Source organism: Diabrotica virgifera, chromosome 5 (genome assembly GCF_917563875.1).
Source record: "Diabrotica virgifera virgifera chromosome 5, PGI_DIABVI_V3a".
Classification (NCBI taxonomy): domain Eukaryota; kingdom Metazoa; phylum Arthropoda; class Insecta; order Coleoptera; family Chrysomelidae; genus Diabrotica; species Diabrotica virgifera.
In genome coordinates, this window is record NC_065447.1 from 66,709,091 (window position 1) to 66,770,038 (window position 60,948).

Here is a 60,948-nt window from a genome sequence, read left to right on the forward strand (position 1 = left end):
GCTTCTCAAGATCAATGAATACCATATGAGCGTTTGTTTCTTTACTCCTGTATTTTTCCATCAACTGCCTTATAATGAAAATTGCATCTGTTGTTGATCTACTCTGCATAAAGCCAAATTGATTCTCGGATATTTCGGTCTCTTCACGTATCCGTCTATCAATTACTCTTTCCCATATTTTCATGGTGTGGCTAAGCAGTTTTATAGCCCTGTAGTTTGTACATTGTTGTATATCTCCCTTGTTTTTGTAAACAGGTACCAGTATACTGCTTCTCCATTCGTCTGGTATTTGTCCAACTACCATAATTCTATTAAATAGACCTGCTAGCCACCTTGTTCCTGTCTCTCCCAATGCTCTCCATACTTCCCCAGGAATATCATCTGGTCCTACCGCTTTTCCTTTCTTTATTTTTTGAAGCGCTTGAGCCACTTCCTCGTTGGTTATTTTGGTGACCATTGCTGCTACTGTCTCCGTTGACTCTACAGGCTGTCTGTCAAATTCTTCATTTAATAAGCTGTCAAAGTACTTTCTCCATCTCTTTTTTACATCCCTTTCGTGAACTAGTATTTTATTATTTTCATCTCGGATACATCTAATCTGATTAAAATCTTTTGCTTTCTTTGCTCTCTGTTTGGCTATTTTATATATCTTCGTTTCGCCTTCCCTGGTATCAAGTTGATCGTATAGGTTTGAATACGCTTCTGCTTTAGCTTTTGCTACTGCTACTTTCGCTTCCTTTTTGGCGACCATATAGTTTTGAAGATCTATGTCCGATCTGGTTTCTTGCCACTTTTTATATAATTTTCTCTTCTCTTTTATTTTTCCTTGTACTTCATTTGACCACCACCAAGTCTCTTTATCCTCAAACTTCTTTCCTGACGTTTTCCCAAGTATTTCAATAGCCGTCTCTCTACTAATATTGGCCATTTTTCTCCAAATTGTGTTAGCGCTTCCTTTCATGTTCCAACATATTTTTTCTACTATTCTTTCCCTGAATAGACCTTCCTTCTCATCTTTTGGCATCCACCACTTGATTTTTTGTGGTCCTCTCCGATATTTTTGTTTAGTTTCGCTTTTTACTTCGATGTCCAGAACAAGCAGCTTATGTTGTTGGCTTACTGTCTCACTAACTATTACCTTGCAGTCCTTGCATTCACGTATGTCTTCTTTCCTTATCATGAAGTAGTTAGTCTATTTGCAATTGATGTTGTCCACTTTTGTAGGTAATAAGTTGAGTTTCTCTCTTTTTAAAGAATGTGTTAACAATCGCCATATCCAATGCTGTTGCTAATTCTAGCATGTCATCTCCAGCTTCATTTCTAGTTCCAAAGCCTCCATGTATTGTTTCATATCCTGTCTTGGCTTGGCCCACATGTGTATTGAAATCACCTCCTATTATAACTTTCTCCTCCGCTGGAATGTCACTCAGTACGTCTCCTAATTGATCATAGAAAGCTCTTCTTTCATTCTCACCCAGACCTGTTTGAGGAGCATACACACACACACACACAACATTCAATACCTCTCTATCAATTACAAATTTCACTGACATCATTCTATCACTCGTCCTTACAACTTCTACTACGTTATCTTTATAGAAGCTTCATTATATCGGACTAAAATAAATGGTGATAAAACAAAATACATGGTCATTTCAAAACAAGAACGACGGAGAATAAGACAAAATGTTATTATAAACGGTCATAACTTTAAAGTGGTTAAATAATTTAAGTATCTAGGAGCAACCAATAACAACAAAATAGAACGAAAAGTTGAAACGCGAATAATGGCGGGAAACCGATCTTTCTTTGCAACGCAACATCTCATGAAGTCAAAACTTCTCTCACGAGGTGCAAAGATCCAGATATATAAGACCATAATAAGGCCAGCAGTCGCGTATGGAAGCGAAACATGTACGCTAAAAAATAAAGAAGTAAATAAATGGCTGGTGTGAGAATGTAAAATCCTTCGAGTGATATATAGTCCTTGCAGAGATAGCGTGACAAACGAATGGAGGCGCAGACACAACAACGAGTAAAGCGCGTGATACACACGCAATCTTTAAGTACGCGGGTTTAAAGATCGCGGACTTACTCGGCTCGCCGTCGGTGATACACGGCAGACTTAAAGTACGCGGTTTTAAAGATCGCGGTCGCCGTCGGTAGCAAAAAATTTAGAAACTGTCCTCGTGGTTAAATTTTTTATTTTCTGTGTACCTAATTTTGCTGAAATCTTATTTTTTTTAGTATAGTTTGATTATTTTTTTGATCAGGTTTTGTTAAATAGAAGAATAATTTGATTTTTTATAAGCGTGGTAAGCTGTCAAAATCATGATGTGAAGTATAGCACTTGTTTTTGATCTATTTTAATTTAATACAAGGTAGGCATAAACAAACAAAATATCATAGATAAGATGGTAATATTTTCATCAGGAGGATAAAACAGCCTATAAATAATTAGGTTTACTCAAAAACAAATAATCAAAATAATTTAGTATAGCTTAAAATAGTGTTTAACGGTTTTCTCAAAACTTATAAAATGTAACTTGTCTCCTTTCAACAATAAACGATTGAATTATTTCTAGGCAATTTGCTTAATTAGTGAAAATATAAGTGTAACTTTAAACGCAATAACATGATGGCTCGAGGCTCGTGGCTCGTGGCAGTGATACATGTACGGGTTACGAGTAAGATTTCAAAATTGTTGGATCGACGGCGTACTTACTCGGCGGACTTAAAGTACGCGTACTTGCGGTGATACACGTGCGAAAAAGGTCGCGAGCCATAAGTTCGCGTACTTACTCGAGTGTGTATCACCCCTTTTAGAGTCTCTCTTTGGAAAGGTAAAAAAATCTAGTGAGACATATAAAGGCCAATGGACTAAGATAGATGGGACATATAATACGTAGTAACGACAATCGCCTTATAAACAATGTGTTTTGGGAAAGACCAGATAAAAGAAGGTCTGTACGACGGCGAAAGATGCAGTCAGAGAAGATCTGGAGAAAATGGGAGTGAGACAATAGCAAATAGTGGTACAGGACCGACAAGCATGGAAGGTAATAGTAAACGCGGCAAAGGCTCACGAGGAGTTGTAACGCCATTGATAGTTATATTAATTCAGATCATTCAGAGGAATTACATATTTTATAAAGTTCCTATGTACTTTACCTGCTAAAGTTGTAACCAATGCATAACTAATAAATGGCTTCATATTAAAACTGTTTTTGACTAATCTATGAATCTAAACGGTAACACTTAATGTATTAAAGCTTTTAAAAATTTTGGTGTCTCGAATACACTTAAATATACAAACCTACAGCATGTTTATCTGGATAACCAAACATATTAGATATTACTAATTCCCGTTCTCATTGTACTGGTGGTTAGGTACACAGCAACTATGTTTGCCCAAAAATAATTCCCGCGTCATAAATTGTAAATACAGAAGAAGGATTAAATTTTTACGTAAAATCTAAAGGGTCTAAAAATAAGTCGCTACAATGATATATGGAAATTTACCTGTTCAAAAATTAACAACAACACGCTCAGTGTGGGCGAATTTTGTTTAAAGTGCATTTATAAGACAACAGGATAGAAATATGCAATAAAACCTCCGTTAACCGAAATAATTGGGGGGAGGCCGTTTCGGATAATAAGAATTTCGGTTAAAAATAACATTGTTTTTTGTATCCTTCTTGTATCAAAATACATGGTATTCTTGGTCAAAGTTGGTATTGAAAAATACTATGAGGTGATTGCATTCTTTAGTTGTATGAAAGCAATGTTGACGATGTTGACAAATTAACTTAGAATCGGTTCTAAAACGTTTTAGAATAAAAATTTTACTTTTTATTGATGAAATTATTGAAACTATCAGCCGTTTCGGTTAAACGATGTTTCGGTTAACAGACGTTTGATTGTAGGTATACTTTATTGTCATGAAAAATATAACAATTTTATAAACAAAGCTTACAAGAGTCATAAATAAAAACAATAACAAATACGATTTACTAAAATTATATAAATCGTCAATACAGGGTGTTTCATTAATAATTGTTCATATAGTAACTGGAGAAACCTTAGCACAAAATACGAAGATTTAACCTAAAACACTTAAATAAAATGTGGTTCCTTACTGAGTTACAGGGTGTTATACCTAAAAATTTAAAAACCATTTTTGCTCAGTATTTTAAAACTATTCGACGTATCCTTTTTATACTTGGCAGAAACTATTGGTACTGTACAAACTACTAAATTATGTTAAACAAACGTTTATGGCTATTACCAGAGGTGTACGACGGGGGAAAGTGAATGGTTGACCCTTTCCAAATTCTACGCCACTGGCGGAATTGCTATTTTAGTTCAATTTTTGGTTTCTCCAATACTTTCTATGAAACAAGTATACTCTTCATTCGTAACGATAAAGTCATTAGTTTTCGAGATCTTTGAAGTTAAAAATGAAACGACACGGTTATTTTGATTAATGTGTTGTGTCGCTTCATTTTTAATTTCAAATATCTCGAAAACTAATCATTTTATCGGTACGAATGAAGAGTATATTATTTACATAAAAAGGATTGGAAAATAAAAAAATTACACTAAAATAGCAATTTTGTCAGTGGCGTAGAATTTGGGAAGGGTCGACCAGCCACTATCCCCTGTCGTACGCCTCTGGTAGTAGCTAGAAATGTTTATTTATCTTAATTTAGTAGGGTGTACAGTACTTAGACTTTCTGCTAAGTATGATAAGGATACGCCAAATAGTTTTAAAGTACTGGGTACAAATAATTCTTAAATTTTAATGATACGAATCATATCATAATGTAATCAAAATAACTGTGCCGTTTCATATTTAACTTCGAATATCTCTAAAACTAATGACTTTATCGTTACCAATGAAGAGTATATTATTTGCGTAGAAAGTATTGGAGAATCTAAAAATGGCACTAAAATAGTAATTCCTCCAGTGGCGTAGAATTTGAGAAGGGTCAACCATTTACTACCCCCTGTCGTACGCCTCTGGTAGTAGCTAGAAACGTTTGTTTATCATAATTTAGTAAAGTGTATAGTAGTCGCACTTTCTGCCAAGTATCAAAAGGATACATTGAATAGTTTTAAAATACTGAGCAAAAATAGTTTTTAAATTTTTAGATAAAACACCCTGTAACTCAGTAAGGAACCACATTTTATTTAAGTGTTTTAGGTTAAATCTTCGTATTTTGTGCTAAGGTTTCTCGAGTTACTATATGGACAATTATTAATGAAACACCCTGTATATGTAAATAAAATATAATGAAGTGAAACAAAAAACAGTAGCAATCTATTGCAAAATTTAAAAAAAAAATGCAAATTGCATAAGCTACCTTAAGAAATTTAATACGTTAAGCTGCTGCATATGACACTCAAATAATAGATTAAAATTCTACTTATACATAAGAATACTTATTAGTTATTGGTTAAGAAACTCTGCTATTGAATAATATGGTCTTTCAGATAGATAGGCTTTTGTCATTTTACGGAACTTGGGGAAATATATTGCAGATTTAAGCTGTAGAGGAAGATGGTTTATAGTTTTTTTGTAGAATATAATATAGATTTCTTTACTAACTTACTGGAGGGGATCGGTAAATAGATGTATGTATTACACCGTTTTTAGGCGTCAACACCCTTCGGTAGGGATCTATGGGGGAGTATCACCGAGCCGCAAGCCCTTATCCCTTGCCGTACTGCTCCCTCATAGGTCGATCAGATGCCCGCATATTCCAGTCTAAGCGCCAGATTCATATTTAGAATTTTATACTGACGCGTTAGCCTTTTTGTTTTTCCGATGGCCTGGGCTGGGCTTGAACTCACATACCTCAAGGCGAAGTGAAGTGTGGGTCAGCCGCTAGTCGCACTGAGCTATCCGATCGACGGTAAATAGATGTCAAAGGTAGAATTTCTGGTGGAATAGTCATGACTAGGTCTTGCTGAAAAGACATGTACAGTGGAACATCGATAACTCGGAATCATCGGGACCATGGCCGATCCGGGTTATCGAAAATCCGGGTTAGCCGGAGAATATGGTAAAAATTAATAAAATACGGTATACTTACAAATAAACTCCGTTATAATTGAAATAACATGAAATATATATGCACAGTACACATGTTATCATTTTGAAACAAAATTCTTCAATTTTAGTTCTATTTTTTTTCCAATCCGATACTGTAGATGTACCGACACCATATGATGCTGCAATTGTTTTTAAAGATTCGCCTTTATCAATCCTACCTAATGCTTCTAGTTTCTTTTCCATTGTCACTACAACATTTTTACGTTTTGTTGCCATTACGTAGACAAAAAAAAATGCAAACACAAACCTATCTGAAACACGATTACGGAACGAAAGCGAACAATACGACTGTACTACAGACAATACGGTCACAATGGGAGCAATGTTATGTTATTTAAGAACAGTGGAGACTAAGACCATTGTTTAAAAAGGAGTTTTTTTAAATACTCTTTTAGTCTTTTTTAAACAATGCTAAGAGAGTTTGAAATAAATAAAGGAATACAGCTGTCTGTTGTTTCCGATAATCCGAGCCAAAGAACGTCCCTCTGCCGCTGTGTGTCATGAGTCATTTTTATTATCGTATAGTTCAAATTACACAAATACCCATTATCTCTCAAATATTATATTACATACATTTTTATTGTTAAAATGTTTATCTGATGAAAAACGGTCCGGATTAGCCGGACTTCCGGGTTATCGGGGGCCGACTTATTGGGCTTCCACTGTATATGTTTACGAATTAAGCAAACAGTTTCTAAAATATATAAAGAACGTAATGTTAGAATCCTGTGATCTTTGAAGTAGCGTCTGCAATGTGTTGTTCTTCTGATGTCTAACAGATATATTATTGCTCTTTTTTGTAATTTAAAAATAACATCGGATTGGGCAGCTGTATCAGAACCCCAAAAAGGAAGACCATATCGAAGATGGGACTCGAACAAAGGAATGTTATTTTGGAAGAGGCTAAATTCAGTTCCTTCGAAACAGATCTTATTGCAAAGCAAGCTGAGAATAGTTTCTTGCTTAACACATCGATATGAAAGAACCATTGGTTGCTATCTAAAAAAATACCAAGAAACTTTACAGAATCAACGATACTGATCTGGCTGTTATTAAGAGGTAGGGGTTGAAGAGCTCCTTTATAAGATAATGCTACTGTTTTATCTACGTTAAATGAGAGTAAATTAGAGTCAGACCAGGTTTTTATTGTGAGTAGAGTAGCAGAAATTATAGTAGCATGAAGAGTTGCGATATTTGAGTTGCTTCAAGTGATACTGGTATCATCAGCAAAGAGAAAAACTTTTCCATCGATTTTTAAACTAGTGATGCCATTAATAAAGATAAGGAAAAGTAGAGGACCCAATACTGAACCTTGTGGTGCCCCACATACAATATTTTTGAGACTTAGAGTCTGAATCATTTGCTCTAACCAGTTGGTTCCTATTATCCAAGTAAGATTGAAACCAGTGCAAAGAAATAGCTCGAATTCCGTAGAAATCTAATTTTTTTATCCAAATGTCATTTTTTTATCAAAAGCTTTGGCATAATCACAAAAAACAGTGGCAGTGTGCAGTTTATTATTTAATGCTTAATAAAAAGCCGAACTGGTTGTGTGACAAAATGTTGTTATCAACGAGAAAGGACATAAGTCGGACTTTTATGAGTCTCTCAGTAATTATGGAGAGTACCGGTAGTAATGCAATACGTCTTTAATTGCAGGCATTAGATTTTTCACCACCCTTAAGACAGTTTTACATTATGCTATTTTCATGCTAGGCAAGAGCCATGCAAGACAGATCACGCTACTGCGCATGCCCACGCGCTATTTCCATGCAATTCCTGTGCTAGACGAAAAATTAAAACATGTTCTATTTTCCATGCTATTTTGATGCAAGTCCTGTCAAAATTCATGTTGCCAAGATGACAAAATTTATAGTTTAGAAAAAACTTAACCTTATTGTGTAAGTTTAAATGGTATTTATTGGATGTAATAATTTGTGGTTTATATTTGAATATATTTAATTATGGACTAAAGTTTTTAAGTGAAATATCTAAAGTTAATATTTTGATATATTTCTTCTATTGGCAACAATGAAAGTGGTATCTAAAATTGCACAGAAATAGCTCCGATGTAAAAAGGTCAGGGTAGGCAAGAGATATGCCATGCAAGACGGACTTGCATAGCATGAAGACTTGCATAGCCTTGATGTAAAGCTGCTTTTATGAAGAGGAATCATGGTGGATGTCTTTAGGCACTCTGGAAATTTACTTTTCTCAAAAGAATCATTAATTAGATAGATGAGGACTCCTAACCCAGTAGCACAACAATAATGACTTTGCAGCAATCATCACTGCTTAGGTAATAAATAATTGTGTACCTAAAAGTTCTCTTCTTCTTCCTCTTCATAAGCAATTCTGCTTGTTCATTGGCGGATTGATACCTCTATGGGTCTTTTTCGCTGTCGGTCGTACTTCTTCTACCGAGTGGTGATTTATCTCTTGCTCTTTTAACTACACGTGTCTCTCCCTCCCATTATGTGGTTACTCCATTCTTTTTTTCTATTTAGTGCCCATTCGTTTGTACACTGTACGTTACATTTTCTTCTAATGTCTTCACTCCTCTTTCGATCTCTCACCGTATTTCCAGTAATTTTTCTCAGTATACAGGGTGGTTCATCTTATTCGCCTCGGTGTCTGTACGGAAAACCACTTGATATTTTAAAAAATTTTCTTCACAGAAATATACAGGGCCTTTAATACTACAACCTAAAAATAATGTGAATTATACAGGGTGTTCCAAAAAAGAGTGGTATATCAAAGTTATATTTTTTCTTATGGAATGCCCTATATCTGATGACATTATTGAATTGACCTTAAAAAATAAGCTATACTTTCATAAGGGTTCCCTATACCTAAATACAGGGTGTTTTGATTTATTTCGATTTTTATAGAAATGTAAGGTTTTAGAAAAAAATAAATATCTACGAATCTAAGAAGCAGTAACAAATTATTTCTTGGATCTTAATAATAGACTATTTAGCATACTTAAACAGATGCTTATTGCAACAAAATTTTTTACAGGGTGGTCAAAATATGAGATTGTTCTATTAACAAATTCAAGCTGTAATAACTTATTTATTTTAAATGGAACACCCTGTATCTTACTAGTCTATCGCGTAGAAAATTTACTTAGCTTTCAATTCTTATTAGGGTTTCCTATACCTATCTTTTTACAGGGTGGTCAAAATATTAGATTGTTCTATTAACAAATTCAAGCTGTAATAACTTACTTATTTTAAATGGAACACCCTGTAGCTTACTAGTCTATCGAGTAGAAAATTTACTTAGCTTTCAATTCTTATTAGGGTTTCCTATACCTATCTAGCTTCATTTTTTAAATATTTAAAGATTTCCTAATTTGTAAGCTTTAAAAATTAGAATTAAGTACCTATGTCGTGGTTATGTACAACACATCACCAACACCGGCAATATACTTAGATATCTTAGGCAAGATAGTTTCATTAATAAAATTCACATTTTTATCATTTAATCACACAGAGTGTTCTTATTTTAAATGACATACTCGATATTCTATTCTTTATAATGGAATATATTTAAAATCTCTTCAATTCCATGTAACATTCTCAATACACATGTTATTCTGTAAATATAAATTCCCATGTTATTCTGTAAATACCCATTTTTACATATTTTTGTACAATAATCTCGTTTTCGTCAAAGTAGCCATTGCATTTAATTGTTTGTAATTGCGATTTAAAGATTCAAACAAAAAGTGGCGTTCTTAAATTTACTTAATAACCGTTGGGTTAAGATATGGAAAATACTTATACGGAATGAAATATAATTTAAATATCTTCCAGAATACGGCATCTAATATAGGGTATACAGTTTAAAATAAACATATTATTCAATTTCAAATGTAGGCCAAAGTCAACTAAAATAATACAACACTATGTGTGATTACATGATAACAATGAACATTTTATTATTAATGACAGTATCTTGTCTAAGTATATTGCCGGTGTTGGTGGTGTGTTGTACATAAACACGAAATAGTTACTTATGTAATTCTAATTTTTAAAGCTTACAAATTAGGAAATCTTTAAATATTTAAAAAATGAAGGGAGATAGGTATAGGAAACCCTAATAAGAATTGAAAGCTAAGTAAACTTTCTACTCGATAGACTAGTAAGCTACAGGGTGTTCCATTTAAAATAAGTAAGTTATTACAGCTTGAATTTGTTAATAGAACAATCTAATATTTTGACCACCCTGTAAAAAGATAGGTATAGGAAACCCTAATACAAATTGAAAGCTAAGCAAATTTTCTACGCGATAGACTAGTAAGATACAGGGTGTTCCATTTAAAATAAGTAAGTTATTACAGCTTGAATTTGTTAATAGAACAATCTCATATTTTGACCACCCTGTAAGAAATTTTGTTGCAATAAGCATCTGTTTAAGTATGCTAAATAGTCTATTACTAAGATACAAGAAATAGTTTGTTACTGCTTCTTAGATTCGTAGATATTTATTTTTTTCTAAAACCTTACATTTTTATAAAAATCGAAATAAATCAAAACACCCTGTATTTAGGTATAGGGAACCCTTATGAAAGTATAGCTTATTTTTTAAGGTCAATTCAATAATGTCATCAGATATAGGGCATTCCATAAGAAAAAATATAACTTTGATATACCACTCTTTTTTGGAACACCCTGTATAATTCACATTATTTTTAGGTTGTAGTATTAAAGGCCCTGTATATTTCTGTGAAGAAATTTTTTTAAAATATCAAGTGGTTTTCCGTACAGAGACCGAGGCGAATAAGATGAACCACCCTGTATACTCTCATTTCTGCCGTTTCTACTAGTCTTTGTGTTGTGGATGTATCGGGTCATATTTCTAATGCATATGTCATTATTGGTCTTATTTGGCTTTATAAATTCTTGACTTCATCTCATTGTTAATAATATATGTCGGTTTCGCCATATAGTGTTATTAAGGCATCTTGCCAGTCTATTTGCTTTTTGTACTTAATTTCTCACTTCTTTGTCCAGGTCTCCGTAGCTGGACAGATGTAATTTCACGGTATTTTATTTCCATTACTTGTTCAATATTGATACCATTAATTTCTACATATTTTACATCTGATTGGTCCTTTACTGATTACTATTGTGTTTAGTTTTCTGAGATGAAGTTGTCATATTAAGTCCTTTTGCTCTTGTGTTAAATCTGTGGACTAATCTTTGCAGACTATCTTCATCTTGGGATATCAATATTGAGTCGTCTGAGTAACAGAGTATTTTTACTTCTTTGTTTGCAATTATTAATCCTCTTAATTTGTGTTGGCGCTTTCGATTATAGCATTTCTGACTAAATCAAAGAGAATGGGGCTCAATGAGCCTTATTCCGCTGCCTATGTCTATAGATTCTGTAAGTTATCCATCTATTCTGATTTCCATTTTGTTGTTTTGGTAGATTTTTTCAATAATTTTTATGATATCTAGGGGAACTTCTTTATTATACAAAAGATGGATTTACATCTTTGAGTCTTGCTCTGTCAAATGCTTTCTTTTCAAGTCAATCAGACATTGAAATGCTAATCTATTATACTCTAGTAATTTCTCAATAATTTACATTTAATTAATTATATTATGACGAATATTGCATCTATATACGATCTTTCAGTACGAAAACTCTAATGTCCATCTGCTAAATTTTAGTTCTGCCTCTGATTTATTAGTTCTTCCAAAATTTTAGTTGTAAGTTTTAGGGTAGTATTTTTAAAATGTTGATACTCTGTAGATTTCTGTCTGTTTTGTCTCCTTTTTTAAATAGTAGAATTATTTCGCTCGTTCTCCATTCTTCCGGTATGTTATTGTTTTATAATTTTGTTACTTAGTGTTCTTAATTGTTTTTTAATGTTGTTCTGAAGCTATTTTCTTGTGGCATTTTTATAATCAACTATTTTTAATGGGAAATAAGCCACAATTTTACCAAAAAATGATTTTATTAACTATTGGAGTCAATGAAGGTTTTCACCTCCGATTTCGTTGAACCTCCGTCGATTTTCATGAAAATTGGTAAGTATGTAGAGGATACCTCAAGAAACAAAGGTGACATGGTGCCAACTTGCGCTTTTGCAATGGGGGGATGCCACCCCTTCTCGGGGGTGGATCTTATTTTATTAAAAATAATACCACTTATCGATAGAGGGACAAATTATAAGTAAAATTTGTTATATAAAGTTATTTCAATAAATCAGTAGTTTTTGAGTTATTAAAGATCAAACGTTTTGATTTTTCCTGAAAAAAATCCATGTTTTAAAGCAGTTTTTCATAAATAACTCAAAAACCATAAGTTTCTTCAAAAAAGTTATTATTTCCAAAATCGAAGATAATATAAAAATAAATAAGCTCCTTATTCGAAAAATCCTTTATTACATACACAAAGTGAGTTATATGCAATTGAATGTATATATTTTTTCCGCGAGTACTCAAATCTTAGTATTCAAGCTTAAATAACAGGAAAACGATGCACTTTGTTAAATATAGGTATTAAACATTTTAATAAGGTACTTAAAGGTAACTATCAAAAAGCTATATAAGAAGTCGATAGCATCAAAATTAAGCAAGTTATGATGGAAATAAGAGGACCCTTTCAGATTTTTTAGGGAAGAATGAAAAATGAAACATACGTCATTTCCACAAAAATTAAAATTTATAGTAACCCATTTAAAACTTTATTTATTTTAACATAAGTAATAACTTCAACAATTTTGACCGGTTTAGAATGCATATTTTTGAAAAAAAAATACGATTCAAAAAAAATTAGAATTTTTCAAATTTTCGTGAATTTCATTTTCTTTTGATAATAACTCCAAAAATACTCGATATACTTAAAAAATGGTAAAAAATAAAATTTTAGTTTTAACTTTATTTAAGCTTTTTCTTTTTTTAATATTTTTTTACGACAAAAAATAACCGAGATAGAAACATTTAAAACCTAAATTTTACTGCGAGAACCATGTAACCGGGGCCCTTTCACCTTGTATTAAAAAAAAAATAAAGGATTTAGAAAATTATGTTTAATACAGTGTTATGGAACTTTTACTTAGCTTTGTAATGGTTTTTGGATAAATCTCATATTTCAAAATTTAAGGGAGTTATTTTAAAAAAACCAATAACATTTTCTTTGAAAAAATTTTATAGCCGAGATTTTGTATGTATACAGGTTGTGGGAAGTCCAATTAGTCGTTTGTTGTAGGAGATACGAAAAAAGTTTATTTAGGTGAGATTGGGGCATAGACAATATCAGAATTTAAATACATTTCCAAATATACAGGGCCACCCATATTGACAGGGTGAAACAAAATTATCTTTTGTTTAATGGAACACCCTGTATATTTTTACATTTTTGGATTCTCCTCTATGTTAAATTTCTTAAAATATCAGGTTTTGTGATGTTATACGAAGTAGTTTAAAAGATAATTACGTTTTTATTTTCAAATTTCATAGCAATATTCACCCCCTGTATAATTGTAGTGATTAGACATCAGAAAATCAATTTATGTTCAAGTGATTTTTAATATAATCTATTATTGTTAAAAATTATTAATCTAGCAAAACGTTTAATTTTAGCTAATACAGGGTTGGTCGAAACTGAATGAGTGTTTTCTCAAAGTTTGAGAGTATGAGTTTTCTCAAACGGAGCAGCCTGTAATGCCTGTAATGAGCATTGTAATGAAATGCTATTGTATGGCACTTTATTATTTCCCACCCTGCCAGTGAGAACTGAATTTATTTTTGAAATCCCTAACTTTATGTCTTTAATTATTTTAAATATTGTAAACGATTAAAAAACAATCAAATTAAATTGAAATGAATAACCAGTGTATATCTTCCACATTTACTTCATATTTAACGTAGCCTGTACCATAACATTGCACAGATTATTATCCCTGTATAGCAACGATATACCATGAATGTGAATTCATACTTGAGAAATGTCCTATATCCAGTCTCACAAAAAAAAGGGATTCCTCAAACATAATATATATGCAGACAAAATCAGCCAAAGTGATTTGCGATATCTAATTAAAGGCCCTACCAAGTTGGTTTTGTTGAATATAGCATGGAAGCACGACGATACTTTAGTGATAAGCGTATTTTTCGTAGTAGCTATAGTATGTTGTTTTATATTATATATTACCTATATTAAATTAGTTTTAGTATGTTTCGTTTATCTAAAAAAATGTAAAACAAACAAAAATTCTGTTTTTCTTGTAGTTGTTTTTTCGTATAGATATTGTTTTATATTGCAGTAAATTGAATTTAGTTTTAGTATGTTCCGTTTGTTTGTAGAATTATATTTAATTAGATTTGCTTTAATTACTAAAATAAATAAATTTTCAATTATATTTTATGTATTTGTGGCTAATTGCACTAGCATTAGCGGCCACATTTCTATAACGGCTAATTGTTTTCTATTTTTAGTGGCCGTTATTGTCAGGTTTTACTGTACCAATAATATTTTATTAAATTATGAAATATTATTTAAATAAAAAATTTATAAACTTGATAAAAGAAAGTTTGCTTAGAATTTACTCCTCTATCTAATTATGGGGTTATTTTTAATAAAATAGTGTTCACCCATGAGAAGGGGTAACATCCACCCCCAGGATAAAAGCGCAAGTTGGTACCACATCATTTTTGTTTCTTGAGGTATCCTCTAACTACTTACCAATTTTCATGAAAATTGATGGAGATTCAACGAAATCATGGGTGAAAACCTTAGAGACTGCCTTTTTGGAAATATAAAAGCTTAATTTTTTTCGTGATTGTCGATTTACTAATTTTCTGATTTTTGGTTGCTATAAGGTTTAAAAAATTAATAAAAATTATAAATCATGCACATAAATGTAAAAAAAATATTTATTTTACTTAATTAAACGAGATTGCTTGAGCCAGAATGCTGATACGAGATTACTTGCGCCATAATGCGGAAATCTACATTTTTTACAATTTAAAAAGTAGGGGTGTATTACACCCCTAAAATGCAAAAGCGCAAGTTGATGCTATATATCTTTTATTGCTTGAGGTATCCTCTAACTACTTACCGATTTTCATGAAAATCGTAATTTTCTCATGTGTTGTACACTGTACTTTTTCTATGGATGCGGTTTTGTCAAGAGTTCAAACTTCAAAATTAAAGAATTTAGGTGCTTTTAGGTATATTAGGTATATGCATAAATTGAAATAAAATATTAAATACCTACATATACATGTAGGTATTTAATATTCTTGAAATTATATACGTTATTTATTTAAAATTCTAATTAACAGTTATTTTTGAACACTTTTGAAACGTAATTCCTGGTAAGTTTTGCTTCAACACATTTTTTTGACAATATGAATTGTTTGTTTTCTATACTTCCACAAAATTTATTATATCTAAGTGACTACAGCTGTTTCGGCGGAGTGCCGAAACAGCTGTAGTCACTTAGATATAATAAATTTTGTGGAAGTATAGAAAACAAACGTTTTCAGTGTTTTATTGTTAGATAAAATGAACTTCCATCAAGTAACGGTCGAATCCATCAATATGAATTGTGTTTGTATTGTGCATGTTACCATGGAAACGGCGATCATATATGGAAAACCGTAGGACAACCCGTGAGAAAAAATATTTCTCACTGCAATGGCCCACTTTTCTCACTGCATGAGAAATTTTTCGTTTTGAATGTATGTAAGTAGTGAGAGAAGTTTGCACATTGTATAGCATCCATAGAAAAACAATATTTTTGTCCGTGCGAGATATTTGAATTAGCATCGATTATTAGCCACTGACGAATCCACCTAACCAGTGGATTCTTCAGTCAATATCACACAAATGTAACACAATCAAAATTGAAACTGTATTATTTGTATACTCACGAGAAGTTGACTAAATATAATTTTTTATAGATAAGAGATATTCTTCAAACTAGATATAACCGGATTTCTTAAAAAAAAAAGTGCTAAATATAACTGATTGTTTGGGTTTTTTAAGCAATAATCTATTATAACATTGTATTAAGATGTTATTTACTTTTTAATAACTTAATTCTATAATACTACATTAAATAAGTTAAGAAAAATAAAGAATCACTACACGGATATAGTTTTTGTACACGAGCGGTGCGAGCACAACCATTAAATAAATTATAAGTAGGTAAGCTACATATTTCAATATAGTAAAACTGCTTCCAGTTGCTTTTGTTTAAATTATTATTTTTCCGTATTTAGTGATTCAGACAAATAAAAGTAAACGTAGTAAACTGGCAGTGAGATAGAAAAAGTCCATGAATATATCTACCTAGGCCAAATCCTGAAACTTGACAAAGAGAACCAAAGTGCGGAGATTACTAGGAGAGCAAGACTAGCATGGGCAGGATTTGGAAAACTTCGTTGGATACTTAAAAACCGCAAAATACCCCAATACTTGAGGAGCAAAGTATTCAACCAGTGCATCCTTCCTATCATGACATATGGATGTCAAACCTGGACCCTAACCAAGGCAAATATGAATAAACTAGCCACAACAGAAATAGCAATGGAAAGAGCAATGTTAGGTATACGACTGTCAGATAAAAAGAGGAATGACTGGGTAAGATCAAAAACCAAAGTCCGAGGACATAACAACAAAAGTTGCCAAACTTAAATGGAGCTTCGCAGGCCACACTGCTAGACAAAAAGACTAACATTGGAATGCAACAGTACAACATTGGAGACCTTACCAAAGTAAACAACCGAGAGCAAGACCATAGATGAGGTGGGTTGATGATATTAAAAGAGTAGCCGGAACACATTGGAAATATGTTGCTCAGGATAGAGACCGATAGAAAGAGTTGGGAGAGGCCTATGTCCAAACATGGACGATAGAAGGCTAAGAAGAAGAAGAAGAAGAAGAAGAAGAAGAAGAAACGTAGTCTCAAAGAAATAGGATTGCCAGACGTTACTAATTTTTCTTGAAAAGTATCTATTATGCAACAGTCGCACTGCAGCTAACTGGCTTATTTTAGGTAAATCGAAAATCAAGTATTAGACGAGCCCTTGTACCCTATGTCGGAATGACCACATCGACCGTTCGTCCGCAATAGACGGGGGATGGTTCCTGATAACTGTTTCTCATAAAACACCCAACTTTCACTTGTGGCTCCACTTGCCACACCCTGGACAAGTGCATTGATCTGCACCAATTGAGGGTAGCCAGATATAGCGAGACCTTATCACTTACTGCCAAAAGCTGATAAGTGGCAGGACACTTGTTTGCTGGCATTAAACACTTCTATAACAACGGTAAGTGTTAAAACTCTGCCAAACAGGAGTCATCCCAGAAGAGTTTCATCAGTATTATAAGTCGGTATTGATCGCGAGGGGCATCGACTCACAGTGATTCCAAATGCTGAAAACGCGGTCATAAGGTAAAATAAAAAGTCCTTATTTAGGGATTTTCATGGTTACAGTTGTTTTCTCATACTATAGTAGAGTCGTAATACGCAGGTATAAAGATTAGACCGGATCTATTCTTATTCTTAGCTCAGGAACAAGTCAGCCATGTACGACGATATTTTGGCCCGCAGTGAATGTGAATAAAACGCGTATGGAATACGCTGTAAAACGTTTTTTAGTTTATCAATTTTATCGCTGTAAAGCAGATTCTTCTTTTTCAAGCAGGTATGTATTAATGTAAGATAAAAGTTGACTAAAGATTTAATTACAATAAATGCATAAAATTTGTTAATGAATAAACAGTAAAAATTAATGATTATTAATCTCAAAATGTTAAGCAAATTTTAGTAAAAAGATACAGAGTTACATTGGTTTAGCTGCCTTTAACTGCCTTTGCATTACTGGCGGTTGTTTGAATACAAAAATGTAAAATGACGCATATTACATGATTTTGGCGATTGTTGAATATGTATGGGCGGTTGAACATAAGTAATAGGTTCTGAATATTGTACTTGAAAAAAAATGTATTGGTAATCAGCAACTTTAAAACTCCCTTATAATATTAAATTTCAAAAAAATTATGCATTTAAAATAAAATTTTTGAATTTCTTTCGGCTATAGGTATTGGATCCACCATTTTGTATGTTAGATTTGTAATAAACTACCTTAAACTAAACCTATTTTCGTTTTGACTGATATTCTCTTTCCGTTTTTCAAAAAAAAAATAATAATGTCAGATTCGTAATCAGCGATGCCAAAAACTTTTTAGTAGGAAATAGTAATAGTACGAAAGTAATTCCGAAGTGTATGAACAATATACGCTTTTAAAGGTTCATGACCACGTTTTCGGCATTTGGAACCACAGTGTGACGGTAGTATTCCCGAACCTGATATTGAGGGGAGTGATATCCAAAGTGGTCCGGAAGATGACTAGTTTTGTACAGTTAAAACTAGACAAGTGCCTCAAAAAAATAATTTTCATTTTTTTTAATTTACACTTCATTTTAACAATTTTTCTATAAATTTGTTCGTTTGCAATGATATTTGCTTTAATATTTTTCACTTATTAAACCATTTTTAAATTGAGACGATTTTTAATTTCAAATTAAAGTCTAAACCGTTGATTTCTCAAAAGTTTAATAAGTTGAGTTAGCTTGTTTTTGCAGTAAGCCGACGGTATGTAGATATTTTTGTTACTTACTTTTTACAATTTTTATTTACTTTTTACAAATTAAGTAGGTAAATAAAACTAAAATTAATAGTTCCATATATCTGTACCCCACTGATTATTGCCATCTCTAGAAATTTTGGACACAAATTGCTCCATTCATTAGTTTGACAAACCTGAATACCTTGGAAATATTTTATTATATTTAATTATTTTGATTACTTATAAATTTGGTCAAAACAGAACACATTTAAGATAACATAAAATCTAATACTTAATAGCAAATAGCATATTATGTTTGAATACATTTTAATAGGTAGCAAATTCCAAGAATTAAAAATCATTCTAATATACTTCCTACATGAAATTAAGTTTGGTATATGCACCTATTACGCATTATTATATTCTCTGACTTGCAATAATTTGATTTATACAAAGTTCGATAATTAAAATCCAATATAAAGGACACATAAAAATAGGTATTTGATTATAAAACTTCTAATTTGTCGTAAAATTAAATAAGGTTATTCTTAATTAAATTTTATTTAATTACCAATATCTAATGTTCTATAGTGAAGAAGTAACCGTAAATATTAAATTAATAGGTACTCAAGGAAGATGAAAGAAGACATTAAACGAAAGACTAAGAATTCCTTAGGCAGTCATAAATACTATAGAAATGTACCAGATACCTAAGAAGAATGTGTCTTCTAGAATTGAACATACAGTGGAACCCCGATAAGTCGGCCTCCGATAACCCGGAAGTCCGGCTAACCCGAACTGATTTTCATCAGACAAGAGAAACATCTTTTCAGTTTGACTGAGTTTTTTTTTGCAAGAAATGAACAATACTGTATACAACTGTACGTAATTTAGATGTACTGTGCATATTATGCATTTCATGTTTTTGTAATTATAATGGAGTTTATCTGTAAGTATACTGTGTTTTATTAATTCTTACCATATTCTCCGGCTAACCCGGAGTTTCGATAACCCGGATAGGCCGCAGTCCCGATTAATCCGACTTATCGAGGTTCCACTGTAATACCAAACTAAGAGTTAAGTAAAAAGAAACAGCAGGAATATCTATAATGTAACACCTTCGATGCAATAGAATCATAGCAACTTTTATGGTACGGACATGTAAAGAGAATTAATGACGAGTAATTTCGATCAAACCAAAGGAATAATGTCGACGGCGAAAGGCTATCCCACCTACGATTCGCAAGTGACATAGTTCTTATAACAGACAACTTAGAAGAGATTAGAACTACGCTTACTGAGTTAGATGCCGCCTGTAAGAATGTTGGTTTAAACATAAATTTTGGAAAGACACAATACATGACAAACCTGGTCTTCTTCTTGATGTGCCTATCCGTGACGAATGTTGAAGATCATCATGGCAATCTTCACCTTATCTGCAGCAACGCGGAAAAGCAGCACAGATGTTGTGTTGAACCAGGTTCTGAGGTTCTTTAACCAGGATGTTCTTCATCTTCCTGGACCTCGCTTTCCAAATATTTTTCCTTGCAGGATGGCTTGTAGGAGGGCATATCTGGATTCATTTCGCATAATGTGTCCAAAGTATTCCAACTTTCGAGATTTGATGGTGGTCATTACCTCTCGGTTCTTCCCCATTCTTCTAAGGACCTTCTCATTTGTGGCCCGATCAGTCCATGGGATTTTGACAATTCTCCGATGTAGCCCTATTCAAATGCTTCCAACTTTCGGCACATATCCTCGTTCAAGGTCCATAGTTCAACATCATAAAAAAAGACAGAGAAGACGTAACATCTCAACATTCTTACTTTTATACCAAGAGAAAGGTTGTGGCTCTTGAAAAACGCGCCCATACGGTTGAAGATTAATCTAGATTTTCGATGCGTGCTCTTATCTCTTGGTTGTTGGTCCATTCTTCGTTTATTATGGTGCCGAGGTAGTTGTAGTGCCTCACTCTTTCTACAGGGGATTATATGCTTTGACGCTTGCTGACAAACCTGGTACCAAGCGAAAATCTAAAAGTCGACGTCAACGAAATAGCATTGGCCCATAAATATAAATACTTAGGGTATGAAGGCCAAATTTCCAGGGACAATCAAACTGGCGAATTACAAAGAAGGATCACCTTATCATGGGCCGCATATGGAGCTCTATCAGACATCTTCAAGAGCAATTTGCCAAATTATTTGAAAAAAAAAAGACTTTCGACCAATGTGTGCTTCCAGTCATGACTTACGGCGCCGAAACATTATCGTTAACCCAGGCTACAGCAACCAAACTTAGAGTGGCCCAAAGAAGAATGGAACGATCACTACTTGGACTGACTCTCAGAGACAGGGTCAGAAACGAAGAAATCAGAAGAAGGACAGACGTCACAGATGTCATAGAGCGAGTAGCATGGCTGAAGTGGAATTGGGCGGACCATGTGGCTAGAATGAAGAACGGGAAGTGGACCCAAAAAATTACAGTATGGATACCAAGAGAAGACAGAAGAAGTAGAAGTAGAACACCTACACGATGGACAGACGACGTCAAAAGGATTGCTGGGAATTGGTTACAGGAAGCCCAAGATCGACAAAAAACTGAAAGAAATTAGGGGAGGCCTATGTTCACCTTTGAATGTAGAAGGCTGGATGATGATGAATTTCGATCAAAAAACAAACATGGAGTTATTATACTCCAATGAAGAGAAGAAAGAGGGTAGACCAGTATTAGAGTGTAGAGAAGGAATAAAACGTACCAAATTAATAATGAAAGGGAGAGCCCTAAATGAGGGGAAATAGAGAGACCGATAGCATACGTAGTTGGTTATAGTGTTAAAGTAAAATTCAAGAACACGCAAATAGAAGAGTGTAACTTATCCATAAAAATGTTAAGGATTTCACAGAAAATAAATTCCAAACATGTTCAATAATATTAGAGTTTCTGACTGGCAAGACTTTCTATCTGGCCAGTCCCCTTCTTGCAGATTTCTTCTCTCCACTGCTTCGTCCACTTCATCTCTGAAGGATCTTCAGGGTCTGCCTCTCTTTCTTCTTCCTATCGGGCTCCGCTCTGTTATTCTGTTTATCCAACGATTTTGGTCTGCTCTTCTGACATGTCCGTATCAGGTTAACCTCTTCTGTTCGATGTAGCCTATTATGTCTGAGTTCACTCTCATTCTTCTCTTAATCTCTATGTTATTATTTATTTTATCTCTTCTTTTTACTCTGCAGCTTCTCCTTAGGAATTCCATCCCTCTTACTCTTATTCTGTTTTTGGTTTTCTTATCTATTGTCCAATTTTCACACCATTAAGTGAGGATACTTCTTGTCATGGTATTATATATTCTTGTTTTTGTTTTTATGCTGATGTTCTTATCTCACAGTACCGGGTTAAATTTTCGTATGCAGTCTCTTGTTTATCCTAGTCTATTTTTTATCTTCTTCAGTTGTTCCTTTGTTTGATATTATGAAACCTAAATACTTGAGAGGAAATCTAACTGATTCTGACGGAAACATCATCTTAGATAAACAGAGTAAAATTAGAGCGTGGAAAGAATATCTAGAAAAACTATTTGAAGGCCAAAGAGATAACACCTTTGAGCTAGAAGAAGAGGTAAATGATGGACCAAGAATATTACAGCAGTAAGTTTATTCTGCTATAACACAGCTAAACGATGGCAAAGCAGCAGGTCCCGATAATATACAAGCAGAACTACTCAAACTGATGGACAACGAATCAATAGCAATAATCACAAAGATATTATTCAACAACATATACAACTCTGGACAAATACCAACAGAATGGCTGAAGTCTGAGTTTATTGCACTTCCAAAAAAACCAGGAGCCAAAAAGTGCGAAGAATATCGTACGATAAGCCTGATGAGTCATCTCCTAAAATTGTTCCAAAAGGTAATCCATACGAGAATTTACAAGCTATGTGAAAGTCAAATTTCGCCCAACCAGTTCGGGTTTACAAAAGCTGTTGGTACGGGAGAGACTTTGTTGTCAATACAAGTCTTTTTCCAGAGATGCAGAGACGTAAATTTCGTTGTATACGCATGTCTGGTTGATTACGAGAAGGCGTTTGATCGAGTACAACACGCCAAGATGGTGCAAATACTAAAAGAAGCAGGAATTAACAACCAAGATCTGAAAATAATTAGAAACCTTTACTGGAATCAGATTGCAAGCCTCAGAGTTGACGGTGAACTCACCGAATATGTCAAAATCATGCGTGGAGTGATGCAAGGCTGTATTTTGTCCCCCCTAATTTTCAATCTTTACTCTGAAAGAATATTTATCGAAGCTTTGCACGAAACTGAAAAAGGTATTCTACTAAACGGGTACCGGCTAAATAATATCAGGTATGCAGATGACACCATAGTATTTGCGAACAACCTAGAAGACCTACAAGTCCTCATGGACAAAATCACGTATTACAGTCAACAATATGGACTCAATATAAACGTAAAGAAAACAAAGCTTTTGATCGTCAGCAAGAAAAAGATAGCAGAACAACCAGGAGATAAGGACCACAACCTTTCTCTTGGTATAAAAGTAAGAATGCTGATATTGAATGTTACCTCTTCTCCTGAATGTTACCTCTTCTCTGTGCTTTTATATGGTGTTGAATCATGGACCTTGAACAAGAATATATGCCGAAAATTGGAAGCATTTGAGATGTGGCTATATCGGAGAATTCTTAAAATCCCATGGACTGATCGGGTCACAAATGAGGAGGTTCTTAGAAGAATGGGGAAGAACCAAGAAGTACTAACCACCATCAAATCTCGAAAGTTGGAATACTTTGGACACATAATGCGAAATGAATCCAGATATGCCCTCCTACAAGCCATCCTGCAAGGAAAAATATTTGGAAAGCGAGGTCCAGGAAGAAGAAGGACATCATGGTTAAAGAACGTCAGAACCTGGTTCAACACAACATCTGTGCAACTTTCCCGCGTTGCTGCAGATAAAGTGAAGATTGCCATGATGATCGCCAACATTCGTCACGGATAGGACCATCAAGAAGAAGAAGAAATACTTGTACTTGTCTGTTCCTTTTATTTGTCTACCTTCGTCTATTTCCAGCTCTTTTATATCTGTATTCTCCGTTGTTAGGTATTCAGTTTTCTTTAGGTTTATTTCCATCGCATTCTTTGTAAAATTCCCATGGTTTCACGGCTTTTTCCAGGAATATTTTGAACAGGGTAGGGGATGTGGAGCAGCCCTTCAGTAGTCCCTTTGTCGTCTTAAATGGACTGCAATATCTATTGCCCGTTTTGATAGCTACTGTGTTATTCTTGTAAAGTGCTTTTACTGCTTTTAAGACAGATACTTTTACAGAGTGTTAAGACAATAATAAGATATACTTATTGATACACAAGAGATACAAGAAGTATGGACAATCTGTATTTCTCATGTTTTTAGCGATATCAATTCCCTCTTTTGTAGGAAATATCAGAGAGGTATCGAATAACAGAGAAGGAGACTCAAAAATTCTAGATAAAGTCTCGAATGGAAGATATATTTTTCTACATTGGCTAAATTGTACTTATCTCTATTCCTACTCTTAAGAAACCAAGTGCAAAAACATGTGATATTCTAAATAAATATTCTAAATGTTTTGCAAATAATCGAATTCATAAAAAGTATGTGCACTATCAGAGTGAACTATAGATGCGTTTTCGCGAAGAATTGGGAACTAGGGAGGCTTTTTGCGCTATCAGTTTTATTACCGAAGTGTATAGACCAGCACAAGTAGATTATGCCAAAGCATCTGACTGTTTCAAACATAGTACCACGGTTGATACAGTCGTTAAAACTATCGTACAATTGTTTTAAACCAAAGATAGCAAATAGCAATATTTTACGTACACTGACATGTTTGACAACTGAAAAAGTTTCAAATGGCACAGAACGAATGCCTGAAAGCAGCAGCTCAAACATATACCTACTTTACAAAAGTAACATAAATTTAATGTACTAAAACATCAAAATCGGCGAAAGCCACTAAAAAATCACAAATTAACCACAAAAAAAAGGACTACGGAGAAGTTCGCACATCATCATAGTACAAGTTCTTGCGAAGGATCTATACCAAACGATGATGGCTCGGTATACAAACACAAAACGTGACATCATGAAGACAGCGTAAGGAAAGAAAGCACCTTACGCTAAACTAAAAAAGAAGAAAAGGACACGCAAGATGATTGTTTCATTCTGGTTAGCGCAGGTACCAACCCTTCCACCACAAGTCACCAGGAGTTACTTCCACCGCAGGTCACCACAAGTTATGGATACATAAATGTTCCTTATGTTCCAAACTGCTGCTGAGGATAGTCATTGATGCCTCTTTTAGCTTGCTAAACAAACCCCTGTAGAAAGAGTGAGGCACTACAACTACCTCGGCACCATAATAAATGAAGAATGGACCAACAACCAAGAGATAAGAACGCGCATCGGAAAAGCTAGCTCAATCTTCAACCGTATGGGCGCGTTTTTCAAGAGCCACAACCTTTCTCTTGGAATAAAAGTAAGAATGTTGAGATGTTACGTTTTCCCTGTTCTTTTTTATGGTGTTGAATCATGGACCTTGAACGAGGATATGTGCCGAAAGTTGGCAGCATTTGACATGTGGCTATATCGGAGAATTCTTAAAATCCCATGGACTGATCGGGTCACAAATGAGGATGTCCTTAGAAGAATGGGGAAGAACCGAGAAGTACTGACCACCATCAAATCTCGAAAGTTGGAATACTTTGGACACATTATGCGAAATGAATCCAGATATGCCCTCCTACAAGCCATCCTACAAGGAAAAATATTTGGAAAGCGAGGTCCAGGAAGAAGAGGAACATCCTGGTTAAAGAATCTCAAAACCTGGTTCAACACAACATCTGTGCAGCTTTTTCGCGTTGCTGCAGATAAGGTGAAGATTGCCATGATAATCGCCAACATTCGTCACGGATAGGCACATCAAGAAGAAGAAGCAAATACTGTAGTATTGTTAAGAAATCATTTTGGATAGTTCCATTCTCTCATGTTTGATTGCACTCCAAACTTCAATAAAACATCTCGATGTAATCTTTATCACTGCTTCAAATTTGAATGCTCTCTATGTTTTATTTAGCTAATTTTAGCCTTTGTGAAAATTCTGGATGTCACCTTTTGCACATACTTCAACTGCCATACCTTTCACCAGGGCCGGCGATAACGGGCCTGCAAGGGATGTGCAGGCGATCGCCCCTGCTTGGAGGGCGTCAAAATGAGCTTTTTATGGCTGGTATTATACAAAATCTTAATTTAAAAAAAAAACAAAGGGCGCTTATGCTAGTTTGCAGGCGGGCACTTTATACCCTAGTGCCCGTACTGCCTTTCACAACCCTTTCGGAAAAAGTTGGAAAATATAATTCTACCTGGCGTGCAAGATTGGTGCTGAACTCTTGCACCGGCTCTCCAGAGCTTTATCGAAGGTTGATCACGGTTGGTTACGGCATGTATGTATTTACAGACATTCAATTAATATGATTGACTAAATTTTCAAAACGTTTTTGTTCTTCTTTGGGTACACTCTGGAGAATTTCAAAGAATTTCTAGTGTACCATATCGTAATGGAAACCCCAATGTCATTTTTTATTCTATAACTCTCTTGTTATATCATACAGCTCTCTCTCTCTATAATTGATAAACAGTTTTCAGTAACACAGTTAATGATTATAATTTTCTAAAATCTTTATGAAAAATTATTTCTAAATATGACTGTCTAGCTAGAAGATACTCAACTATACACGTGTTCGATGATCGGGTCTTAAGTAGCGGCAATAGATAAAGACCTACGTTCTGACGTCAAGAGGGGTCTAGAAACCTGTTACAATTAGTCAACGTTCTGCTGCGAGACTAGATGAAAATTCTAGAACAACGGGATAAGTATACCTACATATCAAACAATTTAGATTTTCGAGTCCATTGATAAAAAAATAATTGTAGAGTTAAGGTCGCGACATATTATCATGCACGCATCGTTTCCAGCACGTAGCGTAGTCTCCGAAAAACCTGATTTTACAAAGAGGTGTCTGATACGATACATTCCGGACAGTGTGAATTGTTCATATTTAAAACCATTAAAATCAATATTTTTCAGAAACTAAACGCTACGTGCTGGAAACGATGCGTGCATGATAATCTGCCGTGACCTTTAAGTAAAATATTGTAAATTCATGTTGAGTTTAGTATTAGTGTTATGGTAGGGGAGCCCAAGCGGGGATTTTTGCAGTTATTCGAGCGCGTCAGATTATTACATGGGGAGAAACCTTGTACCCTGTAAATATACCTCTACCATAATATATTGGCTCTTAATACAGAGGAGTTCGTTAAGGGGGATCCGAAAAAAATCTATCCTTAGAAAAACTCGAAATCGTCAGAATTAAGATAAGGTATGTTAAGTACACGCAAAACACTGTATATTTTAAAAATCTGACTAACTATTTGAGCGGGGCGTAAGGAAATGGGTAAGTCCCAAAATTTCACAAGAAAAAAGCGAATATTTCGCGAAATAAATGACAGATCGATAAACTAAAAAATACGTACTCAATATTTTTCAAAAATCTATCGAATGATACCTAACATGACTTCCCACGGAGAGGTGTGGGGGTTAAATTTAAAATTATAAATACGAACCCCGCAATATTTTGCGAAATGAACATCAGATCGAAAAACTGAAAAATACACGTATTCAATATTTTTGAAAAATCTATCGAATGGCATCAAACGCGACTCCCCACGGAGGTGGGGTGGGGGGTTAATTTAAAATCTTAAATAGGAGCCCCCATTTTTATTGCAGATTTGGATTCTTTGCGTAAAAATAAGTAACATTTTTAGTAGACTTTTTTCGAATTATGGATAGATGGCGCTATAATTGGAAAAAACGATTGTTGGAAATGGAAAACTAATTTAAAAAATGGAAAGTCCCCCACTTTATGCAAAACTTAACTTAACTTTTTTTGCTTTTAGCACCCAATCTTCATCACCCAATAGGTCCCCATAACGCTCGAGTAACTGCAAATTTAGCATACTTCCCTCCCCTACTATTAGAAGACTATAAATAAATTAAAATAAACGTTACAATATCTATATTTTATAAAGCCAATCTTTTAGCGATACTTACAGTTTATGAATATCCTCTTCAATAAGTTGTTTTCTCACCTTTAAACACGATTTCATCCTACTTCTAGCACCAATTGTAACAATTTTTAACAACTACTTCCAGAAAAGTTGTAAAAATGCAATTTGAGGAATCATCAGAAACTCAGAATTGCATCAGTCGTTCTATAAGAAATGGCTTTAAAAACACATTATTTAGAAACAAGTATTTTCGTTTATTTAGTTAATCCTTAATTATTATATTTAAAAACATTTATAACAAATTAAAATACAGTCAATATTTCACAACAAATATTTATCTATAAAATTTAAATTAAATTAGCGTAATATATTTATATAAGTTATTTTTTCTGTAACAATCACGATACTCTTATTGGACTAGTAAAGTTAATCAAGATTAAAAAGATCAAACTGAACTTGATTTTAGAAAATGTATCAAGCTGTACATCGCCATGTATATATTAATAATATATCCGGTACTCCACGATAGAGCTCTAGCTGGTTGAGGAAGAGGAACAACTGTGTATACGAAAGTATGTAAATATCTCGTGACTACATATATTACAAATATCGCCTTGGCTCCTGCTGCTCCAGGATTGGCAAAAGTGTATATTAATCCAGCGACGAAAAAGAGTGGGATGTTTTCCAGGTCATTTAAATGTGCCCTAAAAATAATTAAACAATATCATGAACGTTCTTAAAGAAAATTTAATGAAAAATCCTTTGTAAAAGGTATAAATTTTCAACGAAAACATTTCGTTTATAAATTCGCAAAAGTGTGTGTGTTATTGCGTTGCCGCTCCTGCAATACTGAGATCAGATTTATCGATGGATTCTTATGTAGTTTTTTCTTCTGAATCCAAATCTGAAAACGGCATTTCGATATTTCTAACCGTCTTCGAGATAATCGACCTCAAAGTCTAAAATGTGACGTCACAATCGTTTTATTTTCTGCTGACACACTGCACGTCCAGCTGAAATCGTTGCTATTAAGTAGGCTAGTTTTTTAATCTCGATTTGTTAAGTAAAGCATAGGTTATTTACATTTGAGATTGACACTTCGTGAATGTCAAACTAAATTTTAAATTAAGTATTAATAAAACATCAATGACATTTGATAGTGAATTTAATTATTATATAAAATAAATGAGATGTTCAAAAATACAATTTGAGTATATTTTAAAAGCAATAATTTATTAAAAGCTTTAAAAAGGTTTATACGAGTATACGGCCTCCCCTTTATGATAAATGGACTGTTCCATTTGCTATGAAATTAAAATATAGTCGGTTCACTAAACTCGACACAACTGGCTAGTGATTTTAGTAGGTAATTTTTTTGTTTTTGCGAATTTTGCCAAAATTGGGAAAATTACTAATTATTTAGTAATTATTAACTAATTAGTAATCATATTTTTTACCCAATTGGCAAAATTATTGACTAAAATCACTAGCCAGTTGTGTCTGAGTTTAGCGAACCGACAGTATATGAAATAATATTGTTTGGTATAAAAAATTATGGTCTGATATGTGCAATTACATCCTTCTAATGGAAAAAATATTTGAAGATTTTTCTCAAATTATGGATACCAACAACATTTTCATTTATAACTCTTTTATTTTTAATTTGACGAAGAAAAGTTATTCTTCATAAAAAGCTCTTCACGTTCTAAGATTTATGATGCAACCATCATATATAAAATTTTATTAATTTTATACGAGGTATATAAAAAATATTAATTTCGATCACGAGTAAACTACCTTTATAGTTCATAACATTTAAATTAGAATGATATAATTGCACATTAAAACATAATTATTAATTCTAAACTACTTTTCATAATAGCAATTTTCCATATTATGAACTAAAATACGTAAATAAATAAAGTTTTCGTTATGATAATGCTCGCATTTTCAGCTTGTTTTTATTAAAACCCCTTTAAGGGCTACATCACAGAACATTTTCGATTTTTAACTTTTAACTAAATCATCATCAGTGTTAAGAACAGGTAAATTGCAAACTGAGCCACCAAAGAAATACCAGGGCGAGAACCTTTAAATTGTTTATAATTATGTCAGTGGCGTAGCGTAGTGTGGGCGGCAGGGGCGGTCCGCCCCGGGTGGCACTATTTAGGGGGCGGCAAAATTTAACAATAAATATTAAAAATATATTTTTTGTTGAAATTCCCCGTTTACGACTAACAATCAGCACATTTTTTTTTTCGGAACTTTAGAACGTTGCTATTCTTTTTTTTCCTCATCGACACATCGTTGGGAAGTTCTGATAGCAGCTACAGGCACAAGGATTCAAGACACGCGGTGGAGTGCAAGAGGCGATGCCGTAAATGTGACATGGCATCATTACAAAGACATTCTCGTCACTTTGGAAAAACTAACAGAGGCAGATGAAAGCTTAAACACTAGGCAAGATGCAGGTGCTTTAATAGTTTCGATGCAATCATTTTCCTTTCGTTGTTTTTTGGACCTATGGCAACCGGTGCTACATGAAATGAATGATGCACAAAAATATTTACAAACAAGGGGACTTGACATAAGATTGTGCGCTCAGAAAGTAAATGCTTTGCAGATGATATTGACAGAAAAGAGAGGAATGGGCAAATGGCGCTGTAGGTTATGCAAAAATATGTGTGAAGAACTTGGAATTTTCATAAAACCTCGGAGGCGCATAACAAGAAAGCATATTTTTGATGACGGAACTAGAGGTGCTAACTTGTCTTGTGAAAATGAGTTGACACGAAAGCTGTTTTCTTCGTTAGATAGAGTTATTGTAGAAATTCGTGAGCGTTTTCAACAGCTACAGAATTTAACGGATAAGTTTATTTATCTAACGTCGGCTATATTATTAGATCCAGACAACACTGAATGTAGAAATGTATACATACTTAACTACGCATCTGACGAAATTGACGAGCAGGTTTTCAAGCTACAAAAACTTCGACTGCGGACTTTCGTTGCTGCTACAGGCAATGAAATTGATTAATGCAGACTCACTTGAATTATTTAAATTTATTGTTAAATCCAAGATACTCTGGCCAATATTTTAATAATATTCCGAATGCTTTTCACAGTTGCTATAAGCAATGTTTGTGAAAGGAGTTTTTCAAAATTGAATTTGATTAAAAATTATTTAAAATCGAGAATGAGTATTCTAAGACTAACTAATTTGGCTATTTTGTCTATTAAGCAGGAAAGACTTTAATCTTAAAAAAAGTAGACGTATACATTTTTAATTGCAGACTGAAGTTTTGTTTTTAATTCTAACAAATACTCATATTACTTTTCAATAAAGATAAAAATATAACATTATAGTATCTTTCTAGTTCTAATTAAAAATTGATTTTATTTAGGTAATTTTGTCGATCGTCAAGGTGTACCTAATCTTAAGTGATAGGTACCTAAGTTATATCAATGTAGGTATCTAATTGGTTAAAGATAAATAATTTTTGTATTAATAAACGTAATTGTAAAACTTAAAACTTTTTTATTTAAAATCCAACCTGTATAATGCAAAATAATAATGACTGTTTTCGCCCAAAAGTTCTCTATAAGTAATGTATGTAATGTATAGTACCTATACAATAAATTAAAATACCTAAATAAGAGGGCGGCCAAATTGTCTCCCGCCCCGGACGGCCGACACTCACGCTACGCCACTGAATTATGTTATCTCATATTTTCTTAAAATTCCATAGGATGGATAATATTTATAAAGAATTATTGCCCTTCGGCACAGTATTACTCTGCCCATCACGTGGGTTACAAAGCGAGTTGATTTGTACATGACGACAATTAGATGGCAACTCTATATTAACGAAATAATAAAACACCAATTAAAAAAGTTATATTTACCTTCTTACCCTCTCCACATTTTCATTTACTTGTGGATCTACTTTCATTTGTTTTGAATCTTCGGGATTTGCAAACGCCTATAAAAATTATAATATAATAATACGAAATTACGAAATACGCCTATAATAATACAAAACGAAACAATTAGACAAAACCTAAAACTAGAACCAATCAATGAAAAAATAGTGGAGGGACAACTTAGATGGTTCGGGCACGTGTGTAGAATGTCGAACGAAAGGCTAACAAAACGAGTGTTCGAAACGAGAGTGCAGGGGAAAAACAAAAGAGGAAGACTAAGAGTTATGTGGGTAGATGAAATCAGGAAATAAGTCGAGAAGAAGGGATTGACATTGCAAAGTGCAAGAAACCTAACGCAAGATCGGAAAGCATGGATACTACAATCCCAAACTCAACTCCACCCTCCACCAGCCTTACACCTAAAGGTAAGGCTTAGGACTAAGTAAGTAAGTATAAAAATTAGTTAGTTAATAAATTTGATGCTTAATAACTTCAAAATAAATTAAAGCAAAACAAGTAATTAACACGTTTGGTTTAACATTGACAATGATATGCCCAACCCACAGATATCACTGTCTAAACTTGGTGTTGCAATAGATATTTTTAAAAGGTATTTATGTTTATATTTTATGTTCATACTTGTTTAGCCTAGTATTTGGTAGTTTTTTTTTCTTGTATCATTCACCTTGTAAACTGCTCAGTAGAACGAGGTTAGGTTGGGCTGCATTCGGAAAATTAAGACATGTTTGAAACAAATGTTCAATTCCATTCAAAAAGGAAAATTTTCAACTAGTGCTTTCTATCAGTTCTCACATACGGAGCAGAATCCTTAACTCTCACAAAAACATCAGCGGAAAAATTGAGAAGGAGACAACGTAAAATGGAGAGATAAATGCTTGAAATAAGGTTAAGAAATAGTCTAAGAACGAGGAAGTTTGTAGCCGAACCGACCTGGAAGATATTACCGAACGTATCATCATCAGCATCATCATCATCATCATCATCATCATCATCATCATCATCCAGCCTTCTGCATCCAAAGTTGAACATAGGCCTCCCCTAATTTCTTCCAGTTTTGCCAATCTTGGGCTTTCTGCAACCAATTCCCAGCAATCCTTTTGACGTCGTCTGTCCATCGTGTAGGTGGTCTACCTCTACTTCTTCTGTCTTCTCTTGGTCTCCACACTGTAATTTTTTGGGTCCACCTCCCGTCCTTCATTCTGCCTACATGACCCGCCCAATTCCACTTCAGCCCTACTACTCGCTCTATGACATCTGTGACGCCTGTCCTTCTTCTGATTTCTTCGTTTCTGACCATGTCTCTGAGAGCCAGTCCAAGTAGTGACCGTTCCATTCTTCTTTGGGCCACTCTAAGTTTCGTTGCTGTGGCCTGGGTTAACGATAATGTTTCGGCGCCGTAAGTCATGACTGGAAGCACACATTGGTTGAACGTCTTCCTTTTCAAATAATTTGGCAAGTTGCTCTTGAAGATGTCTGATAGAGCTCCATATGCGGCCCATGCTAAGGTGATCCTTCTGTGTAATTCGCCAGTTTAATTGTCCCTGGCAATTTGGATTGCATGCCCTAAGTATTTATATTTATGGACCAATGCTATTTCGTTATCGTCGACTTTTGGATTTTCGCTTGGTACCAGATTTGGCATGTGTTGTGTCTTTCCAAAATTTATGTTTAAACCAACTTTTTTACAGGCGGCATCTAACTCAGTAAGCATAGTTATAATCTCTTTTAAGTTGTCTGTTATAAGAACTATGTCGTCTGCGAATCGTAGGTGGGAGAGCCTTTCACCGTCGACATTTATTCCTTTGGCGTCCCACTCCAATTGTTTGAAAACTTGTCCAAGTATTGCCGTAAAGAGTTTGGGAGATAACGTGTCTCCCTATCTAATTCCTTTTTTGATTTTTATAGATTTGGTATCTCTGTGTAGTCGGACGTTCATGGTTGCATTATTGTATACGTTCGCTATCATTTTGGAGTACCGATAATCTATACGACTTTCCTCCAATGCTCTCATTATGCTGTTAATTTCTATCGTATCAAATGCTTTGCTATAGTCTACGAAAACCAGGGCCAATGGTCGGTTGTATTCAATAGATTTTTCTATAATTTCTTTTATGCAGTGTAGGTGGTCGTTAATGCCAAATTTTTTCGTAAAACCCGTCTGTTCTCTAGGTTGGTAAAAATCCAGTTTTGTTTCTAGTCTATTTGTTATTATTCTTGTGAATAACTTGTAGAGGTGGTCTAATAGGCTTATGGGCCGGTAATTCTCGATGTCTGTTGGATCGCCCTTTTTATGTGATAAGATGGTAAGTGCACTGTGCCATCTTGTAGGTGTTTCATTTTGGTGCAGACATAAGTTGAACAATTCCTTTATATTGTTTAGAAGTATGTCTCCTCCAATCTTTACGGCTTCTATAACGATATTGTCTTCTCCCTGAGCTTTATTTCTTTTCATTTTTTATTACCGAACGTATTACAAGGCAAAAATGGAGGTTGTTGGCGCAAATGTTGCGAGAATGAAAGACGACAGGTGGACAAACAAATGTCTTAAATAGAGATCACGGGCAGACAAGCGAAGCCGGGGAAGATCCCAGTGCGATGGACTGATGATTTTACAAGAATTGTGACCAATTGGATAAAAAAGGCGAAGAACAGAAGATGAAAATATCTGGAGGAGGTCTATGTTCAACAATGGACAAATCAGAGCTGATTAAAAATGATTATCAAATACTCCAAGTACTTTCAATTATCTCATGAATAGATTTTTTAATGTGTGTGTGTATTTGAGGAATATGGTTATATTATGTTCTAATAATAACAAAATTTTGGCCAATGCTTTTTAATGTATTAATTTTTTTCGAATCTTGAAAAAGATAATAAAGATTTTTGAGAAACTTAAACGCATAATCAAAGATTACATTATTTATTTTTCACCCCTGTAACTTAATAAAATAAACATTGTAGCAGATTTCAGGGACTTTTGGCCCTCGGTAATAATGTAATATTTTATTCTGCGTTTAAATTTTTCAAAAATATTTATTAGTTTTCACGGTATTCGAAAAAAAAATGAATGTATTTAAAAAGCATTGGCCCGAAATATTGGGCCTACACTCTTATTTCCGTCTAATGGTTTTCAATATAATGTCTGTCCGACTTGCTGTTCGAGACTTAAGTTGTATTTTTTTATATTATGATTTTATTTTACTGCTTATCATTTTTTGATCATCTAAACTGATCACCTTTTACTTTTCAAATCTGATCTTTCCATACGCCTTAAGGTGGTATGACACAATGTTAAAATTTATATAGTTTTTAGGTACAGTTACCGTCACTATTTCAAAACCAATCTTCAACTTAGGGGTATGTACGTGAACTGTAGACTTTCTATTTTAATAGTATCTAGTTAAAATTTCCAAAGAAAGCAGTATATTTTTTATAACTGTACATAAAGGAGTCCATGTCATAACTTACTTAGTAACTTGCTATAAAAATTCGTTTTGCATAATAATTTTTGAACTTGGGTGGAAAATAACTACCAGAAACGATTAACTATGCAAAAAGCTTTATTTGAAACAAAATTTCATTGTCCATACTGCCATAATTTTTAAATTAACTGTACCTAAAAGTAAAAATTTTAGTTAAAAGCTGCAATCTGGGGATTTTGTTAAAATTACAGCAATAAGTTGGCATTTTTCTAGTGATAAATTAGTTCCGCTGTCACTTAATAGATGAGAAGATGAGTTCACGTGTCATTTAGTAGATGGCAGCAGTGATGTATTAAATGGAGACAGATGCGCGTTTGCCGGATTTTAAGAAAATCTACAAACAATTGAAAACGAGTTTTGTAACCACGGAAATACGATGAATCACGCGGTTTTGTTTAGAAAAGTGGCCCCACCCCCTCCCAGTACGCATTTTGGACCTTGTTTGACTTTCACTTTCAATCATGATTGTATAACGTCACAGTGTCTTAACAATACAAATATACATTTTTATGCTTGAAACCGTGACGTTATACGAATGGTTGAAAGTTAAACGAGGTTCAAAATGACTCAAAGTGTTTACTGGGGGATTATACTAGTTTTGACATAATACATAAATAACATAAGTAAGCTCTAGTATGTTATGTGGGGCGGATCTAAAAACAATTTCAGTTTTATTCACTTTCTGGCAAATTTAATTTTTATAGGGCCGCAAATAATGCATTGTTCGGATACAATTAGCGTCTCTTTGTAAAGACGATGACGTCGACATTTTTACACACATTACACATGCCAATGGCCATTAGTATTTGTTGAGGCATTATCCTAATAAAAAAATTGTAGACAAAACAATATTGTATAATCATTGATTAATTTATGTCAAATATTTCCGTAAGTGAAAAAAAATATTGAAATTTACTGGAGTAATAATTAGATAAACCGATATGCAGACGATACAGTTGTGGTTGCTAGCAGTATCGACAGGCCTGTCATACCCGGGTACCTACAAAGAGCGAGTGAAAAAAGAGATTTTAACCATCAACATAAATAAAACAAAAATGGACACTGGTGAGCAAAACTCAAAAACCTGCCAGACAATTGAAAATAAAAAACCAATTCAACACGTAGAAGTATATGTATACCTTGGAACAGTCGTCAACTAGAAATGGGATCAAACAACCGAAATACGATGTAGAATTGAAAAGGCCAGAGCTACATTTAACATGAGAAATATATTCAATCATTGCGACATATCTGTCTCACTAAAAATACGGCTGCTAAAATGCTATGTATTTCCAGTCTTGTTGTATGGAGCAGAGACCTGGACAATAACGGAAACATTATCGAAAAGGCTAGAGGTATTCGAAATGTGGGTGTACCGACTTATCCTCAAAATGTCCTGGACGACTCACACTACCAACGTAGAGGTATTGCGCTGAGGAGAAAACAAAAATGAGAAATCTGTTTCACAATAGAAACGGAAACCTGAATACCTCGATCATATTATGAGACATGATAAATATCGTATACTGCCACTGACAATACAGAGTAAAATAGAGAGCAAACGTGGACCCAGAAGAAGAAGACACTCATGGCTTCAAAACTTACGCCAATGGTTTGGACTAACGTGCCAATGTCCGCAACGGACGAGGCACATGAAGAAGAAGAAGAAGAATTTAAAATGAGATATTCTTCTTCTCACGGTGCTTATTCGTTCCGAATGTTGGCGATCAGCATGGCTATCCTAATTTTGCATGCTGCTATTCGGAATAGTCTGTTTGTCGATGTAGGTATTGAACCAGTTTCTCAGATATATTCTTCTTCTCCCTGGTCCTCTCTTCCCAATACCTTGCCCTGAAGAATGAGTAGCGGCAATCTCTATTCATTCCTCATAACATGGCCAAGATATTCTACTTTGCGCTCTTTGATAATAATGTGTGTTAATAATCTCGCATTCCTTGCCCATTCTACGTAAGACCTCAACATTAGTCACACGACCCATCCACGAAATTCTTAAAATGCGACTGTAATACCACATCTTGAATGCCTTGAGTTTTCTTAAAGAAGTTTCGGAAAGAGTCCAGGCTTCTACTCAGTATAATAATCTAGAAAATACATAGGATCTAATAATAGAAATTTTGTTAACAAGTGGTAAATGTGACTTCTGAAACGAGACTTCATCATTATGAACGCTGATCTCGCTTTTCCTATGCGTTGTTTTATTTCACTAGAGTGGTCTCATTGACTGTTTATGTAGGTACCAAGGTATGTGTAGCTGTCCACTCTGTCAATTGGTTGTTGGTTAACCAAAAGCCGTGTGTGTAATATATTTCGCTCTTAATGACTACCATTACTTTCTTTTTTTTTCGTATTGAAATTCCATGTTCACTACTTATGTCTTATATGCGAGACATTATTCTTTGCAAATCATCTAGGCTATCTGCAAAATTTACTGCGTCGTCGGCATATCTAATGTTGTTTAGATCTATCATCTAATCCAGTTTCCTCCAAGATAATTTATGAGTATGTGCAGCTTATCATGTTGTACTCTATCAAATGCCTTTTTGTAGTCGATAAAACAAATATATAGCACTTAGACAGTCAATAGAGCCTCTCGGGTGCCTAAGGGCAAGGCATTGCGGAATCAAATCTTTGTCCGTGATACTTGTTCTTCGCATTTTTTATATAGGTATTCTGCAGTATATTACTTTTAAAAATGTTTTAAGTAAGTGGTTCATTAGGCTAATTATTATTCTACCTCGCATGTTGAAATGAGAAATGAAATGAAAATGTGAAATTTTCCGAGGAAAAAACTTTCCCTGTTGAAAAAACATTCAATATGAAAAAAGTTATTGTAGTGACTCTGTTTTTCAATTGACTTACGTATTTTACATTTATTAAAAATACTAATTTTATACTCGATCTTCATTCTGAGAATTAGCATAATTCTTTTTTGGTCATTTAGATAGGCACTTACTTGTATTTCAAATAATTGCAAATTTCTTTAGTTTGAAATAAATCCTTTTGAGCAGGTAAAAAATTACGAATTGCCGTATACGCTGTGAGCTTCGCTGGTGTCGCTCCTGGCGGATTACTAATCAACTTTCACTGGTAATTTTTAAATTTATTATTTAATTGTTATCGCTTAATATTTACAACGCAAAAAAGTAATTAAATTATAATCGATTTTTTTAAGATTTTGCTAATCATTTTGACGTTCTATTGATAAAATATGAATTTCTTATTTCGGATACTTTCACAATTATCGTGTAGATGGCGGTAAGATTAATATATTAATTTATAATTAGATATTACGGAACATCAAAAAAACTTAAATTCAGTATTTAAAACGTATTGTATATTTAAGGTAAAAATATATAACACAGCTTTGACAAACTAACACTTTTTATAATTAATGTTTTTAATTTTAATTTTGAATTAATCACTTTGACATTTATGTCAAATTTCCAGTAATCGTTTACAGACTTGTTACTACTGGCGCTCGCGAATTTGTAAATATCCCTTCTACGTACGAGCTCACAGCGTATAATACAATATTAAATAATAAACTATATCCAAATGAATGAACGTTTAGTATCTATTAATGAGAATTTACCCTAGGCAGGTAAAGAAAGGATTAACAACTGTCGTCTGTAAATACAAAGTACGATTAAGATCGAGATGTGCCGAGCCTAAGTTGCAATACATGGCATCAATGCGGTGTCGTTCAGAGAACTAAATTTAATAATAAAATATATGTACGTGCCGCCATCTATTCAAAGAATTGTTAAACGTTAGTTTAAAAATTGGCCACCTATTTTGACCATAGCGTACTAATACCCCCTTAAAAGAAAAATTCAATCAATGTGAATTATCAGTGTTGGCCAATGGATTAGAAATGCTGACCAAGATACCAAAAACTATGTAGAATTTTCAAGTGTCTTTGGATAATTGTGTCTTTTAGTAACACAAACCAAATTCTTTTTCTATAATATTTTTACGACCAATACAACCCAGTTAAGAGATACGGCATGTTAAAGGTTAGCTTTTTTCGTCAAATGCACAATTTAAAATATTCAAAGCCAAATAACGGGAAAACATTGCATTTTTCGAGGAAACCTTAAATAATCTTTTTTTCAAGGATACAATTAGGCCTTTCAAAAAATAATAATAAAAAGTTTCTAGCATAATAATTGAGTGACTTATGACCAAGAAAAGGTCGGTACCTGCTTTTCTTTACGAAAAAATCAGTAAAAAGAACCCCTAACTACCTTCCTAATAAAAAATTAGTCTTCACCTTTCTGTAATTCCTTTTATATTTGTATTATCAATCCACCCAAGAAGTTTGACCCATTTAAAAGACCTAATATTAGAAAAATTGGAGTTTAAATCAAAAATTGCTTTTTTGCAATTTCGTATTTTTCACCATTTTCTTCAAAATATCTCCGAAAATACTGGAGATACGAAAAAAATGATAAACTACTAAATTGTAGATTTTTTAACAACTAAAATTTACTTGTGAACATATTTTCATTACAGTGAATACTTAGCGAGATATAGCTGTTTAAAACCTCCATTTACAAGCAAATACCCTCTTTTCGAGCCCTTTAAACCCACCCCAAATAAAAACTAAGGGATCTTACGGAATTTAATTTACATAGTCTTATTATAAGACTATGTAAATTATATAGCTCTTCAAAAATCCTACAAAGTCATTTTTGAAAAAACTTTTTATCGCCAAAAATAAAGCAGCTATGTTTATAAAATAAATTTACTTTTCGAAAAATTCGAATAATATCCGCTTATAGAGCATTTTCAATGTGTATACTACAGAACTAGTTCGTATACTGGAAGATACTAAAAAACTATTTGTATTTGTATTGGTACATATTTGTAAATTCGAATTTTTGTGTAAATAAATGTTTTTGTTATTCTTTAATTCTACTTTTTTTCTGTATAGATCTATTAATTTATCTACTTATAAAAATTGCAATGTTATTAAGGGTGGTTTTTAAGGGTTGAAGTTGAAATATGATGTTATATCCTTTAGCATAAAACAATCGTTATTTAACCAGTCCAAACCAAATTTTACCCATATTTAAGTTTACAATGTTTGTATATACCTAATTTTTGAAAATAAGGGGTAGTTTACACCCCTAAAAATAATCAACGCCCTTGAGCATTATATATAGAATATGAAGTCCAGGGTGAGATGATACTAATCTCAAATTTTTATGTAAATCGATGCAAGCCGAAATTATTCTTTTAGGATAAGTCAATTTTATATATCGATGCCTCAGAATCCAATCGGTGCGCGGTGTAACTAAATAAGTGTTTAAAATGAGATACTAAGATGTTTCTGACAATAGTTCCAGAAATATAAGTAGTTATTAAAAACAAATAAACTGTCTTTTTATCATAATATGGGTAACATATTCATAAATACAAACAAGGAAATTATAATATTATTATAATATAATAATCAGGGTGTTTCATTGGGAAACGGAAATACTTTAATGGTGAATAGAGGTCACCGAAGCCGTTCTAGGTATACTAAATTTTTTGCCCTACCGACTTTTATATCCGAGTTACAGGGTGTTTTATCGATTTTGCTCATTTCTTTCCTAAGCCATAACTTTAGAACCACCCTATATATTTTTTAATATTTGGTACACATATGTTTCATTCAAAACTCAAACGACCGACATACTATTCACAAGAAAAATCCAGGTCCGGATTAACAAAAAATTATAAAGTAATTGTGACCTTAAAACAACACCCTGTATATTGAAATTTTGAAAATCTGTTTGCATATTTGAAAAGAGCACAAAAACTAAGTCTAATGTTGTGCTTCGATTTTCGGCCAGACAATTTTTTGACTTTAATTTTGAAATTATATTGAATTTTTTAAGAACTCAACATTAAAAAGCAGGTATTATTAAATTTTAATTATAAATTATTAAAGTTATTGAATAAATACTCATTTTAAAATGAATCAAGACCCTTTTACCACATTGGAAATACCCAATTATTAATCACAAGAAAAATCCAGGTCCGGATTAACAAAAAAACAGAGTAATTGTGACCTTGAGACAACACCCTGTATATTGACATTTTTAAAATTTGTTTGCTTGAAAAGACCACAAAATCCGAGTTTATCGGTTCACTTTGATTTTTGTGCAAAAATTTATTAGCTTTAATTTTGTAATTAAATATATTCAAATTTTTAAGAACCCTGAAACTAATAAGCAGGTTTTTAAAGCACTTTTAATAATAAATCATTCAAGTTAATAAATAAATACTAATTTTAAAAATAATCAGTTATTATTTACTGCGTTAGAAGGACTCACTTACTAATCACAAGAAAATCCAGGTCCGTATTAACAACAAAATACAAAGTAATTGTGACCTTGAAAAAACACCCTGTATATTGAAATTTTAAAATACGTTTGCACACCTGAAGAGAGCACGAAAAACTAAGCTGAATGTCCTGCTTTAATTTTTTGTGCAGACAATTTAATGACATTACCTTTGAAATTATATCGAAATTTTTATTATGAGTTCCCAGTGTTCTTAAAAATTTCGACATAATTTCAAAATTAAATTCATTAAATTATCTGGCCAAAAAATTTAAGCAAACGATTAAACTTAGTTTTTTGTGCTCTTTTCATACATATGTGCAAACGGATTTTGAAAATTTCAATATACAGGGTGTTGTTTCAAGGTTACAATTACCTGATATTGTTTTGTTAATCCGGACCTGCATTTTTGTTGTGATTTGTAAGTGGATCGTTCGAGCGTCGTAAATAAATATTGATTATTTTTAAAATGGGTATTTATTTAATAACTTTAATAATTTATTGTTAAAAGTGCTTTAAAAATCTGCTTTTTAATTTCAGTGTTCTTAAAAGTATCAATATATTTAATTTCAAAATTAAAGTAATTAAATTTCCTCCACAAAAAATTAAAGCAAACCGATAAACTCAGATTTTTGTGGTGTTTTCAAATGTGCAAACAAATTTTAAAAATGTCAATATACAGGGTGTTCTATCAAGGTCACAATTACTTTATGTTTTTTTGTTAATCCGGACCTGGATTTTTCTTGTGATTAATAATTGGGTTGTTCCAATGTGGTAAATAAGTATTAATTAATTTTAAAATAAGTATTTATTCAATAGCTTTAATAATTTATAATTAAAAGTTAATAATACCTGCTTTTTAATGTCAAAGTTCTTAAAAAATTCAATATAATTTCAAAATTAAAGTCATAAAATTGTCTGGCCGAAAAATTGAAGCAAACGGTTAGACTTAGTTGTTTGTGCTCTTTTCAAATATGCAAACAGATTTTGAGAATTTTAATATACAGGGTGTTGTTTTAAGGTCACAATTACTTTATAATTTTTTGTTAATCCGGACCTGGATTTTTCTTGTGATTAGTATGTCGGTCGTTTGGGTTTTGGATGTACCAAATATCAAAAAAATATACAGGGTGGTTCTAAAGTTATGGCTTAGGAAAGAAATTGGCAAAATCGATAAAACACCCTGTAAGTCGGTTATAAAAGTCGGTAGGGCAAAAAATGTAGTATACCTAGAACCGCCTCGGTGACCTCTATTTACAATTATTAAAGTATTTCCGTTTCCCAATGAAACACCCTGTATCGTACTCACCGGAGGGACCGCAGACGTTCGGATACAATTAGCGTCTCTTTGCAAAGACAATGACGTCGACTTTGCAAAGTAACAAGACACTTACTCAACACACACACTACACATTACACCTGAGTTAGTGATAAGTTATACAATTACGTGGCTAAAGGTTCTAGTTCTAAACCAAGGCCAGAATCAGAGAAAAAAAAGTGTTATATCTCATAAGTCATTTTTAGGGAGAATGTAACTTAAACCGTTTGACTTCTGAGGTATCCATATATAGCTCCAACAAAGGGTGTTGTAAGGGTTGAAATATTATGATATTATATCTTAAAGCATAAAACAATCATTATGTAACTAATAAGAACCAAATGTTGACAATATTAAAGTTTGAAATGGTATCTTATAATTTTTTACAATTAGGGGTAGTTTTCACCCTTAAAAAACCAAAAACGTACAACGGCTCAATATAGAAAATAAACTAGAGGGTGAAATGAGCCTAATCCCAAATTTTTGTACAAATCGATACTGGACGAAAAAATTGCGAGGTTTTGCCATTTTTTCAGTTTCATTTCCTCGACTAATTGCTCATCCTTCAAATACTTGGGTGAAGTAACATTAGCATCTGACGGAAAGAGCTAGCCAGAAAGAAAGCGTGTGTACATATGGGTCAGAAATATGAAAAGTTCGAAAGACAGTTACAGACAGATTGATATTCCTAGAAATGAAGCACTGCAGATGAAGCGCCAATTCTAGGCTAGACCAAGAAGACATAAAATCTTATGCACTTCAGGGGATGTAATTCACACTATGCGTGCCAGGCATCGGCAACCGACGGGCTTTGCATGCGACGTTCTTTTTGAAACAATCTTTGCCTAGCATGTGCCGTGAAGGTCACGACAGTGTGAATACCTTACCGGCAAGCAATCTGCAATATTGGTTGTTTAAAATCAGTTTTATAAAGACGATAGAGAAAAGAAGTATTTTGTTTTTGAAAAGGTTCCTCAATATGCGCCAATTTTTCTTCTTCTTTTGGCATCATAACTCTGGATGGGTCTTTGGCTGTCTGGCTATGTCCTTCCATTCGAATTTCCCTTGTGTACTTTTTCTCCATTGTCTTATATTCATGGTTTTCATGTCGTCTTCCACGTCATCCATCACTCTCGTTCTGGCCCTTTCTTTTTTTTCGCCTTCCTATCGGCTTCCATTGTAATATTTTCTTTGTTGTTTATTCATTGTCTTTTCTCTGCACATGTCCCAGCCATGACAGTCTTTGACTTTTCACAAATTGTACAATATCGTAACCTTCATTCAATTCATTAACCTCGTTGTTTCTACTGATTTTCCATGTGCCGTCTTCTGCTTGCACCGGACCATATACTTTTCTCAGTATTTTTCTCTCGAATGAACTGAGTTGGGCTTCATCCCTTTTCGTCATTGCTCAGGTTTCACAACCATACGGGTCTAATCAATGTTCTGTAGATAGTCATTTTGATTCTTTTGTCTAATATTTCTAATAATTTCGATGTCATCAATCTTTTAATACATAGTATGTACGATTCCCCTCTGGAAATACGTGCATTAATTTCGATCCTTACGGAATTCTTCTGATTTCTGTGCCCAGATATGTGAAGGCATCCACACGTTCAAGAGTATAGTTGTCTATTGTGATATAATTTTCATTGTCAGGTGTTCTTTTGACGGTTATGTCATTCATTTTTGCTTCGTTTATTTAAAGCTCTTTTTTTCGTGCTTCAGGATCAATGTTTTTGAACGCTTCAGTTAGTCGTGTTAAAGTGTAGAACTACATCGTCTGCATATGCAGTAATTTGTACTGTCTTGGTGTTTCATTGGTTTTTCTGACTCAAGAACTAGGTTGAATATTGTGGTTCAATATGCAGCCATTTGTTGTTAAATTCATTCACTGTCATTCGGTTATACAGTCGAATCCGCTTATTGGAATAGCGTTCGTGCCAATCAAAAGTATTCCTTTAAACGGGATATTCTAATAACCGATCATTGGTCGCTAGTAGAAACGCTTCCGGACCTCAAATTTTTATTCCTTAAACCGGGATATTCCTTTAAGAGGTATTCTAATAAGCGGGTTTGACTGTATTTAAAATAATTTGCCTGATCGTCTAAAAGTTCGGAGTGTAAAGTTGCAAATTATCCTTCTTTTGTGCGTTTCTTTAGCATTTTAAGCACCCAACAACGTCTTTTTCTATTTCTGCAATATTTGTTTCCATTTTCTGTTTCTTCGTCTAATATTAGAGCAATTTTTATTAACGTCCACTTTCAACATTGTTCACTACACAAAGCAACCAACCCGCGGCAAGCCTTTCGCAGTGTGAATTGGCTCCGAAAACCTTGCCCGTGCTTTGCCGTTGCCGGTTCGGTTCCTTGCACGTCTAATGAGAATCAGGCTTTTTAGAAAAAATGATTAAATTAAAAGAATCACGAAAGTAGAGGGTAATGTAGATAATATAAACAATAGAAAAGAAAATACTTATGTAGTATGGCCAATTAGAACGAATAAATGACAATGTATGGCCAAAAAATGAAGTTGGTAATAGTAAACCCAAAAATTTAATGGGTCCGCCAAATAACGTTGTAAGCGCCACATCACCCGTTCTTAAGAAATCGAAAAAGAAATTCTAAAATTATAACAATGGCAAACTTAAACTCACTATTTACTCACCCTTAAAATGTACAAATTCACCATTATGACAGTTTTAAAACTTTTTCTTCGACTTCTCAAAAATGAACAATGCGCTTACAACGTTATTCGGCGGACCCATTCAATTTATAGAAGAATCGAGAAATGCACCGACGCTATATTTATAATGAGGCAAGTTCACAAGAATTCAGCAAAGAATACAACAAACCAGCATATATATGTTTTATGGACCTTAAAAAGGCATTTGACAGGGTCAAATTATAGGACGTTATCCATTTGTTATACTCAAGAGAGGTACCTCTAGAAATAATTAAAACGATAGAAAACATCTACCATGAACAACAAAATAAAAGTAAAAGTAACAGATGAACTAACTGACCCAATTGAAGCTGACAATGGGATAAGACAGGGGGATTCCCTGAGTCCTTTTAGTCTAGTCGCAACATAGGGGGTCCCGTGGGAAATTCTAGCTTGCCGTGATTTAATGGTGGTGTTATAGGTTTTTGGGTCGCTGAATCCAATGGAAGTGGTCTGGAAACCCAAATAGGGTGAGTTTAATTGTTATTAACAAATTATGGTAAAATTAGGTATTTTTCATTTATTATTAGAAGCCCTGTAAAGAAATTGATAGTGTTAAGATCTTCTCTGGTCTATATTTGGTCGCTGAATTGAATGCGACTAGTCGCGATTACTCAAAATATGTCTTATTTTGTTAATAACAAAATAATTGTTTATTCGCCGAAAAACTCGAAATAATGCGCTATAGCAAGTTTGTAGCCTTTTTCACAGTAGTTTTATACACTAAATCGATTTTCACTAGTCGTGATAGCTTAAACCACGTTCCGACTTTGTTATTAATATCTAAATTATTGCAAAAATAACGGTTTATAGTACGTTTACTCACGGTTTTTGCTCTAAAGTTTAAAAAAAAAACACTTGGATTGGCATACAATTTGGCATACACGTAGCTAACATGTCAAACAAAACAAGTGATATTGTACCGATGTGTGCTTTTACCCTAGGGATGAGTTTCACGCCTTTTCGGGGGTGAACAGAGAAACCTTTAAAAGTCCGGAAGTGGATAACTGATTAATTCTAAGCAACTTTAGTTCTATACAGTTTTTTCACTAAGTCAATACTTTTCGAGTTATTTGCGAGTGAATATGTCCATTTTCCAAAAAAAAAACACGTTTTTGGTGGGTTTATAAGCACTTTTGAACTGATGAAACTTACAGATCATATAAATACAACATAAGTAAAGCAACTTGTGAAGCGGTAACGATTAATTTCATTTAAGATGCTAATTGGGGGTGATTTTCCCGTTTTTTTTACCAAAAAAAAGGAACCATATTTATTTTGAGAGTAACTTGCTTATTTTTAATACTAGATACTTTAAAAAAAAAATAAGAATAAAGTTTTTTTAAAAGCTTTAAAAAAGTTGTAATGAGTTTTCCTCAAAAAGTGCTTCATTTTTTGGTTATTTTATCTTGAAATATTCGTTTTGGAATTTGACGAATATAAACCTGTGGTTCATAAGCTACAACTCCGCTTCTACTGGCTCTACGGACCTGACAGACACACCATTTTTTTTTTTCACTTTTTAATAGTCAATATTTTTGCTAAGAAAACTTTTTTTTGAAAAATACTTACTTTTTGAGGTATTTGCGAAAAATCGTCTAAAAGCGTGGTTATTTTGTTGAAAAAATGAACATATTCGCTGCCAAATAACTCGAAAAGTATTGACTTAGTGAAAAAACTGTATAGAACAAAAGTTGCTTATAATTAATCAGTTTATCCACTTCCGGACTTATTTTAAAGGTTTCTTTTTTCACCCCGAAAAGGGGTCAAACTCATCCCCAGGATAAAAGCACACATCGGCACAATGTCACTTGTTTTGTTTGACATGTTAGCTACGTGTATGTCAAATTCCAAGTCAATCCAAGTGGTTTTTTTTTAATTTAAAGCAAAAACCGTGAGCAAACGTACTATAAACCATTATTTTTGCAATAATTTATTAACAACAAAGTCTGAATGTGGTTTAAGCTATCACGACTACTGGCAATCGATTAAGCGTATAAAAATACTATGAAAAGGACTGCAAACTTGCTGTAGATAGCGCATTATTTCGAGCTTTTCGGCGAATAAACAATTATTTTGTTATTAACAAAATAAGAACATATTTTGAGTAATGGCGACTAGCCGCATTCGAATCAGCGACCAAATATACACCAGAGAAGACCTTAACACTATTAATTTATTTACAGGGATTCTAATAATTCCTGAAAAATACCTAATTTTACCATAATTTGTTAATAACAATTAAACGCACCATATTTGGGCTTCCAAACTACTTCCATTGGATTCAGCGACCCAAAAAACCTATAATACCACCATCAAATCACGGGGAGTTAGAATTTCCCACGGGACTCCCTATGTTGCGACTATTAAATGTAACCGCCAGAAAATTTAACATGCTAATTTTCCCAAGAAAGACAAAATGCATGGTTGTCATAGCAAATGCGATAAGATGTGGATTGGTGCTGGAGGATCAGAAAATAGAACAAGTGATGGAATTTAAATATCTAGGCATCACACTACCTTGCTACGGAAAGCTCAAAACAGAAGTGAAAGATCAAGTGAATAGAGCAAACAGAGCCGCAGGTTACCTGAATGACACAATATGGAGAAATAAAAATATCGGAAAAGAAATGAAAAGCATAATTTACAAAACAGTCAACGGACCAATAACGACATACGCGGCAGAAACACGACCTGACACAGAGAGGACAAAAAGATTGCTCGAAACAGCGGAGATGAAAACCCTCCGAAAAATCGATGTTAAGAGACTATGGGACATAGCTATAAGTACAGATATACGAAGAAGATGCAAGGTGGAGAACATTAATAACTGACAGAAGAGTAAGAAGGGTAAGAAACAGACGGAGTGAGACAGTAGTGCATAATTTCACCGCTGATATTCAATCTGTACTCAGAGCACACTTTTGAAGAGGCTCTAAAAGATATTAATGAAGGCATTTCAATAAATGGAGTCAAGCTCAGTAACTTGCAGTATGCAGATGATACAATCGTGTTTTCCAATACCATAGAAGGGCTGCAAAATTTAATGAACAAAATAACGGAAACAAGTAGAACATATGGATTAGATATAAACCCCAGCAAAACCAAGCTAATGATCAGCAGCAAGGAAAATATAACTGAAGCAAATATGTATCTGAACCAAATGATAATTGAACGTGTCTTACAATACAACTACTTGGGAACTATAATCAGTGAGTCGTAGGACAATAAACAAGAGAGTAGATGTCGCATCGAAATGGCAAAAAGTGCATTCTTGACTATGAGCTCTGTGTTCAAGAGTAATGATCTCACCCTTGAAATAAAAATAAGGCTCCTTAAATGTTACATGTACCTAGTGCTTCTATACGGAGTATAATCGTAGACATTGAAGGCGGAATTTCTATCGAAACTTCAAGCTTTGCGCTATGGTTGTACAGAAGGATCCTGAAGATACCATGGACAGACAGTCACCAATGAAGAAGTAATACGGAGGATGAACACAACCGCAGATTTGGTCAACATCGTGACGGGCCGTAAGCTGCAGTACCTACTTGGGACATATAAAGACGTCAACACAACTATTCCGTATAGCAATCAACAAAATCATCATAGCCAGACTGATCGCCAAGGTTCGGAACGGACATGCACCCTAATAAGAAGAAGAAAGAGAAGAGTATAATGGAATCACCACATAAGCCGAATGACAACAAAGAGAGTAGTAAGGACGGCGAGAGACGGTTCCCCAATGGGAAGACGATCAGTGGGAAGACCACTAAAACGATGGAACTACAAAACTTACTAGAGGCACTTTGAAAAAACAGACAGGATCATGTCTATGCAAAAAGAAGATATTGTGTTTAATTGTTTAATTGCGATCTAAAATATTGAACAAGAGATCTATAGAAACCAAATTTGTTTTAGGAGATAAGGTACGGAGATAAAGATAAATATATTGATGATAGTCCAAAAACTTAAATCGGCACTTACCTTGTGTATAACTCTTTTTACTGCCGTGAAAATCGACATAAACGACATCTTCAAAATTAGAAAACAACAGCAAACGAAGTACCATCGTAGAACGTGCTTGTCAAATGATATCCCTGAAGAACTCTCCATTTAAGATCAGTGGCAACTAACTAGTATTTCCTATAAAATATTCTTCGATTAGCCGCAATTGTTTGTATCAGTTTAAATTTCCAATACGAATCGAGACACGTGCAATTATATACATAAATAAATCACAGGTAGAGATGAGAAAAGTTCTTTAAAAATTATTTTGTAACGATTAAAATTTACGAGGTGATCGAATATTCACTTTATTATTTATTTTTTATGAGTTCGCTGCAGTGAGTTTTTTACATCAATCTTTAAATAATGTGAATAAATAATTCAGATACAAAGAAAGTAACGTAACTCTATAAATTAAACCCGTGGTAAATAGTATGATAAAATTTATCCAAAAGATGGCATAACCCAGACATCCAAAGTGAAAGTTATCCTCTTACAACAAATTTAGTCCATTCTTTCACGGTTTTTGCTCTAAATTTTAAAGAACCGCTTGGATTGACATGAAATTTGGCATACGTATAGCTTACATGTCAAAGAAAAAAGTGATATTGTGCCGATGTGTGCTTTTGCCCTGGGGGTGACTTTCACCCCCTCTTGGGGGTGAAAAAATATATGTCCAAACTAAGTCCGGAAATGGGTAAACTGACTAATTTTAAGTAACTTTTGTCCTATAGAGCTTTTTCGCCAAGTCAACAGTTTTCGAGTTATTTGCAAGTGAATATGTTCATTTTTCAACAAAATAACCACATTTTTAGACGGTTTTTCGCAAATATCTCAAAAAGTAAGTATTTTGTCGAAAAAAACGTTCTTAACAAAAATATAACCTATAAAAAACTAAAAAAAATGGTGTACGCGTTAGGTCTCTGGATATCGTAGAACCAGAGTTATAGCCAATGAAAAATAAATTTATATCCACCAAATTTCAAATAGAATATTTCGACGTGAAATATCCAAAAAAATAAGCACTTTTTGGGGAAAACCTATTATAACTTTTTTAAAGTGTTTAAAAAAAGATTTATTTTTGTTTTTACAAAATGTTTCTAGCATCAAATTTAAGCAAGTTACGCTCAAAATAAAGTTGGCCCCTTTTGTTTTTGCAAAAAAAATCGGGAAGACCACCCCCTAATTAGCAACTTAAATTAAATTAATTGTTACCGCTCCACAAATTATTTTACTTATGTTGTGTTTATATGATCTGTAAGTTTCATCGATTCAAAGTGCTTATTTTTGAAAAAATTTGGTTTCAAAGCAAAATTTTTAAAAATTTAAGTTTTGAAAAATATGCTTTTTTTCAAAATAACTTAAAAATTGTTAGAGATACTAAAAATCTCGAAAAACAAAAAAAGTCAGATTTGCTTTTCTGAATATCATGTATTTTTTGTTTTTCTGTTAGATAAAAATTGATTAAGATTTGGTGTTTCTAAATTTGCATACATTCGTGATCAGTGACTCGTTCAACCCCTTTTAACTACAGCCCTTTCAATAATAAAGACTTTGAACCGATGAAACTTACAGATCATATAAACAATATATACACAAGTCAAGAAACTTGTAAAGGCGTAACGATTAAGTTCATTTAAGATACTAATTAGGGGGTGATTTTCTCGATTTTTTTACCAAAACCAAAAGGGACTAACTTTATTTTGAGCGTAACTTGTTTAATTTTGATGCTAGAAATTTTTTTTATAAAACAAAAATGAAGCTTTTTTTAAACACTTTAAATAAGTTTTAATGAGTTTTCCCCGAAATTTGCTTCATTTTTGGTTATTTAACGTTAAAATATTCCATTTGGAATTTAACGAATATGAACCTATTTTTCAGTAGCTATAACTCTGCTTATACTAGGTCTAGAGAAGTGATATATACACCATTTTTTAAAATTTATTACAAGCTATATTTTTGCTAAGAATGTTTTTTCGACAAAGTACTTACTATTTGAGTTATTTGCGAGAAATCGTCTAAAAGCGTGGTTATTTTGTTGAAAAAATGAACATATTTACTGCCAAATAACTCGAAAAGTATTGACTTAGTGAAAAAATTCTATAGAAAAAAAGTTACTTAAAATTAGCCAGTTTATCCATTTCCTGACTTACTTTGGACGAATATTTTTTCACCCCCAAGAGGGGGTGAAGACCACCCCCAGGGCAAAAGCACATATCGGCACAATATCACTTTTTTTCTTTGACTTGTTAGCTATGTGCCAAATTTCATGTCAATCCAAGCAGTTCTTTAAAATTGAGAGGTTTTGAAATATTTTACCGTTAAAAAACGGACTAATTGTTCTATATGGTCCACATAATGTTCAGAAAAAAGTCACACCATTTTGAGCGTCGGGTTTGGGGGAGAGGGGGGAGAAATCGGTAAATTCGTAGTTTTTTACATTTTTCGTCAATATTTCTAAAACTATGCAGTTTAGCATGAACAACCTTCTATACAAAAATGTTCTACATTAAATTTGAAATAAAAAAGGCCCTATGCATAATCCTTCTAAAATGAACGGTTCCAAAGTTACGGAGGTACTATAGTAATAATTGGTCCAAAAAAAGCCTAACCCAAATATCCAAAGTAAAAGTTTTCCTCCAACACCGAATTGTTCTGTATGGTCCACATGTTGTTCAGTAAAAAGTTAAAAAGTCCGGTTTGGAGGGGACACGTGGGGAGATGGGGGAGAAGTCGGAAAATTAGTAGTTTTTTTACGTTTTTTGTCAATATTTCTAAAACTATACTTTAGCGTAAACAATGTTCTATACAAAAATGTTCTATATAAAATTTAAAACAAAAAAGGTCCTATACATAATTGTTATAAAATCAACGGTTACAGAGTTACGGAGGGTGAAAAGTGGAGGTTTTCGATACTTTTTATATTTTTTGGGCAATTGATGATGATTTTGAGTGGTGAGGTTGACGTTTCTTCAAGGGCTTATCACTAACATGCCATCGGCCACTGAAATAGCAAATTTTATTTACAAAACACAATCCTGTTAAAGAAAATTTCTTTCATCAGTAATAATATTTTGCCCGACAAATATAAAAAGTGTCGAATACCTCCACTTTTCACCCTCCGTAACTCTTAAACCGTTGATTTTGTAACAATTATGTATAAGACCTTTTTTGTTTTAAATTTTATGTAGAACATTTTTGTATAGAACATTGTTTACGCTAAAGCATAGTTGTAGAAATGTTGACGAAAAACTTAAAAAAACATTTTCCGACTTCTCTCCCTCCTCCCCCCCAACTGGACGACGCTCAAAATGGTGTAACTTTTTTCCTCCAACACTTTGGTGTTGGAGGAAAACTTTTACTTTGGACGTTTCGGTTAGGCCTTTTTTTGGACCAATTATACTATACTACCTCCGTAACTTTGGAACCGTTCATTTTAGAAGGATTATGCATAGGGCATTTTTTTTATTTCAAATTTAATGTAGAACATTTTTGTATAGAAGGTTGTTCATGCAAAACCACATAGTTTTAGAAATATTGACGAAAAACGTAAAAAACTACGAATTTACCGATTTTTCCAGCCTCTCCCCCCCCCCCCCCCCAAACCCGACGCTCAAAATGGTGTGACTTTTTTCTGAACATTATGTGGACCATATAGAAATTTCTTATAATCCATAAAATTGTGTTTAGTATTCTTCTTCTTCTTAAATGCCAACTCAGCGACGAAGGTTGACAATCATCATTGCTCTTCTAACTTTTAACAGTACAGCCCGAAAGAGTTTAGTGGAGCTGCATCCAAACCATTCTCTGAGGTTTCTTCTACCAGGACATTTTTCTTCTATCTATGCTGCGCCTTCCTTGAATCTTTCCCTGCATTATTAATTTTAGGAGTTCATATCAATCTGTCCCCAAGTGTTATATTGTAGTTTTCTTATTTTGATAGAATCCAGTATCTCCCTCCTGTTCTCTATATTTCTTAGTACTTCTTCCTTCTGTCTGTCCAGGAGATTCTCAGCATTCTTCGATATGTCCACATTTCAAATGATTTTAATCTATTCAGACATTGTTTGTTAAAAGTCCATGTCTCCACACCATACAAAAGAACAGAAAATACATAACACTTTAGTACTCGTTTTCTAAGATTTAGGCTGAGGTCTCTACTACATAATATTTGTTTCATATTATTGAATGCGCTTCTAGCCTTCTTTATTCTAACTTTGATTTCTTTGGTATCAACATTTGTTTCATTAATGTTTGTCCCTAAATAGGTGTAATTCTGAACTCGTTCTATCGTCTTATTATTTACGTGTAAATTGATGTTTCTAATATTTTTCTTTGATATAACCATGAATTTTGTTTTCTTTATGTTTAGTGACAGACCAAATTCTTCACTCGCTGCGACAATCTTTCTAAAATTCTTTGTAGATCTGTAATATTTTCTGCTATTTGTATTGTATCATCAGCATATTTAATTTCATTGTGTTTAGTATGATAGTAGATAACTAAGACCACAATACAATGGTTCATATATCAGAATCAGAAAACCTTTGTGTAGATATAATCTACGAAAATACAGTAAAATTTTTTTTCTTTCTGATACATGTGTCATTATTGGTCTTATACTGGCTTTATAAATTCTTGATTTCATCTCAGTGTTAGTAGATATGTCGGTTTGGCCATACAGTGTTATTAAGGCATCCTGCCAGTCTATTTGATCATTACTTGATCAATATTGATGTCATCAATTTCTATTTTGTATCTGATTGGTTATTTGGTGATTATATTGTTTTAGTTTTCTGAGATGAGATATTGCTATTTGAGGATTTAAATAGCAGAATTAGTCAAAAAATGGATAGCAAAACTATAAGTCCGCATGGGGAAGCCCACCGTAACGACAACGGCAAAAGAGTAGGTAATCGATATCTGCGAATATAACGACCTCAAGATAATTAACCGTTTCTTTAATCACAAGAACATACATAAATATACTTGAACTCAACCAACCTTAAATCTGAAATCGATAATAGACAACCTAATAATGAAACACAGATCAAAATAAAGGTGAATGATGTAATAGTTACGAGAGAATTTATGTTTCTTTTCGTTGTCATATTTTGTGAGGGCTGTTGAGATTTTTCTTGTTACATTTGTGAGAACGTTCTACTCGAACGAATGGTTATTCCATTCTCTCTTCCTATTTACTATCTAGTGGCATTTTTTCCTCCTTACGTGATATTCTGATTTCGTCACTTCCTTCTCAATTCCTCAGTGTTTCCTCATCATTTTTGCTTGTAATGTATAAGATCTCGTTTCAGTCATGAATGTCACTATTACTCTTATAGCCGTTTTGTGAATTCTTGTCTTAGTTTCAATCCTAGTATTTTAAGTCTATGATTTCAGTTATTCATACTCCCAAGACAATTAATGAATAACGCACGCCTAATAAATGACTGGTTACACTGTAAATAAAATAATTACGAAAAATAAAACCTATTTCTTAATTACGTTTTAGATTTTGAATATTTTACAAAACTATAAAAATATGTCTATTTAAGAAATATTTTACCACAAAATTACTAACAATTATTACTTAGTAATATAGTAGGGAAGGAAAGTATGCTACATTTGCAGTTACTCGAGCGTTATGGGGACCTATTCGGTTGTGAAGATTAGGTCCTAAAATCTCGTTTTTCCGATTATAGCGCCATCTATCCATAATTCGAAAAAATGTCTCGAATAAAAGTTATTTATTTTTACGTAAAGAATCCAAATCTGCAATAAAAAATCGGGGCTCCTATTTAATATTTTAAAGTACCCCCATACACCTCCGTGGGGGGTCGTGATTGGTGTCATTCGATAGATTTTTTGTGTATTTTTCAGTTTTTCGATCTCATGTTCATTTCACGAAATATCGCGGGGTTGGTATTTTAAATTTTAAATTTAGCCTTCACCCCTCACCGTGGGGGGTCGTGTTTGTTATCATTCAATAGATTTTTGAAAGATATTGAACTAGTATCTTTTAGTTTTTCGTTCTGACGTTCATTTCGCTAAATATTCGCTTTTTTTGTGAAAGTTTGTGGCTCGCCCATTTCCTTACGTCTTACACCCCGCTCAAATAGTCAGATTTTTGAAATATACACTGTTTCGCATGTACTTAACTCCCCTATATTAAGAGCCATTATATGGTAGATGTACAGTTACAGGGTACAAGGTTTCTTCACATGTGATAATCTGATGCGCTCGAGTAACTGCAAAAATCCCAGCTTGGCTCCCCTACCAATACTTAACCAAACAGAAAATAGCCATATATCCAGTGATTACGTATCCAACAAACCAACAGAAATCTTGCTGGGTGGGTTGTGATTGCGCGCAGCGGTCAAATACCTCCTGCGGTTCTCTCACTCTATTACCCGTAAGTTAGGTTTGGACCGAAGGGTTAGGTCTTCCTCCTTTCTGACCGCTGCGCGCAATTGCAGTCTGCCCATCTTGCTGGCTGAGGAATCGGAAAAACAGCATACACAACGGTGTGACCGTTGTGACTAATACGGTATGGTGATAAACAAAATGAAAATAAACGGTTTCTCGTTTTGATTCAAATCGAGTCTCTGGCCATCCCCTGACACGTGTTGCTAGGTTTACCCTCGACTCGATTTTAATCAAAACGACACCGTTTATTTCCTTTTTGTTTTACACCATACTCTGTATTCGAGTACATAAAAATAACGATTCAGATGGGTAAACTGAGATGCGTTGTTGGAATATTTTCCTAATCGTCGCACGTTTGGTGTTTTTATATCTGGGTAAACAGTTTTCTTGAATCGTTATCTACAGTCATTTCATCTTTCCTCATTAGAGGTCGCGCTAATCTTACTCCGATATAAATATTTCATTATTTATGCCGAGCAGTCGGTGCGTTTTGATTCAGATCAGTTTCTTGCAAAGCCTCTTAGATAACGGGTAAACCTAGAAACAAGTGCCAGGGGATGGCAAGATACTCGATTTTAATCAAAACGACACCGTTTATTTCCTTTTTGTTTTACACCATACTCTGTATTCGAGTACATAAAAATAACGATTCAGATGGGTAAACTGATATGCGTTGTTGGAATATTTTCCTAATCGTCGCACGTTTGGTATTTTCATATCTGGGTAAACAGTTTACTTGAATCGTTATCGACACTCATTTCATCTTTCCTCATTAGAGATCGCGCTAATCATACTCCGATATAAATATTTTATTATTTGAGAGTGGGGCAGGAGAACTAAAAAGTTGGCATAAAATAAAAAAAATTAAATACAATATTTTGTGTCGTTTTCATTTTAATTAAATAGTACACAATCCTACGTATAATTTGGTATCATTATTTCCCCTTCAACAATTTCCCCATTTGGTGTCAACAATGTGTAAGACGTGATAGCGTAATTCGACTTACGTTTGATCCACTTATTTCAAGTCAAAAATTAATTTACTAGTAAAATTGGCTACGCATATTTGATCTTCAGATTAGTGACAATATTATTTCAAATGTGATATAATAATTAAGTAAATATAGGTTCTTATAATAATGTTGTTTAAAATTATCTGTATAAAATATCAAAATATGTCTTTTTAAAAAATAGCAAGTGATTTGTTAGTGTTCCAAGGCTGATCAAACTTTAATTTTGTTTTATTTTGAAAGCTTGAGTATTATTCTTTAAAAAGTTAGTTTTGCGTTTTGCTCATATTTGCTCCTTTTTTCACAATTTTATTTTTTGTGAGGTTATGTTAACCTAATTAAATTGAATAACATTATATTCAAATTTTTCGTTATTTGCATAATTCAAGCATAACAACTCAAGAAAGTGTAGTAAGTCCAAAACAAATTAAGGTGTATTCCACTTTTTGTTGATTAGTAGCGATTCACTGATCACAAGCAAAAGAAACATAAAAAGAAAGAAATTAGAACACCTGCCAGTGGAAGCACTGCATATTCCCACATAACAATTTCATGTTCTTAGTAGATTCATAGAACATACTTTTCAGAAAAAGTATATACTTAGAATATGCGTAATTACCATTGCGAATGTGCAGAGCATATACTGAGTATATACTACATTACAGTACTTAAACGTTCTATGTATATACTTAGAATGTACTACCGCACTTCTTTTCAGTATATACCAAGAACATACTTTTTAGAAGATTCTAAGGAGGTGCTATAAACCTTCTATTTATATACTTAGAATGTACTATCGCACATATTTTAGTATATGGGAAGAATATTCCAAGGAAGTGCTATATACCTTCTAGTTATATACTTAGAATGTACTATCGCACATATTTTTAGTATATGGGAAGAATATTCCAAGGAAGTGCTATATACCTTCTATGTATATACTTAGAATGTACTATCGCACATATTTTTAGTATATGGGAAGAATATTCCAAGGATGTGCTGTATTTCTCAGAAGTATGTTTTCAACATCACCCAATCTCATCCTATAGGTTCTATCAAAGAATACTACCCACTGGGTGTGTTAGTATTCTTTGGTTCTACTAATATATTATATTTACATATTCCAATTGCATATGAGAATGTAGTTATTACATTCTACAATATTACGTAAAAAGTAAGTATAAAATATATAAACTTTAGTTAGTTATATAGGTAAGTATGTATAATAAATATTATATGGGTAAGTAGCCTATATATAAAATATAAGTAATATATTTAGTTATTATGTGCACATCAAAATAAAAATGCTGCTTATATAATTATATAATAGCCAAATATATATAATATGTATGTAAATTACTAAAATTTATAGGTATCTATATACATTATACATACTTTTACTTACTAGGTATTTAGGAAATATTGAAGTACCAATATGAATTTATTATTTTCAAACTGCTTTTTATGTTCTTAAAAATGTTTTAGTCCTTGTAGCTAGAAATACTTGGTCCTACCTAACAGCGTAGACATAAATGCATAACTGTACTGGAAACTATTTTCATATTTTGCTCTTTTGTTACCTACCCCCTTCCCTTGTGCAGGTATAAAATGCAATGCAAGGGTCAGAATGACAATGAATGGCCGTTTCCGGATTCCAGAAAATTATAGGTAAAAATACTTATGGTATAAACTCAAATCAAAATGGTATATTCATTTCAACTGAAAACGAAACGAGAATTTCTCATTTTTCTTCAATAGAATTAAGTTTTAAACTTTTTACCATACAATTAAAACTGTTTAAAAAAAATGAATTAGATAGTTCACTAGTACCTACCAAAATGCATAAATTTGATTAATTATTCTTAACGCGAAGTTGATAATCTATAGGCTAACATTATTCTTCTTCCTATAGGTACATACAGTATATTCTTTTTAAGATATTTTAAAAGTATATACAAGTATGTGTTAAGCATATACTTTTGCATATACTTACGCATATACTAAGAATATTCGATTAAGGTATATTCTAAGAATAAACTTTTACGAACATTCCGAGATACTACGTACCCGAATGTGCTCAGTATATTCGGTGCAAGAATATTCTTTGAGGCACATGCAAAGAACATGAAATTTAGAATGTTTTTTATGGTACATGCTATGCTTGTACTACGCATATACTAAAAAGGATATACTTCGACGAATGTTGGTAGGATATGCTTAGAACATGATGCGAACATCATTGTTATGTGGGTTAGTGCATATTATGTTGAAATCTCCGAATGTGCAAGATGTTGATGTCACATATCTCATGATTCTGATGATGATTTGTAGTTTAAGTTTTTCAATAATTTACCTACATAATTTTGTTATTCTTATAAATATGCGGTAAATGGTTTTAAATAACAATTTGGTTACGTAATTTTTCAAAAATAATGTTAACACAATTCTTTTAAAATATAAATAATATTAATAAATACCTATACATAAAAACAAGTAAATTAGACTGTAGATTTATTTTAAATTAAAATAATTAAACTTCAAACATCATTTAAATCAATATCGGTAGTAACTATATGGACATGCAGCTTTGAAAATTAAGTTTGTGCAAAACATTTTTTGAACAAGCCATCCTTCAAGGAAAAATATTTGGAAAGCGAGGTCCAGGAAGAAGAAGAACATCCTGGTTAAAGAACCTCAGAACCTGCTTCAACACAACATCTGTGTAGCTTTTCCGCGCTGCTGGAGATAAAATAAAGATTACCATGATGATCGCCAACATTCGTCACGCATAGGCACATCAAGAAGAAGAAGAAAACATTTGTAAAAAAACATCGTTTTTGTATATGTACACTGTACACACAACTTATCAATATTTAAAAAAAATTTGCCCATAATATGTATATCGACAATGATTTAATGCCAACTTATGTTGTCTCTTGTCCCACTGTGAGTCGGTGCGTTTTGATTCAGATCAGTTTTTTGCAAATCCTCTTAGATAACGGGTAAACCTAGAAACACGTGCCAGGGGATGGCAAGACACTCGATTTGAATCAAAACGAAACCGTTTATTTTCATTTTATTTTACACCATACTATGTATTAGAGTAAACAATGAAAACGATTCAGATGGGGAAACTGAGATGGGTTGTTGGAATATTTTCCTAATCGTCGCACGTTTGGTATTTTTATATCTGGGTAAACAGTTTACTTGAAGCGTTATCGACACTCATTTCATCTTTCCTCATTAGAGGTCGCGCTAATCTTACTCCGATATAAATATTTTATTATTTATGCCGAGCAGTCGGTGCGTTTTGATTCAGATCAGTTTCTTGCAAATCCTCTTAGATAACGGGTAAACCTAGAAACACGTGCCAGGGGATGGCAAGACACTCGATTTGAATCAAAACGAAACCGTTTATTTTCATTTTGTTTTACACCATACGCTCTGTATTAGAGTACACAATGAAAACGATTCCGATGGGTAAACTGAGATGCGTTGTTGGAATATTTTCCTAATCGTCGCACGTTTGGTATTTTTATATCTGGGTAAACAGTTTACTTGAATCGTTATCGACACTCATTTCATCTTTCCTCATTAGAGGTCGCGCTAATCTTACTCCGATATAAATATTTTATTATTTATGCCGAGCAGTCGGTGCGTTTTGATTCAGATCAGTTTCTTGCAAATCCTCTTAGATAACGGGTAAACCTAGAAACACGTGCCAGGGGATGGCAAGACACTCGATTTGAATCAAAACGAAACCGTTTATTTTCATTTTGTTTTACACCATACGCTCTGTATTAGAGTACACAATGAAAACGATTCCGA

At 33.4% G+C, this 60,948-nt stretch overlaps 2 protein-coding genes across 2 annotated transcripts in view; both read right to left on the reverse strand.

Moving 5' to 3' along the window:
- LOC114340703 (facilitated trehalose transporter Tret1) overlaps positions 1-3,320 on the reverse strand; it is a 9,376-nt gene extending 6,056 nt beyond the window's left edge. Inside the window, exon 1 of the mRNA XM_028291473.2 lies at positions 3,172-3,320. Coding sequence (XP_028147274.1) covers positions 3,172-3,214 — 43 coding nt within the window. The 5' untranslated portion in view covers positions 3,215-3,320. The remainder of the gene's footprint in view (positions 1-3,171) is intronic.
- A 24,760-nt stretch (positions 3,321-28,080) lies between these two features.
- LOC114340704 (microsomal glutathione S-transferase 1) lies at positions 28,081-49,881 on the reverse strand. Its single transcript, XM_028291474.2, has 3 exons — positions 49,664-49,881; positions 31,757-31,833; positions 28,081-28,554 (listed from the first exon to the last, which is right to left on the reverse strand). Exons 1-3 carry the CDS (start codon positions 49,790-49,792, stop codon positions 28,296-28,298), a joined length of 465 nt encoding a protein of 154 aa, XP_028147275.1. The 5' UTR covers positions 49,793-49,881; the 3' UTR covers positions 28,081-28,295.
- Positions 49,882-60,948: the final 11,067 nt, after the last annotated feature.

Coding starts and splice junctions, on each gene's coding strand:
- LOC114340704 (XM_028291474.2), bottom strand. CDS start 49,792: ATGGAGAGTTCTTCAGGGATATCATTTGACAAGCACGTTCTACGATGG. Junction 31,834..49,663: donor TAAAAAGAGTTATACACAAG/GTAAGTGCCGAT, acceptor TAATTTTTATAG/GCGTTTGCAAATCCCGAAGA. Junction 28,555..31,756: donor AATGTGGAGAGGGTAAGAAG/GTAAATATAACT, acceptor AATTATTTTTAG/GGCACATTTAAATGACCTGG.